The sequence below is a fragment of the Podarcis cretensis genome (genome assembly GCF_951804945.1).
Source record: "Podarcis cretensis genome assembly, chromosome: 13".
Lineage (NCBI taxonomy): Eukaryota > Metazoa > Chordata > Lepidosauria > Squamata > Lacertidae > Podarcis > Podarcis cretensis.
This window is the reverse complement of record NC_137182.1, coordinates 47,125,606-47,196,884: the sequence shown is the minus strand read 5'-3', so window position 1 is coordinate 47,196,884 and position 71,279 is coordinate 47,125,606. Positions and strand designations below refer to the sequence as shown.

Sequence of the window (71,279 nt, the reverse complement as noted above, 5' to 3'; positions counted from 1 at the left end):
TTGAGCACCATTGTTCAGGGTTCTCCTCCCTCCTGCGTGGGGTGAGTGGGGACCCTGTTGCATCAGTTCTTTGAATAAAGATCAGGCTTACTAGCCGCTTTGCTTCTCAATATACTCTGGTTGGCCTCTGCTATTTTCTCCTACCGATAGGGAACCCACTTAAGGTCTCTATATGGGCTCCGTATAGAGAAAGGGAGCAGGTTTTTTTTTATAACAATTATATGACAGTTAGGCCACCCAATATTTGTTGGTCTGCAAATTTCTGCCTCTGGCCATGCCTCCCACTTGCATGTGTCCCAAACAAGGTTGCACTAAAGGGGCTGTGGCCCTGTTATTGGAACCAAATTCAGAACACTGTCCCTCCCAAGCCAATAAAGAAACAGCAGGCAGAAAGGTAAAAAGAGTTTACTCCAGGCTGTAGCAGTGAGTCTTGGCAGGATATCTCCAAAAGACTGAGTGTAGAGCACACAAAGCCCAAAGCATTTATACAATTCTAGCAAGCACACAATTGCATGATTTCCTGCGTCACTTGTGGCTAGGAATGCATGTTTAAGTCAGGTAGTTGTTTATGTCAAAGCGATAAACAACTACCTGACATTCAGAAGACATCTTAAGGCAGCCCTGTTCAGGGAAGTTTTTAACGTGTGATTTTACTGTATTTTTTGTTTCTATGGAAGCCGCCCAGAGTGGCTGGGGAGGCCCAGCCAGATGGGCGGGGTATAAATAATAAATTATTATTATTAATTATTATTATTATTATTATTATTATTATTATTATTATTATTATTACATGGCTACAGAAAAGTTACTTCCTGACCCTCCCTCATCTCGAGCTCAGGTGTAACTGTCCTTGTAGCTCTAAATGTGGGGACATCTTGCAGTTCTGACAGTGGGAACATGTTTCTGCAGACTCAACACTGTTGTGCTCCTAAACCTGTGCAGAGCTTATTCGCCCTGTGGAATCTGATCTCCCAAGCTATCGTTCCTGAGAAGCGGCATGCCTGTCGAACAATTTCCTCAATGCCCTTTCCACTTCCTTATTCCTCAGTGTGTATATGAATGGGTTCAACATGGGAGTGATCATGGTTTGGAACACAGCCAGTGCCCCATAGGTGGAGGCACTTGAAGATGGACGTAAATATATAAAGACTGGAGGTGCATACTGGAGCAACACCACAGTAAGGTGAGCACTGCAAGTGGAGAAGGCCCGCCGCCTTCCCTCTGTTGTTCGGATTTTCAAAATGGCGGATGCTATGTAGGCGTAGGAGATACATATGAGCACAAAGCAGCCGGCAGCCACAGCACCAATGTTGGCCAGTGTGATGACATGATTCACGGCAGTGTCGGCACAGGCTAGCTTGAGCACTGGTGGTATGTCACAAAAGAAGTAGTCCACTTGGTTGGGACCACAGTAGGGCAGACGGAACGTCAGGCTGGTATGGATAGCAGCATGAAAGGAACCAGTGAGCCAGGTCCCAGCTGTGAGACCAGAGCAGACCCTCCTGTTCATGAGTGTGCTGTAGTTCAGCGGGCGGCAGATGGCAAGGTAGCGGTCATAAGCCATGACAGTGAAAAGGAAGCACTCGGCGCTCGCCAAAAAGTGGTATGAATAGAGCTGAATGATGCAGCCTCCAAAGGAGATGGTTCTGTAGCTGGAAAGTAGGAAGCCTGCCAAGACTTTGGGCACTGTGACAGAGGAGAGACAGGTTTCTATGACAGAGAGGTGGCAGAGGAAGAAGTACATGGGGAGACTATGGAGCTGAGGTTCAAACAAGATGGTGATCAGGATGAGGAGGTTCCCCAGGACAGTCAACGTGTAGATGGCCAAGAAGATGAGGAAGAAGAGAAGGGGGAGTTCGGCTGTGTTTGGCAGCACCCCCAGGACAAAGACCCTCACAGTTTGGTTGGCAGTGTCCATCTGATAGCACAGGAGGCAAGGAACAAAGCGAGCAATCAGAACCGAAGGACAAGACAGGATCACAGGATAACCAAAGGATGCAACAACATGCCCAGACCTTGAACAAATCTTAACTGACACAGACTGCCTTCTCCTTCTTCACCCAGCCTGGGTGGGCAAGCTCAGTCCAAGGTTTGAGGATATTAAATTATCTAGGCAGCAGTTGCAACATGCAATTCAGTGGCTCACTACATGGGACAGCAACACATATACACTAAGGTTTGCAGTCTGAGCCCTGCAGTTCCTAACAAGAAGAAAAGTAAATCAGTCATTCAAAGGAAGGAAGAAAATAATAATAATTGTCAGGCTCATTGCATTTTGTCTGTCTTTGTCTCGGCCTCTGCTCTACACACATTCCCTCTACGTTTGGAAATGCCTACATTTAAATGATAGTCTCACTACCTAAAACTTGGAGAGTATGCTATGGGGAGGCCAGAAGCAACAGTACTCTTCTCTCTTGCAGCTCCCAGCAACTGGAATTCAGGAAGAGATATTGTTAGGAGAACCTGACCTCCAGCGTTGTTTAGGTATTGAACCATCATCTAGAAAGCTTCCCAGAAGGAGAACACATGCATATCTTAATAGAAGCATAGCTTTTGCATTCAGGTACACTCACCTCCAGTAAAGCTGCAGTGCTATGATGAATGTAGGCATTGTTTTCAATGTGCACAGTTCCTGTGTGTCCACTAGTCTATATACTTGTACAGTCCAAACCACAGGGGGAAGGATACGCTCCATAGGGGGCTGAGAGACCTTTGGCTGATGCCCAGGGGATATCAGGAATGCTCCCTCCTTCGCTGGGAAGCCCCAATAACAGTAAGACAGGGAGGAAAATATCATTTCAGTGGGAGCAGTTGATGCCGAAGGTTTCACTGATTCATCATAATAATTTTTTAACCATAGGAAACTAATGGGCAAGGAGAAAGTCTAGCCAGCAACTTTCTCCCTGACTCAGTCCATGTGCATGGAGCTCTTCGGGGGGCTGAGTAGTGGCAGACCTTGGCACCTCAAATTTCAGCAGCACTCTGTGTGATGCCAAAATTCTGTGTGCCCCTCCCCCACCTCTTCCCTTCCATTCTACATCATAGTTGTGGCGCTCGCAAGGTTCTGTGTCCAGTTCGAAAAACCGGTCATGTTTCCTTAAACCCATCTCTGGGCTAAGGAGCATTCAGCATCTGTTCCCCCTCCTCTCAGTTTGAAATGATACAACTTTGAAATGAGAGGACGCGGTTTGGTTATATCCAGAACTGTGCTTAGCAAAACTGCTTGCCCTGCTCTCTCCCGCCCCCAACCAAGAACAATGGAACTTGCTGTTGGTTTTCTGAAGACTGGTTTTGAAATCTCAAAATTCCTTATGTGAGGCTCTTAATTTATAAAGCCCTGTGCAAGTTGGGTCCAGGATAGCTTAAGAACTCCCTGAGCTCTTATATCCCTGCCTCAATCATTGAGATTACCCAGAGGGCATGGTTGTCATTCCTTACGCTACAGTGGCCCAGCTGGCTTCAATCAGAAGTCGGATATGTAGGCCTCATTTGCACTATACATTTAAAGCGATATCAAAGCACTTTAAACAGCCATGGCTTCGCCCAAAGAATCATGGGAATTCTGCTTTATTGAAGGTGCTGAGCATTGTTAGAAGACCCCTATTGCCCTTAGAGAGCTACCATTCCCAGAGTGCTTTAGTAGTTTGCATTTGATATCCCGCTTTATCACTTCCAGAAGGAGTCTCAAAGCGGCTAACATTCTCCTTTCCCTTCCTCCCCCGACAACAAACACTCTGTGAGGTGAGTGGGGCTGAGAGACTTCAGAAAAGTGTGGCTAGCCCAAGGTCACCCAGCAGCTGCATGTGGAGGAGTGGGGACGTGAACCCGGTTCCCCAGATTACGAGACTACCACTCTTAACCACTACACCACACTAGCTCTTTAACACTCAGTTCCTCAATCCCTCTTCTCATGGACTGCTGAGGATTGTAACTGGGAGAGGAAAGGGGGTTTCCTTGAGGAACTGGAGTTCCCAGGATTCTTTGGAGGAAGGCAAGGCAGTTTAAAGTGGTATCATACTGCTTGAAATGTATAGTGCAGATTGAACTGGCGGCTATTGGATGAAGGAATCAAACTCAGACTATGTATCTCTCTATATATCTCAAATCGGAACAGAGTGGAAAGTAGGAAAGTGTTATAAATTAGGTGTCATGCAGGACTAAACAAGCTAGGATGCATATCCAAACAAGTGACACACACTCTGTTAAGTATAATTGTTTAATTCACACTGAAATAGAAATTGCTTGTATGTATATTACTAAAGGTTTAACATTAGAAAATTCCATTGGAGTATACTAAGCTAGAAGGGTGGTCTCTAAGCTTCTAACTGAGTTGATTATTAACTGTTGATGTTCTCTGCTAGCTCTCACATGAATGTTTAACCTTAGAACACATGTGATTAATGTATTTAATTGCAAATCTCCGTTTTGAAACAGTTGCCTCTTGGGTTTTTGTTCCTGGGCAGTCAGAAAGCCTCTTCAGGAACTGCTTAGCTTTAGACTGGATGCAGGCTAATGCAAGCTATGGAAGACACAGAGCTTTGGTTTATTGCCCTGATCATAATTATGTTATATATTTAGGAAAAGAAGCCTATGCTTGGATAAGAATGTGCTTTATGAAATTATTTGGATGTATCATTGATTGTTTTTGTATCTATTTTGAAGACGTTCTGGTTAGTAAAGCTTTGAATCATAATGATGGGTCTGGACAATTTTTATTCCCAAAGGAATGAGCTTTTATATATCCAATTGCTTCATGCATGCACAATATTAATATGCGCTATACCGCCTGAAATGACTGTCTCCCAGCCTGGTATGGAGATGCCTGGGATTCAGCCTAGGAACTTCCACTAAGCTATGAAGCCACATTCTGTAGGATGCTGTCCGAGGCTCCCAGCCGTTTGCTCCAGGAAAGTATAAAGACAGGGGAAGGTTCTTACCATTTTTTTATTCAATACAGAGAGAGGCTAGAGAACCCAGCCTCTTGGTGTTGTCCCGAGTGAATCTCCACCCTCCGTCTCTCCCACTTCTTCATTCGTCACTTCCATGGGTGCTGCTACATACCCTCTGTCTTTGAGCTCTTTGCTCGCCTACTTTTAAGGCTCACCGGGTTCTGGGAGAGGGGGTCTGGAAGGCTTTCCAATGACACCGTGCCCGTCAGCTGTTACCTCGCATCCTCCTCCTCCTCTCCCATTATCTCCCAACTTTTCCCCTCATCTCCCAACTTATCTCCCAACTTTTTCCCTCATCTGCCTCTGAGCTGTGACCTCTGGGTTGCAAATCTCCGGGTTGTCTTCCTCTTCCTCCTCCCTGGAAGGGTCAGGCTGAGGAGGCGGTCTCTGCCATTCCCCCTCTGCCCACTCCCTGACACATTCACACCATGCATTTAAAGCACCATGATACCACTTACACCAGTCATGCCTTCCCCCCAAAAATTCTGGGAGCTGTAGTTTGTTAAGGGTGCTAACCCCTGTTCTTCTCACAAAAGCTACAGTTCCCAGGATTCCCTAGGAAGGCTATTGAAACAACTGTAGTTTGGTGAGGGGAATAGGAATAAACTGCTGTGTGATTGCAGCCTTAACCTTGAGCACTTAGGTAAAGGGGTAAAGGGACCCCTGACCATTAGGTCCAGTCGTGACCGAGTCTGGGCTTGCGGCGCTCATCTCGGTTTATTGGCCGAGGGAGCCGGTGTACAGTTTCCGGGTCATGTGGCCAGCATGACTAAGCTGCGTCTGGCGAACCAGAGCAGCACACGGAAACGCCGTTTACCTTCCCGCCAGAGCAGTACCTATTTACCTACTTGCACTTTGACATGCTTTTGAACTGCTAGGTTGGCAAGAGCAGGGACCGAGCAACGGGAGCTCATCCCATCGCGGGGATTCAAAATGACTTCAAATTAGGTAATTGTGGACACACACATCTCAGGAATCTCACTGTGATGTTTCGGATATGGCTTTTGCTTCAGATCCTAGCAACACCTATAAAGAGAAGGCATACCACAGCTAAGAGTAAGAACATTCAAATCACTCACTACTATATTGTATGAAAGTTGCTCCAGTTCTGTTGCTCTACGTGTTTTTGCTTCTGGTTATGCCACCACTGGTATGTGTCCCTAAGAGGTTTTCACAGATGGGACTGTGGCCCTCATGTTGAAAATGGTTCCCCAACCCCTTTTCTATCCCAGTCAAATAAATCTGCTCCTAAATTTGTACAGAGCTTATCCGCCCTGTGGAATCTGACTGCCAAACTATCGTTCCTGAGAAGCGATATGTCTCTTGAATAATTTCCTCAACGCTCTTTTCACCTCCTTGTTCCGCAATGTGTATATGAACGGGTTCAACATAGGAGTGATGATGGTGTAAAAAACAGCCAGTGCCCCATAGGTGGAGGCACTTGAAGATGGACGCAAGTATATAAAGACTGGAGGTCCATAGTAGAGCAGCACCACTGTAAGGTGAGCACTGCAAGTGGAGAAGGCCCGGCGCCTTCCCTCCGTTGTTTGGATTTTCAAAATGGCAGATGTGATGTAGGCATAGGAGATACATATGAGCACAAAGCAGCCGGCAGCCACAGCACCAATGTTGGCCAGTATGACGGCATGGTTCACAGCTGTGTCGGCACAGGCTAATTTGAGCACTGGTGGTATGTCACAAAAGAAGTAGTCCACTTGGTTGGGACCACAGTAGGGCAGACGGAACGTCAGGCTGGTATGGATAGCAGCATGAAAGGAACCAGTGAGCCAGGTCCCAGCTGTGAGACCAGAGCAGACCCTCCTGTTCATGAGTGTGCTGTAGTTCAGTGGGCGGCAGATGGCAAGGTAGCGGTCATAAGCCATGACGGTGTAAAGGAAGCACTCGGTGCTTGCCAAAAAGTGGAAGGTATAGAGCTGGACAATGCAACCTCTAAAGGAGATGGTTCTGTAGCTGGACCTTATGAAGCCCATCAAGACTTTGGGCACTGTGACAGAGGACAGACAGGTGTCTAGGAAGGAGAGGTGGCAGAGGAAGAAGTACATGGGGAGACTATGGAGCTGGGGTTCGAACAAGATGGTGATCAGGATGAGGAGGTTCCCCATCACAGTCAACATGTAGATGACCAAAAAGATGATGAAGAAGAGAAGGGGGAGTTCGGCTGTGTTTGGCAACCCCTGCAGGATGAAGACCTTCACAGTTTGGTTGGCAGGGTCCATCTGATAGTACAGGAGGCAAGGAACAAAGTGAGTAATCTGAACCGAAGGGCAAGACAAGATCACAGGATAACCAAAGGATGTGAGAACATGCACGATGCAACATGCAGTTCAGTGGCTCACCACAAGGGGAAGTTACATATACAGTGGTACCTCGGGTTAAGTACTTAATTCGTTCCGGAGGTCCGTACTTAACCTGAAACTGTTCTTAATCTGAAGCACTACTTTAGCTAATGGGGCCTCCTGGTGCCGTCACGCCGCCAGAGCCCAGTTTCTGTTCCTATCCTGAAGCAACGTTCTAAACCAACCTGAAGCACTATATCTGGCTTAGTGGAGTGTGTAACCTGAAACGTATGTAACCCAAGGTACCACTGTATACACAAAGGTTGGCAGTATGAGCCCTGCAGCTCCTAACAGGAAGAAAGGTAATTTAAGCATTCAAATGATGAAAGAAAATAATAATTGTCAGGCTCGTTTCATTTTCTCTGTCTCTGTCTCTTTCTTTATCCATTCCTTCTCCTTCTCCCTCCCCCTCTCCCTCCTTTTTCTCTTTTAACTGCCATGGGTATTTATTGCTAACCCTGATAACTATGTTCCACCTTCACTGTTGAAGGAAGGATGCTTCCGAATTCCACTTGCTAGGAATCACAAGCAGGCAGAAGCTTCTCTTAGGCATCTACTAACTTGGCCACCATCATATCAGGACGCAAGACTAGAATTTGACATTTGGCTATTTTTACAAAAACAACCAAACCTCAAACTCAAAATTTAAAATAAGATGACATGTTTTCTTGATGGATATTAAAGCGTTGAGGTTTAAAAGTGAACTTCCTGAATTTCTAGGAATTTCCCTAGATTTCATCAGTGTTTATAACGTTGTAAAAGAAAAGTCAATTTTAGAAGAATTAAATTCTCTGAAGTTTTGGAGGGGGACACTTTCCTCGCTTTGTCACAGCTGCTTTTTACAGATCTCGGTCTGCAAGCTTCCAGCATATTTTCCGGACAAGCATACAATGGGAACAAGCATTGCTTTTTACTGAACTAGCTTGCTGCTAGTCTGGATTCATTTTAATTTTGAAAAATCATTTTAAAACATAAGACCATCCAAAGGCCTATCTGGTCCAGCATTCTGTTCTTACAGACAACTGGAGGCCTATGAGACCTGAGTGCAGCAGCACTCTTCTCTCCTGTAGCTTCCAACGACTGGAATTCAGAAAGAGATGTTCTAGCAGAACCTGCTCCCCAATGCTGTTTAAGGAATGAGCCACCAGCTAGAGAGCTTCCCAGAAGGATATGTGCATATCTTAATAGAAGCATAACTTTTGCATTCAGATATTCTCACCTCCTGTAAACCTGCAGTGTGATGATGAATATAGACATTGTTTTCAGTGTGGCACAGTTCTTGAGTGTCTACCAGTCTATATACTTGCACAGTCCAAACCACAGCCTTCTAGGGGAAGGATACACTCCATGGGGGCCTGAGAGGGCCTTGGCTGATGCCCAGGGAATATCAGGGATGGTCCCACCATTACAGAGGCAATCTCGTCACTCTCTTCCTTTCGCCCAACGCAACTGACACAGCAACATTGTGCCGCTGAAATCGGCAAGGGCATAACCAGCTAGGACAAATATAACAGTTTCCTCTGGGTATTCTAGCAGGATCACTTCATTAATTCCCCCTGTTGAGAGATAGAAGCTTCCTTTTCCTAGCAAACACAGGGGAGGGAGAACTTTTACATAGCAAAAGCTACATTCCCTCTGGGTTTACAGGAGCCATACTCCAGTATGGCAAAGGTAGACACAGCCATGGATGTGAGTTTTACCTTTGTAAAGGTAAAGGTAAAGGGACCCCTGACCATTAGGTCCAGTTGTAGCTGACTCTGGGCTTGCGGCGCTCATCTCGGTTTATTGGCTGAGGGAGCCGGCATACAGCTTCTGAGTCATGTGGGCAGCATGACTAAGCTGCTTCTGGCGAACCAGAGCAGTGCACAGAAACGCCGTTTACCTTCCCGCCATAAATTACCTATTTATCTACTTGCATTTTGACGTGCTTTCAAACTGCTAGGTTGGCAGGAGCTGGGACCGAGCAATGGGAGCTCACTCCATCGTGGGGATTCGAACCACTAACCTTCTGATCAGCAAGTCCTAGGCTCTGTGGTTTAACCCACAGTGTTACCCGCGTCCCACAGCGCCACCCACGTTTACCTTTGTACAATAAGTTAATTTCTGCACATGTTTGTGTGCCTCACTATATCCTATTAGGCTGTCTGACGTTATGATTTTTTATTATGCTTTAATCATTGATGCTCTGTAATGTGTTTTTAATGTACACTGCCCTGGGATCTTCTGATAAAGGCTGAAATATAAATTGTAATCATCAACATCATCAATATCATCATCAGTGCCATGAAACTCAATCCCATGAGACACAACGATAAACTCCAACTTTGATGACTTTAGATTAGAGAGATTCATGGAGGATAGGTTATCAGTGGTCACAAACCCTGATGGCTATGTTTCATCTCCACTGTATGAGTCTTAATTCCAGCTGCCGGAAAGTACAGGAGGGAAAAATGATGTTGCACTCAGTCTCTCCTTGAAAACTTCCCATGGGTGGCCACTGTGAGAACAGGATACTGGGCTAGATGAAACTCTGCCTGAACCAGCAGGGCTCTCATTGTATTCTCCATTCAGGCAAGCAAGGAGCATTATCAGAGCTCCCTGTCACATTCCAACCAGGCAAGAGGAGAGTATGGAGTAGGGCTGATCAGGGGTGTGGCTTGGGAAAGGGGGGTGGCCTAGACACATGGGCAGAGGAGGGAGGGAGGACACCCACCTGTCCTGTTCCAGAACTGAACTACCTGCAACACGATTGGTCAGTTCACAGAAGCCACACCTATCACTTAGTCAGGTTGCCAGTTGCATTGCTAGAATGCGCTACAACGTCACCCAAGTGAGCATCTCAGTTTCAAATATTCTGATTATTTCTACTTTTAGTAGAAATTTTATTTACTTGAAATTTTATTTTATTTACTTGATTTAAGGGGGCATAGGATTGCATTTGGTCCTGGGTCCCGAGGTTCTCACCCCTACTATAACATTTACCAGGGAGTAAGTCCTGTACTCCTCTACCACCACCTCCACACACCCCTTCATTTGTCCTGCTTTGCACATTTAGTTTTTTGCCTAGCGGGAATGTGTCATCAGACTCTTATAGTGCCATCTTGCTTCTCTGGACAGATAAAGAAGTGTGTGTGTGTACACAAAGCTTACTGTATAAGACTAAAATTTACGTACGTTGCTCCGCTGACTCTGGCCAGTCACCCAAAGGAGTTGCAGCCGGGTTGGGGGAAGGGGTGATGAAGAAGCCAAAGCAAATTGGTTCAGCCTGCTTGAGGATTTTATATCTTCCTCCTACCCCAAGTTAAGAGCATTGGTAGCCTTTGTGTTGCTGCAGTTGTACAGCTTGAGCAGGTGAGAACTTGGTGAGAAACGTTTGTTGAGTTCTACCATGGGTGGTGCTTATTCCCATCAGAAGCGTGAATCTTGGAAGGCCGTCTCCCTGCCATGCAGCCCCTTTCCACAGGGCCCTGACAGACTTCAGCTACAGAACCTGAGGCTGCTAAATGGACTCTTGGGCTGGGGTATTGTTTACTGTTATTGTTATACCAAAAAAAAAAAAAAATCTTTACTTTAGATCTTATTATGTGGAAATTGTTTAATTTGGTTGTGTATTTTGTGACTAGTTTTGTTATGTCAGAACTGTGTGGGGTTTTTCCTAGTTGTAAGCTACCTTGAGCATGGTTTCAACTATGGAAAGGTGGCATACAAACAAAATTACATATATACATACATGACTTTACATGCATGCCCCCTTTGCACAGTTAAAACATTGCTCAAGGCAACTTACATTTTTTAAAAAAAAACACATAGCTACAACATAACAAAGTAGTCATAAACATTTAAAAAATACCCAGCCAAATAGAACAATTTCCATATAAATCACAACAAGATCTAGAATAAAGATACAGAAAAACCAACAGCACCCCCACAACAAACCCCAGCCCCATATGTATGGGGAAGTTGATTCATCCCACATTCCCTTTGCCGTATGCCCACCTTTAAGAAAACTGATTAGCTAGAAACATTCTTTAGATCACCCAAGATTCTTGTTCACCACAGACACCATTGGAAAATGAACACATTTCTATTATGCACCAACATAGTATAAGATAGCATTCCCCATATTGTCTGAGTGAACACAGCTAATGGCCAGTGAAATCCTATTAGCTGCCCAGGTAATCATTCAATTGGTGAGGACATCTTCCTGCTCCACAGCTTTCTTAATGCACACTTCATCTCCTTGTTCCTCAATGTATAAATGACGGGATTCAGGAGTGGGGTTACAGTGGTGTAGAACACAGCCACCACTCCGTCCAGTGGGTCTTCAGACCCTGGTCTCAGATAGATGAACACTAGGGGAACATAGTAAGTTATGACAACTGTGATGTGAGCAGCGCAAGTGGAGAATGCTCGGCGGCGTCCCTCAGCACTACGGATCCTCAGGATTGCAGAGATGATGTACACGTAGGATGTGAGGATGAGGAAGAAGCAGGTCATGGCCAAGAAGCCAATGTCTATAAAGGTCACCATCTCGTTGAGTGCCGTGTCAGCACAGGCCAGCTTAAGCACAGCTGGGATGTCACAGAAGATATAGCCCACTTGGTCCCCGTGGCCATAGGGCAAGTGGAAGGTGAGAGTGGTCTGTATCATAGAGTGCAAGGAGCCCCCAAACCAGGTCCCAAAGGAGAGGCAGAGGCAAGCTTTATGGTTCATAATAGTGCCATAACGGAGCGGCTTGCAGATGGCCAGGAAGCGGTCATAGGCCATGACAGTATAGAGGAAACATTCAGTGCAGCCCAGGAAGTGGAAGAAGAAGAGTTGAGTCACACAACCACCAAAGGAGATGACCCCACCACCTTCAAGAAACCCAGCGACCACCTTGGGTACCACCACTGAGGAGACAGTCATATCCAAGAAGGACAAGTGGCAAAGGAACCAATACATGGGTTTGTGCAGCCGGGGCTCAAATGCCACTGCCAAGAGGATCATGAGGTTTCCTATGAAGGTGAGCAGGTAGATGAGCAAGAAGAAGAGGAACAATGGGACTCGTAGTTCACGGGGATAAGGAAACCCGACAATGATGAAATGGTACTGTCCCGTTTGGTTTTCACACTCCATGTAACTTAATGTTCACCTTAGCGTTGTTAATTATTAGACTGCAAAATCCAAACAAGGGAGAGAAGGGGTTGGCATGCCACATCAACTGCTCAATTCTGGATAAAATTACTTGTAACCACTTAGGTTACTTCTAGGAGATAAAATGAAAGTACAGATAAAATTAATATTGCGGGTGGGTGGCAGATTCCAAACCGTACCCTCAATTTTCACATGGAATATCAAACATCTAGACCATTAGTTATATGAATTTCAAACTAGGTGTTCAAGTTTTTAGTTGGACTGCTATGCTCAGAGATTAATTTTGCTGAAAATCATAGTAAAGGTAAAGGTAAAGGGACCTCTGACCATTAGGTCCAGTCGCGGACGACTCTGGGGGTACACCGCTCATCTCACTTTGCTGGCCGAGGGAGCCGGCATACAGCTTCCAGGTCATGTGGCCAGCATGACTAAGCCACTTCTGGTGAACCAGAGCAGCACATGGAAATGCTGTTTACCTTCCCACCAGAGCAGTTTCTATTTATCTACTTGCACTTTGACTTGCACTTTGCACTTGAGCAAAAAAAATGAGAGGCACAAATACAAGATGGGTGACACCTGGCTTGAGAGCAGTACATGTGAAAAGGATCTAGGAGTCTTGGTTGACCACAAACTTGACATGAGCCAACAGTGTGACACGGCAGCTAAAAAAGCCAATGCAATTCTGGGCTGCATCAATAGGAGTATAGCATCTAGATCAAGGGAAGTAATAGTGCCACTGTATTCTGCTCTGGTCAGACCTCACCTGGAGTACTGTGTCCAGTTCTGGGCACCACAGTTCAAGAAGGACACTGACAAACTGGAACGTGTCCAGAGGAGGGCAACCAAAATGGTCAAAGGCCTGGAAACGATGCCTTATGAGGAACGGCTAAGGGAGCTGGGCATGTTTAGCCTGGAGAAGAGAAGGTTAAGGGGTGATATGATAGCCATGTTCAAATATATAAAAGGATGTCACATAGAGGAAGGAGAAAGGTTGTTTTCTGCTGCTCCAGAGAAGTGGACACGGAGCAATGGTTCCAAGCTACAAGAAAGAAGATTCCACCTAAACATTAGGAAGAACTTCCTGACAGTAAGAGCTGTTTGACAGTGGAATTTGCTGCCAAGGAGTGTGGTGGAGTCTCCTTCTTTGGAGGTCTTTAAGCAGAGGCTTGACAACCATATGTCAGGAGTGCTCTGATGGTGTTTCCTGCTTGGCAGGGGGTTGGACTCGATGGCCCTTGTGGTCTCTTCCAACTCTATGATTCTATGATTTCTATGATTTCTATGCTTTCAAACTGCTAGGTTGGCAGGAGCAGGGACCGAGCAACGGGAGCTCACCCCTCATTGCAAGGATTCGAACTGCTTACCTCCTGATTGGCAAGCCCTAGGCTCTGTGGTTTAGACCACAGCGCCACCCGCATCCCCCACAGCGCCACCTGCATTCATAGTACTGATTGCCAAATAGATCATAGTACTGATTGCCAAATAAAGTTGTTTGAGCTGTAAGAGTAGGTTGTTTTGCTTTTTTTTTTTTGTAAGGATTTCATTTTTCACTAGCAGGTTTTTGTATTATAGCTTTGTACAGTAGCCAAAACACAAGTTAATTTTTTTGTAACTCAGATTTCAGAAGACCTTGGCTACAACTAAAAGCAGAAGTTGTCTCTGAAACTTAATACAGTGGTACCTTGGGTTAAGTACTTAATTTGTTCCGGAGGTTCGTTCTTAACCTGAAACTGTTCTTAACCTGAAGCACCACTTTAGCTAATGGAGCCTCCTGCTGCCGCCGCAGCGCTGGAGCACGATTTCTGTTCTCATCCTGAAGCAAAGTTCTTAACCCAAGGTACTATTTCTGGGTTAGCAGAGTCTGTAACCTGAAGCGTATGTAACCTGAAGCGTATGTAACCCGAGGTACCACTGTATCATCTCTGTTTACTCACTCCAGCTATTCTCCAGGAATTACATAAAACAGGTCTCATTTTCAATCCCAGGTATCTCTGGGTAGGTCTGGGAGAGACCTCCTGCCTAAAACCCCGGAGAGCCACCCAGGTCTGACACAGAATATAACAGCTCTGTATGATCCTAAGAAACAAAAATGACACTGGCTTGTGGTACAAATTGGCTTGGCACACCAATCTTACAAGCAATGTTGAAATTTAGTCTGGGAGGCAATTCTCAAACAAGTATTCTCAGATCCAGAATTTGCAAAACAATTTGAATTTGGAATGTGTCCATTTTGGTTCCATCTCTTTCTTAAAGATGGAAGGTGAATTAATATTCACTCAGAAACAGAATATATCCCTTGGTTCAGACCCTGAAATCTTCACCTGCAGAAATAATCTCAGGAAACAGAGATGGGGGAAATCAATACTGGCCTAAGACTCTGGGGAGCTGACGCTAGTCTTCATCATAGACAGTACTAGGCAAGAAACGATGATAGTCTGTCTCAGCAGAATGGCGTTTCCTAGGTTCTGAAGCTCAATAGTTCTAGATATTAACAGTTTTCAGAGACAACACCAAATTGTGGTATGGTGTTTCAAGAATGTACACACATCTTCCCTTTCTCTCCTCTGGTATAGGCATAAGGAGAAGATAAGATGCTTCAGGTTCTTTCAGGTTCTGATTTAGAGTAACCAATGTTTAGTGTGCCTTACATTCCTGTGCCATCCAAACTCATTAACTGTGGTTAATGATAGTTAGGAAAAACCTAGTTGGTTATTAATTGATGCTTTTGTTGTTATTTAAATTTAATTAATAAATTATTATTTATTAAATCTGCATCAGCTGTGGTTTGTCATTGGCTTGTTTCTATTGATAGATAAGAGTAATTACAGTTTGCTCAGGTTTTGATGGCACAGCAAACTGCGGTTAATCAAAACTTCTCCTCACAGTGGCAAAGGAGAGAAGAGCATGCAAAACTGGATAAAACTAGCAGGACTGGCCAAAGACATTTGGAATAAACAGCAAATGGCACCCTATAATACCCAGGACCAGTCAAATTATTTTGGCACCTGGAAATCCCTCAAGGACCTCTCCTTTTGTCTGGCAGTAAAAGTGACAAATTAAACAACGCACCGTTTGCTGTCTTTTCATGACACCCTCAAGCAGCTGCTTGAGATGACTGTCCACACCACCTGATAGCAGGGCTGGTCTTGGTGCTAGATTATGTCTCATAATGCTTAACTATGTCAAACTCATCCCATCACGAAATCTTACCTTTCTGCTTGATGTAATGTCAGATGTTCTATAGCCTGCAGAAATTGAAGCTCTCTTTATTTTATGCCGCAGTCCTTTTCAGTATTTCCTTAGTCTTCTTTCTCTACATTTCAAGATAGTCACCACTCTTAAACATAAAGTCAATGCCTAGGTGAGAAAAGAACTCCAATCCTTTCTCAACTTAGGCTTGTTCACATGTTACACTGAACAGAGGTAGACGTACAAGTTTCTATGTGAAAGAGTATACACTTGTTGATCTGTACAATTCTGCTGTTGTGTACACATGTACACACTGTACACTCATTGAACATTATATGTGAATAGCTATATGAGCATATAACTCAACTATTTGGGTATGCAGGTACACAGATTGTACTCTTTTTGACTGCGACATATGAGCAACCTGTGTATCTCTTTAACCTGAAATCATAGAAGACAAAAATATTCTCCTGTTACAGTAAAATAATCTCTAATCCAAAGTCACTCCAGAATGCATGCTGTGAGCATAACAATAACCCTCCCTTTGTCTTGGGTATTTCACCAATGGTTCTGGGATTCACCTAGTCCTAGATGGTAGCATCATGGCAATTTATGTCATCAGGCTTCATCACCACCAGTTCCCATAACATCAATCTGTTTCCCTCAGGATCACCCACAGCCAACTAGTGAGTGGGGATTTCATTTGTTTTCAAAATACAGTGGTACCTCTGGTTAAGAACTTAATTCGATCTGGAGGTCCATTCTGAACCTGAAACTGTTCTTAACCTGAGATACCACTTTAGCTAATGGGGCCTCCCGCTGCCACCACCACACAATTTCTGTTCTCATCCTGAAGCAAAGTTCTTAACCCAACATACAATTTCTGGGTTAGCGGAGTCTGTAACCTGAAGCGTATGTAACCTGAAGCGTATGTAACCCATATTACCAATGTATTGGATTTGTGACCATTATGCTCATTTGCCTTCAGTAGCCATAAAGCTCTGCTGAATGAAATATTAATTGCCTCTGGTCTATTTTTGTAAATCTATAATGATATCTCATGTTGACAAACTATAATGAGAGGTATTGAAAAGGGGGAGGTGGTGGTATATTATTACTGTTACATTATATATTGCATTTATGAATCACCTTTTCTCCAACCGAATCCAGGGATTGCATCAATGATTAAAGCAAATACAAAAAATGAGGTTCATAAATAACATAAGACTCATTTAAAACACACGGTCAGTTACATTATTCCGTAGATGTCAGGGATTGGACTCCAGAGGACAAAATGGAGGAGGAATGGTGGAGATCACACACACCCATTCTCCTGATGCTGCAGGAGAAGAGGAATGCAGTCTTGATTTACAGCAGGGGTTTGAGGAAGGTCACAGCTCAGAGATAGACGAACAGAAGAGGGGAGAGACTCCACCAGGCAAGGCCTTCTTTCACCTGCCTTGCCTCACCCTCCAGTCTCTGTTTCTCAATTTGTATTGTATTATTTTATGGCTTGCCGTTGTTTTATTAATTGCAGTTTTGAAATTGTTTATTGTAATTGTTAAGAGTGGGTTTCTGTTTAATTTTTATATGCTGATATTATACTATTCTAATTATTGTTGAATGTTACTTTATTTGATGTAGATTGCTAATTTTAAAGCTATGTTTTATTATCACTTTTTTGTATTGCATTAGATTGTTATAAGGTGTACATTCTTTATAACAAATTAAAAGTGAGGATGAGGATGAGGATGATGAGAATGATGAGTTGGGAAGTTTTAGGATAGGCCACCGTAAAGGGAAATGCTGTTGCTAGGAAGGAGGGAGGAAGGGATGAGTTGGAGCAATGCCATCGTTAGGGTTTGCTGCACTCTTTTGTCTCTCGCTATTATGAATGAAATAATAATAATAATAATAATAATAATAATAATAATAATAATTTATTTGTACCCTACCCATCTGGCTGGGTTTCCCCAGCTACTCTGGGTGGCTTCCAACAAAGATTAAAAATACATTAAAAGGTCACACATTAAAAACGTCCCTAAACAGGGCTGCCTTCAGATGTCTTCTAAATGTCAGGTAGTTGTTTATCTCTTTGACATCTGATGGGAGGGCATTCTACAGGGCAGGTGGCACTACCAAGAAGGCCCTCTGCCTGGTTCTGTGGAGCTTTGCTTCTCACAGTGAGGGAACTGCCAAAAGGCCATCGGCGCTGGACCTCAGTGTCCGGACAGAACAATGGGGGTGGAGACGCTCCTTCAGGTATACTGGGCTAAGGCCGTTTAGGGCTTTAAAGGTCAACACCAACATATAACACTGGTCCTGCAAGACCTACATTGGCTCCCAGTACGTTTCTGAGCACAATTCAATGTAGGTCTTTCAGGACCGGTGTTATATGGTCTTGGTGGCCACTCCCAATCACCAGTCTAGCTGCCGCATTCTGGATTAGTAGACTCTGTTGGGATTCAGAACTTACAGGGTTAAGTTGTTCTGAGTAGTGCCTCCCATTCTGACGTTTGGAAGGAGGGAGGAGTTTTTACTTTCTGTTGTTCTCTCTTTGTCTCTGAAAGAGACGGACGCCATGAATGCTAGCAGTCCAGGAGAATCAGAGAAATGCTGAGCTGTAAATATTTTGCTGCAATAAAGAACTGTTAATTTGGACTCACAGAGCTTGGTGTATTTGGATCTAAGCAAGCAGCAACGGTTTTTGTTCCGCTGTGTTTTTACTCTGCAAGGCGAAACCGGAGAGAAGAAGGTCTGCGCAGCTTGGCTAAGAAGCGTGCCGGACCGCAATAAACTGGGGCTAATTGGGGCCATAAAGTAATTAGCCAATTAAGATTTTATCACAGGTTATGGAGGACCTAATTACCGCTTATAAAACTGTTGCTGAAAGTCTGCCGGTGGGCTTTGAAGTCAGCTTGAACAGCTGGGAAGACGCTACCGAAGCGGAGGTCTGCGTTCTGTGTTTTGCCTGCTGCTAAGAGGCAAGAGATGCTGAGAGCTGAGAGCTGAGAGCAGCTGAAAAATCGGGTGCCGGAGAGCTGACTGGTGATACGTGAGTAGCAGCTGGGGCCCCGGGAAAGAGGAGAGAATGGCAGACAGCCAGGTCCTTGAGGACGTTCCGCTTGAAAAGCTCACTTTAAGAAGTTGGGCAACCTGGTCCAGAAGAGTAAGGGATTGGTTTCTGGTTACTGGGCTTTGGGATGTAAGCCAGAAAGAGCCATTACCCCTAAATCCAGGTCCTGAAGGGCTTTGCAGGCTTTGAGGCTGCGTTGCCTGAAGATAGCCAGCAGAGAATGCAAAGAGAGCTTGCTATGCTAAAAGCATGCGTACACGCATCGCTCTTGCCTAGTTTGGAAGGCGTAAAGTCAGCAAGGGCTGCCTGGGAGGTGCTGAGAAGTTTGTGTGAAACTTCAGCAGGAGGCCAGGGCCCTGGAGAAGTCATGAAGAGCCTAGAAATGGCTGTAGCCCCAGTCCCTGAGGTGCAAGTCGGGGGGGCTGAGAATTCCAAAGGCAAGTTTCAAAAGTTTTCCACTGTGAGAGCTGAAGTGAAACGCAGTTTCAGTGAGGGCAGGGCTGGCACAGAGTGCTCTTCCAGAAGAAGGGGGGCCAGGCCAGCTGAAAGGAGCCCTGGGCAGTATTTTTCCACTGGTGTTCGTCGTCAGCCAAAGTCTGGAAAGCTGCGGAGAGCTAGACGCTTCAAGGTCGGCCACCTGGACAAAGTGAAGATAAGGCCTAAAGAGTTACGTGGGAACGCAGAGGCCAGTCCGGTCTCCAAGGCAACGGAGGAGGCTACTTCTACGGAAGCTGCCAAGGTCCCAAGCAAGGGGGAGTTGGTTGCCGAGACAACCAGAGAGAACAGCTGCAGAAGCCCAAAGAGAGGGGGCAGCGAGACGTTTGTTGCTATGGCGTTGTTTGAGAACAGCTCTGAGAGAGACACTGACTTACGCTTTGTAATCGACTCAGGAGCTAACTGCAACCTGATTCCAGAGACCCCTGCAGTCGAGATGTGGAATTGCACGGCAATTCCGGCTGGGAAAACTGTTCAGTTTGCAAATGGGGAAAAGAAAAATGTGACTAACGTTGCAAATGCCTTTTTTCCTGTTTTGCAGGAGCAGATGGAAGTTTGCATTGTGCCGGGACTGCAACACTGTATTTTATCTGTGCCTTATTTGTTGAAAAAGGGGTTTAAGGTTTGCTTTGAACATGATTTTTGTACAATCTCCAAAGGAGGGAAGCAACTGGTCAGAGTTGCAAAGGGGCAGAATGATCTCTTCATTCTTAAAACGTCTCTGGAGGGTGAGGGGAAGGTTGAGAAAGCACAAGCCCTGCGTGCTATAGTTCCCACTCATGTTTCATGTGCTTGTGCGTGGCATAAGAAGACAGCTCATTCTTCTGTTGAAGAACTACAGGTGCTACCTGAGGTTAGCAAAGGCTGTAGAATTGAGGAATGTGCAAGAGTCCTAGATTGTCAGGCTTGCAGACAGGCGAAGGTAAAAGGGTGCAGTTACCCAAAGGTGGAGAGGGTAACCACAAAACCTTTTGACCTTGTGCACATAGATCTGTTGGGTCCCATGAAGGAACCAAGTCTGGGAGGGGCCAGGTTTCTGCTGACGCTGCAGGATGATTTTTCGCAGAACACCTGGACACATGGTCTCAAATCCAAGGAAGATGCAGCACAGCTGATTAGACGTTGGATTGAGGAGGTGGAACTAAGGTTCTCCACGAAAGTGCAGGCAGTTGCTAGTGACAGAGGTACACAGTTTACTGGGTCTGCTTTGCAGAAGTTCTTTCACACGAAAGGGATAAGTCACACAGTTACTTCTCCTCAACAGAGGGGGGTGGCAGAGCTAAGAAGTGAGGCTCTGGTTAAAGCTGCACAGGTGATGCTGTCAGATTCTGGGTTATCTTCAAGGTTTTGGATGGAGTCAATTAAATATGTGAGCTTCACCTGGAATCGGTCCTACAATTCAGTGGTAGGAGACACCCCGTTTTTCATGCTTCACGGGAGGAAACCTCAGGTTCACTTCCTCCGTGCGTTTGGGTCAACGGCCTCGGTGCCGGTGCCTGAAGCTTTGCGAGGGCCAGGTGAACCCAAGTTCCAGAAAATGATCTTCTGTGGGTATGAGCCAACGGCTCGTGCATGGAGGTTTGCATACCCGTCAGGTGATCAGAGTAAGCTGCTGATCAGTAAACACGCTGAGTTCTATAAGCAGGATGAAAAGTCAAAGGCTCCTGCCAGGCGTGATATTCTTTCAGAATGTCTTTCTGATTCAGAGCAGGAAGGTTCTGATGAGGAGGAAGGAGAGCCAGGGGCTGAGTCTGCTGATGACGATCAGCTCACTGACCAAAGTCAGGAGCAGGATGGGGCATCTCCACAAGTTGTAAAAAGAGAGCCCAAGAGTGAGCCTAGTTCTCCTGTGAGGGTAATGCAAAGGGTTCGAAGACGCGTTAAGTCAGAGGGGGAATCCCGGGATGCAGAGGACACACCTGCTGACCACGGTGAGTCAGAGGAAGTGCCTGAGTTTGTGCCCAGGCGGTCCAGTCGCACAACGAAGGGTATTCCACCTGAGAGGTATCAGGCCACAGGTGCGTGGGTAAGTTTCGCACAGTGCGAATCTGAGAGTTGTGAGGATGTTCCACAGATGCCTGACAGGAACGCCAGGAGAGGGCGCAAGGCATTAGGGAAGGGATTGATCTCACAGAGGTCTGCAAAGGTACATCCACAGGTCTTGTCAGAATGCTCGGTGAGAGGGCGTGTTGGGATTCAGAACTTACAGGGTTAAGTTGTTCTGAGTAGTGCCTCCCATTCTGACGTTTGGAAGGAGGGAGGAGTTTTTACTTTCTGTTGTTCTCTCTTTGTCTCTGAAAGAGACGGACGCCATGAATGCTAGCAGTCCAGGAGAATCGGAGAAATGCTGAGCTGTAAATATTTTGCTGCAATAAAGAACTGTTAATTTGGACTCACAGAGCTTGGTGTATTTGGATCTAAGCAAGCAGCAACGGTTTTTGTTCCGCTGTGTTTTTACTCTGCAAGGCGAAACCGGAGAGAAGAAGGTCTGCGCAGCTTGGCTAAGAAGTGTGCCGGACCGCAATAAACTGGGGCTAATTGGGTCCATAAAGTAATTAGCCAATTAAGATTTTATCACAGACTCTACCTTGTTATCTCTACCTCTTGCTGTCACAAGGGGAGGAATAGACTTCCCAAGCCCTGACAGTAGAGAACTGGCACATTCACTCCACAAACTAATGATGTAATGGATTTGAAGTAGGGAAATCCTCAAATAGCTATCAGTTTTACATTCCCACCAGCATATGAGATGAAGTCCAATTCAACAGATTCCTCCTGCATTGGCGCAAGAGGCCTCCAGGGCAAAAAAAGGTTCTCTCCATGACTAGACATGTCTCACCCACACAGATGGTTTTTCTCCCTCTGTCATAACACTAGAACTCATGGGCATCTAATGAAACTGAATGTTGGAAGATACAGGACAATGAAAATGCAGTCATTGTTGAGACTTTGGTTTTCCAGCAGCTTTTGGAGTGAACAATTAGTGGGCTGGCAAAAAGCCAAGTTAAACGGAGTATTGGAGAAAGTCTGCTTGGAGATAAGAAAGCCTAGCAACAGGTGGTAGGCAGCCTGGGAGTCATTTTGGACTCACAGCTGTCCATGGAGGTGCAGGTTAATTCTGTGTCCAGGGAGGCTGTCTACCAGCTCCATCTGGTACGCAGGCTGAGACCCTACCTGCCCACCGACTGTCTCACCAGAGTGGTGCATGCTCTAGTTATCTCCCGCTTGGACTACTGCAATGTGCTCTACGTGGGGCTACCTTTGAAGGTGACCCGGAAGCTGCAATTAATCCAGAATGCGGCAGCTAGACTGGTGACTCAGTCCTGTATACCTGAAGGAGAGTCTCCACCCCCATCGTTCAGCCCGGACACTGAGATCCAGCGCCAAGGGCCTTCTGATGGTTCCCTCATTGCGAGAAGTTAAGGTTACAGGGAACCAGACAGAGGGCCTTTTTGGTAGTGGCGCCCACTCTGTGGAACACCCTCCCTTCAGATGTGAAGGAAATAAATAGCTATCCTATCTTTAAAAGACATCTGAAGGCAGCCCTGTTTAGGGAAGTTTTTAATATTTAACACTGTATTGTTTTTAATACTTGATTGGGAGCCGCCCAAAGTGGCTGGGGAAACTCAGCCTGATGGGCGGGGTATAAATAAATTATTATTATTATTATTATTATTACTAAGTTCTTCTTTATAAGGAGAATGACAAAGCAGTTTTCTTGCTGGAGTATTGGAGTGTTGAAGTTTGGAAAGAAGTTTGAATCTTCTGTGTATAGTCTCAATAGTTCAATAGTATGTGTATACAGCAACTTGCGCAAAGCTGTGCTTTACTCTGCTGTATATAATAAAACTAACTAAAAATCAACTTACTAGTCAAGCAAGTTCTGTTCCTGTTCATCATCCTGGAATTGTATGATTTGGCAGCTGGTAGCAAGAGTTTTGGTTGAGATCCATCAACCTTAGTACCTTAGTTCTCAAATGCCTTGGTACTCATACGTCTTGGCTCCTGAACGCCGCAAACCCAGAAATAAGTGTTCCAGTTTGCGAATGTTTTTTGGAAGCTGAACATCTGACGTGGCTTCCTCGGTTTCCAATTGAGTACAGAAAGCTCCTGCAGCCAATCGGAAGCCGTGCCTTGGTTTTCGTACATTTTCAGAAGTCGATCAGACTTCCGGAACGGATTACGTTCAAGAACCAAGGTACGACTGTAAAGTGATTCTTCACACACCGTGCAATTAAAGTGCTGCCACGATCAGAACACGGGAAGTCACCCAATTTGTTTAATTTGGAATGTATAATTGGCTTTATAAATTGTATTATGATTTGGCATGATTTGCTATTGTAATAATGTGGCCCAAATTGGAGTGTTATCAATGAAAAAGTCATAAAAATTGTATTTTTTAAAAAATACTGCCACCAGAGGCAGTGATGGCCAACAACTTGGAAGGCTTTGAGAGGATTAGACAAATTTACAGCATATAAGACTCTCTATGATCTACTAGCCATCATAGCTATGCTCTTCCTCCATAGTCAGAGGCAGTCATGCTTTTGAATACCAGTTGCCAGACACTGCAGCAGGGGACAGAGTGCTTGTGTGCTTGTGTGCTTGGGTCCCATTTGCTGATTTTCTCCGAACTTCTGCTTAGTCGCTATGATAACAGGATGCTGGACTAGATGGGCCATGAACCTGATCCATCAGGCTTTTATGTTCTTACCCACCAAACTACATGTAGACCTACAGCACTTTTGCCCCTTTATTCAGTTGAAAAGGTCTAGTGGCTTACATAAAATCAATAATAAACAATATAATTATGGCCCACAGGCTTAAAATCCATAAACAGGGGTGAGCAGAAGGCAAAGGGAGATCTTCTGGTAGATTGGCAAGAGTTCCTGACTCCTAATAGTTTTCCGATAGCAACAACCACAAGGAGTTGTTGTTAGCTATCTATCTATCTATCTATCTATCTATATCTATCTATCATCTATCATCTATCTATCTGTATATATATAAAAAAACAGCAGTTTACAACATTACCATTGTTATTATTATTTCAGTTTATTAGTTGCTACCCACATAAGGCGGCTCCAAGCAACTTGCAGAATTCGAGAGCATAAAGCATGACACAAAATAAAAAAGAATGGTACATTACAATAAAAGTCATACAATACAGTGGTACCTCAGGTTACATACGCTTCAGGTTACATACGCTTCAGGTTACAGACTCTGCTAACCCAGAAATAGTACCTCGGGTTAAGAACTTTGCTTCGGGATGAGAACAGAAATCGTGCAGTGGTGGCACAGTGGCAGCAGGAGACCCCATTAGCTAAAGTGGTACTTCAAGTTAAGAACAGTTTCAGGTTAAGAACAGACCTCCAGAACGAATTAAGTTCTTAACCCGAGGTAACACTGTAATCTATAAACAGACCCATAAACAGCAGCAAGATGATAGGTGGTGAGCAGAGCAGAGCAGGATTTTTAGCACATATGATACTGTGCCAGGGCCAGCCAAGATACAATTAGATGTCTTAATACAGAATTGGATTAATCAGGTTATTTATTTATTATTTATACCACTTAACTGCAATTGTCTCTAAGCAGTGTACAATAAGCCGAACAAATACAATAGAGACAAACTCCGTTACAAGCCAGCTATAAAATCAGAAATGTCCTTAAATTCTTACTGAAATAAAAAGTTGTGGTTCGAGGACCCGACCCCCGCGAAGTGAAATGAAGACACAGGGACACGTGATAAAAGGTTAATGGGCTAGAAAAGGCCACAACTTTATTGATTACAGCAACGAAAAGGTATTGGCTTAGGCATTGGATCACGAAACAAGTGGGTTTATTCACCAGGGGTTCATCACCTGTTGATGCTAATCCAACTATAGGCTCACCCCTGATGTCACCGAGGGTCGTGCCATGACCTCCCACCAAGCAGGCTTCGGACGGAATACACGACCGCCAGATTCCTTTAACGGAATACCCCTAGAAATTGAAGGCATAGGCGATGGCCACACCTAGCACTTCGACACACCACAACACATTATTCCAATGCCTAACCTACCCACCAATACCACAAAAGTTGTGACGATTGCTACGAGGTAGGCGAAAAAACCAAAAAGCCTAATGCCAAATGGGAAAACTCCTACCAGGCCCCCTGGGCAACCAGGGCGACCAACCTAAGGTCCATAGCAAGGCCAATGACCTAAGCCCTAACTCAAAGGGAGTGGAGGGTGGGTGACTCGCGACGCGACGATGGTGAAGAATGAGGCCGGGGAGAGGCTGGCACTGCAGCAAAAGGCTGCTGAACACGCCCCCTCTGTGGCACCTGGTTGGATGCCTACCGGGGGGCGTGGGCGCCAGCCACATGAGGTGGAGGCAGGGGGCTAATGCCCCCTGCTAGGGGCGGTGCTCGGGCTCCCGCCCACAACCACTCCCCTCTCTTTCAGGGAGGAGAGTCTTTACCGACTAGTCTCCAGAAGTTCCATCAGGGAGTGGCCCTGTCTCATCTCAGTTCCACAAAATTGAACCCACCATATTGAATGCATGATGCTTCATGAATATGAGCTGTGCCGCCAAATTATGGGAGACAAATGACCGTAACTCCCCTGAAGACCTCAGTGTTCAAGCAGGGATGTGTAGAAAGAGGCAGGTGGAAGATTCAGTTTCAAAAAAACAAAAAACGGTGGATGGGTGGGTGGAGGGGATGAAACATCCCACCACTGTTATTCTCACAGCAACCCATGAAGTAGGTCAGGTCAAGAGATTATGACTGAACCAGACAGAAACAGTTTGCTCCCCCTTTCATAGTACTAGAACCAGGGCCATGGAACAAAGCTGAAAGCAAAGAGATTCAAGATGGAAAAAGGATATTCATCATCCCATACACTCCATTAGACTGCGAAATTTGCTACCACAGGACATGGTGGGAGCCACCAACAAAGATGGTTTTAGAATAGGATGGGAGAAGTTGATGGAGGATACAGCAATTGGTGTAATTGGGCAATTGGGCAATGACAGGCCTAGACAGCATCTTGAGAAGTAGAGAAATCACCTTGCCAACAAAGGTCCGTATAGTTAAAGCTATGGTTTTCCCAGTAGTGTTGTATGGAAGTGAGAGCTGGACCATAAAGAAGGCTGATCGCCGAAGAATTGATGCTTTTGAATTATGGTGCTGGAGGAGACTCTTGAGAGTCCCATGGACTGCAAGAAGATCAAACCTATCCATTCTGAAGGAAATCAGCCCTGAGTGCTCACTGGAAGGACAGATTGTGAAGCTGAGGCTCCAGTACTTTGGCCACCTCATGAGAAGAGAAGACTCCCTGGAGAAGACCCTGATGTTGGGAAAGATGGAGGGCACAAGGAGAAGGGGGCGACAGAGGACGAGATGGTTGGATAGTGTTTTCGAGGTTACCAGCATGAGTCTGACCAAGCTGTGGGCGGCAGTGGAGGACAGGAGTGCCTGGCGTTCTCTGGTCCATGGGGTCATGAAGAGTCGGACACGACTAAACGACTAAACAACAACAACAGCAATTGGTGGCTACATTGTGACCAGTTTACTTGAACTCACCACTTGCCAAGCTCGCTCTCTCCTTCATTCCTTCCCTTTCATTCAGGAAGATACCTTCCTAAATACAAGTTTCTTCATTGCCCTTTTGATTTCTTCACTTCTCAAGGAATAGATGATGGGGTTTAGTGCAGGGGTGATAGCTGTGTAGAAAATGGACATCACCTTCTGAACCGAGTTGGTTGTGGCTGGCTGCAAGTATATGAGGACACAAGGGACGTAGAGAGTCAAGACCACGATGAGGTGGGCTGTGCAGGTGGAGAAAGCTTTTCTCTTTCCTTCCTCTGAGCGCATCTTCAGTATGGTGGCAACAATATGTGCATAGGAGCCCGCGATCAAGATGAAGCAACAGAGGGCAACCACGCCAACATTGATCATGATGACAACTTTGTTTATCGATGTGTCAGCACAGGCCACTTTGAGCAAAGGTGGGACATCACAGAAGTAGTGCTCAAGCTCATAAGGGCCACAGTAAGGGAGACGGAAAGTGAGGACGGTCTGAATAGTGGAATGGATGGTTCCGACGAGGCACGTTCCAGCCATGAACTGGGCACAAACCATCTTGCTCATAATGGAAGAGTAGCGAAGGGGGTTGCATATGGCCACATAACGATCAAAGGCCATGACAGTGAGGAGAAAGCCCTCTGTGCCCCCACAGAAGTGGAAGAAGTAAAGCTGAGCCACACAGCTCTGGTAAGAGATGCTTTGAGAGCCATTGATGAAGCCAGCCATCATCTTCGGAACAGTGGTAGTGGAGTAACACACATCTAGGAGGGACAATTCAGACAGGAAGTAGTACATAGGGGAGTGGAGCTGAGGACTGAGACGGATTGTGAAGAGTATGATGGCATTCCCGAGCAACGTCAAGAGGTAAATGGCAAGAAAGAGAGTGAAAAAGATCTGAAGACCCTGGACTTCAGAGAAACCCAGGAGAGTGAATTTAATCACAAGAGTGAAGTTGTCTTTCTCCATCTACCTTCAATTGATTGTTGTGGTTGTTAATGGCACACACCTGAATGTGGGAAGAAAATGAGAATTTTGAGGAGGGGGAGAGGAGGAGGAGGAGAAACTAATCAGTCCATTTTGATTTATCTCCATTTCGTTTTTTCCAATCAGTTTGCCACATTTCCACATCAATTTACATTTTTTAAAAATCCTCATGGAAATTCACCAGCTCTTCTCCCAATATAATCAGAATTCTACATGCAATTTTGGCTAATAGACACATTTTGGCAAATCATCTTGCCCAACATAATGCATTCTGTATATTGATTTCACTAATATGTGCATTTCTATGCACTTCCCCCTAATATGTGCCTTTTTGTACACAGCATTTGGTTAGAGAGCAGCATTGTGAAATACAGAGAATTGCCAATTTTGATGGGTAGCTGTGTTTTCCTTCACTTTTTTATTTCAAGAAGTTGAAACTAGGCAGGTTTGCTTCTCTGTTCTTCCAACACCCACTTCCCACAGCCACTTCCCAGAGCATCGTCTCCCTAATCAAATTAGGAGCAATATGCAGATCAGGTGTGTTCTCACCCTGAAATATCTGGGTTAAGGAGATAGCCCTCTTGAAGTCATACTGAGCTATGAGAACATCGATTCTTAACTATGGACCTTTTCAATCGGCAGTATTTGAACTTACCTGAACCACAAATAAGCCAGCAAAAATCAGTTGCAGTGGCCTTCAAATGCAGAACATAGTTGTATCTCTCTAGCAGAAGATCTCCCTGTCTTTATAAGAGCTCTAGGATGTCTCCAGACAATGACTCTTGCATCAAAGTCAATACGTGATCTACATGAACATGAGTCCCTCAACTATGGAAATTTCCAGTTGGAAGGATTTGAACTGTTGGTAAAACTGAATGTCAGATTAGTTGTATTCACGTGCACAAAATTCTTGCATCTTGCAAATACTCTGACAAATAGAACTCCCTGTATTTTTAGAGAGGGGTGATCCAAGTCAATGACCCATGCAGCTTCCTTAGCTGCCTTGAGAAGGAGCCAGTGTTTGCATCTTCTTCAGAAGTTGCAAGACACTTGAACGAGAAGCTCTAGAATGTACTAGGACAAAACAAATGTCTTCCTCAGCCACATTTCAAGGTTGGTTTGAGTACACAAGCTGGGGGAATTATGAACCCTCTTCTCACCATATCTCTGGTTCTTATTCATCATGGGAGACGAGAATTCTCCCCAAGCATATTTTGACATCAGTTTGGTGACTCCAAGGAAAAGTACCTTAAAGGATCTACACACCAAGTTTAATGAGCAATTACTGGTGTTTGCATCATTTGTGCAGAATAATAGCTACTAGTGAGAAATGAGAGTTTTCAATGTAAGGAATGTTGTATTTGTTTCCATGCAGTATTTTATCTCTCCAAAGGACTTCTAATTTCATCAGACACCTGGTCTTACTACATTCGGTCATAAAATACAACAAATAACATTTTAGAATGAGATCAGGTTTAATAACAGAAAAATAAAGTGGTGGGTTTTTTTGCATTTTCTATTTTTTGGATAATTTTATTGTTTGTTTAACATAATTGTTACAAAATATAAGCAAAATGTTACAAATACATACATACATACATACATATATATTTCAAATAAGCACATATATATATATATGAAAAAAGGAACAATAGAGAAGAAACAAAGAACAGAAAAAAGAAGAAAAAATAAAGAGGGGGGAGAGAAGAAGAAATGTTGGTTCCTGGTGTTTGGGTTATTCCTTCAGAGAAGCTGAGTACGGCTGGCTTAAAATGGTTCTGTTATCTCTTTCTGTCAACGTCATGCTGACTATAATAATAAGGCCAGAAGGAGCCTGGGTTTCACCTTTCTATCTCTCTTTCCTTCTGGTATGGTGTTCTGTATATAGTATGCTTAGTGTTAAGGTTTCAGTCTTATTATAAGTTACTGTAAGTTTAAGTTAAGTCTGCTACAACTGGATTTCTTACTGATAATGCCAATCCTGAATGTACAGTGGTACCTCAAGTTAAGAACTTAATTCGTTCTGGAGGTCTGTTCTTAACCTGAAACTGTTCTTAACCTGAAGTACCACTTTAGGTAATGGGGCCTCCTGCTGCCGCTGTGCCGCTGCTGCACAATTTCTGTTCTCATCCCGAAGCAAAGTTTTTAACCCAAGGTAATATTTCTGGGTTAGCGGAGTCTGTAACCTGAAGCGTATGTAACCTGAAGCGTATGTAACCCATATTACCAATGTATTGGATTTGTGACCATTATGCTCATTTGCCTTCAGTAGCCATAAAGCTCTGCTGAATGAAATATTAATTGCCTCTGGTCTATTTTTGGGGAATCCTGCAACTAAGGTTTTACTCTGCTAACTATACGTTGGAGTTCTGCTCTGGATCAATATGAGTAGAATTCATGGCACAACTATCCCCCACAAATTGACATAGGATTGTATCTAACAAAGTTACGCTCAGAATAGACCCATCGAAAATATTGGAGCAAATATAATCATGTCCATTAAGAACATAACATCAGAAGACCACTACTGGATCATGCCCAAGGCCCAGCTAACCCAACATCCTGTTCTCACAATGGCAAACCAATAACCCACAGGAAGGTCTGTGCTCAACAGCAACTCTCCCCACTTGTGATTCCCAGCAACTGGCATGGAGAGGTTCTACTCTGAGCAAGACTAGCAGTGGCTACAACTCATAGAGGTACAATTCATCCCAACTCATGGTGCTTCTATCTACAGAAGCTGCATTGCTGTCCTTCAAGAAAACACCTTCTTGAATGCCAGTTTCTTCACCATCTTCTTGATTTCTTCATTTCTCAAGGTGTAGATGATGGGGTTCAGGGCAGGTGTCACAGATGTGTAAAAGAGGGCCACAATGTTCAGGGCAGAGTGGTTGGTGGATGGCTGCATGTAAATGAATATGCAAGGGCCATAAAGGAGGAGGACTACAGTGAGGTGAGATGCGCAGGTGGAGAAGGCCTTCCTCTTCCCTTCCTCGGAGCGCATCTTGAGAATTGTGGTGGCAATGCGGATATAAGAACCAAGGATCAAAGCAAAGCTGCTCAGTGCCACAACACCAATGTTTACTGTGACCACGGTCTCATTCAGAGAGGTTTCTGCACAGGCTACCTTCAGTAAGGGTGGGACATCACAGAAATAGTGGTCAAGTTTGTAAGGCCCACAGTAAGGGAGGCGAAACGTGAGCACAGTCTGAAGAGTCGAATGAAGTGCCCCCACCAGGCAGGTTGCAGTCACCAGTCTGATGCAAGACACGTTGCTCATGATCCCAGAGTAGCGGAGAGGGTCACAGATGGCCACATAGCGGTCATATGCCATGACAGTGAGCAGGAAACACTCGGTGCCTCCAAAGAAGTGGAAGGCATAGAGCTGAGCCACACAGCCCTCAAAGGAAATGGCTTGGGAACCAGTCAAGAAGCTGGTCAGCATCTTGGGCACGGTGGTGCTGGAATAAAGCACATCAAGAATGGAAAGCTCGCCTAGAAAATAGTACATGGGGGAATGGAGCACAGGGCTGAACCAGATGGTGAGGAATATGAGGATGTTTCCGAGAAGAGTCAACATGTAGATGAAAAGGAAGAGCAGGAAAAAGAGGAGCTGGAGCTCCAGAACATCAGAAAACCCAGAGAGAGTGAATTGAATCCCCACAGTCAGGTTGGGTTTCTTCATCTAATTGTGGTTGTGTTCCAGATCATGGGAGCCTAAGTAAGAAGGTATAGCACCTAAGCAAGAAGATCAAACAAAAGCAGAAATTCTTCTCTTCCCCCACAGCTGCCATTAGAAAAAACGGAGAAATAAATGTTAAATACACATCACTATGTAATCCCTTTACTGGGCACTGGACAGAACACAATTAGCAGGATTTAATAAGCAGAAATATTGGATATACATTCGATGGATGAGATGGGGTGGAGGCAAGCATGAGGATGGAAGTGGATTGGGTGTTTGGTGATAGTAGAGGTGCTGGCAAATTGAGCACAGGCTACTTCTAGGAATGGAGGAAAATTTGGTTCAGTTCACATCTGAAGGCAAACCTACCTAATTTACATTTCCCAGCACAACTCACAAACCAAAATGCAGCCATTCATTCAAAAGTCTCACTTCTCTGAATTTTGCAATGCGGTTAGATTCTCCATACATCAGAAAAATTCCTGACATGTCCTAGTTTTCGGGTGTAAAAATGGTGCAAGGGTTTTTTTTTGCAGAATTGGGGAAATGTCTGGGAAAGCGTGATGGAAAAAGCAGCGGGAACAGCTCCAAAAGATAAAAATCACTGGGGGGGGGGGGTCCCCAGCAATTTTGGTTTGTTCCCCCCAAAACATATCTGGCTTGCAGATATGTTTATACTGAGGGAAACTGCGATGGGTTTTTGCTAAAGGTGCAGAGAGTTGTTAGGAGACCCTTGTTCCCCTCACAGAGCTACAATTCCCAGAGTTCCCTGGGATTGAGTGTTAAACCCCTCTGTGCAGATGGGGCCTCAGAGTAGATCATTCTGGGCTAGATGGATCAATGTGCTTCTGACTCAGTAGAAGGCAGCATCATGTGTTCACATGAATCCAAGCCATTTTTTTGCAAGTAAATCCAGATTTGAGTGAAGGCTCCGGCAATAGAATTCCCCAGCATTGTCACAGAAGCAATAGGTGCATAGGTACGACTCCAGTGGGAAGGTAAACGGCATTTCCGTGTGCTGCTCTGGTTTGCCAGAAGTGGCTTAGTCATGCTGGCCACATGACCCGGAAGCTGTACGCTGGCTCCCTCGGCCAATAAAGCGAGATGAGCGCGGCAACCCCAGAGTCGGCCACGACTGGACCTAATGGTTAGGGGTCCCTTTACCCTTACCTTATCCTTAAAACCCCTTTCAAACTATCTCTGAACCACACTTGATGAACAAACATTAGTTTTGCACCCCTATGCTAACACAAAAACCACCTTGAATCTGATTTACATTACTCAGTTTGTCAGAGTAAAACAAAACAAAGCAAAACAAATATGTTGAAGAGTCATCCAAGCTACCTTTCCTCCAAAGGGCTACAGAAATTCAACCATGGGTACATCTGATATCAAGGCCTTTGAAAGTCCATTCTACATTTTAATCCATTGCAGCTGATTGCTTTATCATCATGAAGGAATTTATGGAGACTCTCCTGTTCTGCATCTTGAATATGGGCAGGATGGAAAGAGAAAAACATTTTATAAACATTCTGTAACCCCAGGGAGACAACCAAATAATTCCCCTAAGAGTGAAAGTGCTGAGACACAGGCAAACATGTGTTCATAAAATATATTGATTTATTTCCCTTGCTATTTCCTAAGCAAGGGACAGGATTAATGTTGCAATAAGTGGGGGTTCATAGGGAGTGGACTGTAGGTTCATTCCTTATCTAAGATTCTATAATGCAACAAATATGATTACATTGGCAGTTCCCCTTCTGCCAGTGCTTTTCTTCTAGAAAAACAGTGCCAGTACTCATCATGAAGTTGTTACACTAAGTGCCACATTTTTAACCAGTGCTTTTCACCCGGGAAAACAGGTGCTGGTACTACATAACCTTGAGTACCATCAGAAAAAGAAAAAGAAAAAACACTGCCTACTGCTTATACGTCATAGACTCCAAAAGCACTGCACAATTGATATCCTCCCCTGTAATTATTAAAATTACAATAATCAATTCACCTGGCCAAGGCTCCAGAAGTCAGAGTGGAAAAAGGATCAACAGGCAAGTCTGAAATGATTATAAGCTCCCCAGTGCTTCATAGGCAGCTATGGTAAGGGAGGAGAGAGAGGCTGGGCTTTGTTACCTATCAGTTATGAGTTTCCCCCTTTCATATCAAATCACTGTATCTTGTTTGGCTTCCGAGGATTTCTGTTGTGACAGTCTTTCAATTGACACTAAGGTGAATACGTGCCCCTTACAGTGCCAAATTGACAGTCAGCTGCCACCCTATTTGTCTTGTTCAGATCAGGTGGAGGAGAGGAATAATACTGTCGGGAGAAGCAGGGGAGTCCATGCAGACAAGGGTATTTGCCATCAGGATGTTGCTCCTGCTGCTTCTGCTGCTCCCCAATATGGTGTCCCAAGTACAAAGTGTTAAATGCACAACAAACCATCCTGTTCATGTTCCACATGAGTGGTATGAGCCAGGTGACCTGGTCATTGGTGCAATGGCATGTCTTATCTGTTATATAGTCCCCAATTTATCCTTTGATATACACCCTTCCCAAGCCTTCATTTATAAGCCAATGTGAGTAACCAGTATTTTTTGTATTTTTTTTTTTGTATTCCTTATATGTTGTATCTGACTTAAAATAACTTGGATTGATTTGGAAGGAAACTTTAGAACTTTGTTTTTTAGAAATCCCCAGGCACACAGGCACTTTAGTATATTCTTCTGACACAGCGGTATAATACTGCCATGGTACCTCTGGTTGCGAACAGGATCCGTTCTGGAGGCCCGTTTGCAACATGAAAAGCCTGCAACCTGAAGCGCCGTATCTGCACAGGTGCACGGCACAATTTGGCACTTGTGTGTATGTGCGAGCGGTGAAACCCAGAAGTAACCCTTTCCGGTACTTCCAGGTCGCCACGAGACACAACCTGAAAAAACGTATCATTAAGCAAATGGAACATGAGGTATGACTGTGTTGTCTAAAAATGTATAAACCTTTCTGGTTGTGTCCTCTCTTTACAGAAAGGCAAGTGAATCTCTCATATCTAGATTATGCGCACTCTGTAATTTCCCCACTAAACAGTAACTCAATTCATTTGCAGAGCGATGACAAAGTTTTACCAGCAAATCCTGGCCTTGGTGTTTGCTGTTGATGAGATCAACGAGAATCCCAGGATGTTGCCTAATGTCTCTCTCGGCTTCCACATCTATGATAGCTATTATGATTCAAAGATGACCTACCGAAACACTCTGGACCTGATCTTTAAATCACGTTACTTTATTCCCAACTACAGGTGTGGTGTCCAGAAAAACGTCATAGGAGTCATTGGGGGACTTAGCTCTGATACCTCCTGGTGCATGGCAAACGTCTTAGGTCTTTTCAAGATTCCACAGGTAGAATATGGGTTTTGAACAGAAAAGAAAAAACTATTCATGCCATATTCACTGAAATAAAAACCCCACGCATATACTAAGTAAAAGAACATAAGGTTGACCACCCCACACTCTCTCCCCTCTCCCTGCCTATTTTCTTCCCAGTCCTATACTGCATATAACACCAATGTCTCACAACAAATGTAACTGATCTATAGAAAACACAACATGAAGAAAGAGACAATGCATGCACTTTTGTAAATGAGGAATATCTTTAATAAAAAAATATTTTAAAAAAGACAAATGCATAAATAATTCACAAGACATTAACTAATAAATTTCCTCCCATTAAAAATCAAGATATTCCATTCCTAGGGAACTAGGATGTTATTCAGCATTATTAATTTTCAGAAGCTAACTGAAAACACTGTTTATTGTTATTGTTCCAGCATTTGGCCTTCTGCAGAGTTATATAGTGGTGCCAGTTTTGGGCTGTTCTCCTGCATTGCTGGATTTCATTCTTTGTTGTTTTAACCTTGGCTGAAAGTGTTTGGTATGGCATTTCTGTATTTTACTGATATTTTATATGATGTGGTTGATTCTGCTCAGAGAAGAATAACATATACAATTGAGTGGAGATCTTCAAGATTCCCCAAGATATCTTCCTGAGAGAGTAATAAGTAGATAGAGAATCAACCTCTCTCTACAATCACTATAAAGGTTAGAGAGCAAAAGAGCATGATCAACAATTTCTATTGCTCCACCTCCACCTTGGAGTTTGTTGATTCATCCACCTAGCAGTATATTAACATGAGCCATGATAAATGCTCCCCTGTTCTTGGAGATAATCAATGTGTACAAGTATGAAGATCTGACAATACAATAATAATAATAATAATAATAATAATAATAATAATAATAATATATGCAGAAAACATTGAGCAAGATTGTCTTTGTTATCTATGCAAATTGAGGTTGGTGCTGTCCCCAAACTTTGTACAGTAGGGATTCAGAGGTTTTCTATTGATATTCAAAGAAATTTGATTAACATGAGTATTTTTTTGCACTTGGGTATGGTTGCCTTTTCCCTTCTCTAGATTTCATATGGTTCATTTGAACAAGGCATAAATGATCAAACCAAGATCCCTTCTTTCTACCGCATGGTCCCCAATGAAGACCTTCAGTATCAGGGAATAATCCAGTTACTTCTGCATTTTGGATGGAAATGGGTTGGGCTCATGACTACAGCTGATGAAGCTGGCGAACATTTCTTACAGAAAATTGAACCCATGTTTTTCAAGAATGGAATCTGTTCAGCATTCACAGAAAGAGTTGAACTCAATCTGCATTATAATGGTAACTTACTAAAAATGCTGTATGACTCAAGGATTTTGTTACCAACTTTCAAAACCAGCAAAGCCAGTGCAGTTCTTGTATATGGAGAAAGTAGATATAATATATGGTTGTCAAGTGCTTTAAACATAATGGAGTTCACTCCACTACTATTTCCTCAAAAGAAGTCACGTGAAGGAAAAGTATGGATTACAACAGCCCAACTTGATTTCATATTATATAGCCTTCAAAAAAAATTAAATGTTAATATACAAGTGCTCCATGGTGCTATATCCTTTGCAATTCACTCCAAGGAGATTCACAACTTCCAAGACTTTCTTCGGAGTGTATATCCTCATTGGACAGAGACAGATGGTTTTATCCAAGATTTCTGGGAAGATGCATTCAGTTGTTCATTTCCAAATTCCACTCTCTCAATATTCAATGATCACATGTGTACTGGAGAAGAAATGCTGGAGAGCCTCCCTGCACCATTTTTTGAAATGAGCATGACTGGCCACAGCTATAGTATCTATAATGCTGTCTATGCTTTGGCACATGCCTTAAATAGCAAGCGATCGGCTGGAGCGATCCACAAGAGTAGAGATGCTAAGGAGAAACTCTCTCCTCAATATGTAGAACCTTGGCAGGTAACATTCTCTCTTACAAAGCATTCACTTCATTGATCCATTATGTGAGTAAGCATTTAATTATCAGTAAAGAAATAACAGAAAAGGACTTGAGAAATTAGAAAGAGTATTAGAATATTTCCTATAATGATAGTAAACAGATTTTAGATGGCACAGACTTTCATAAGCAACAAACTTACTCACATTTTACAGGGGGCAGTTCCACATACAAGCAAAATCATTTAAAGCCAGAATAACCTCTAGAAAACCAATTTAAAAAAAAAACATCTTAAGAATTGCTGTACTTACTGGTTTGGGACAAATGTGGCTCTTCATCTCCCTTCTCCCCCTCCTCTCCCTCACTGAATGATGCTTCAGATGCTACAAGGACCAAAGAGTTTGAGAGATAGCCAGAAGAGCACTTTGCCTGTTGCACAGGGCACAATTGTGGAGCTTTGCATTCAGTGAGACCACAGTCACACCCTTCTCCTTCTCATACATCTTGACAGCAGAAACTAATGAAAGGTCCAGTCAGAGGTTCTCATGTTCCATTCCTATGCTCAGGGAACATCATGTTTGAGAACATGAACATGAGAGCATGAGCTCTTACTTGATTTCTCAAATTCCTTCCCTTTCTTGAATCTTGACAATGGCAGGTCCTAAGCAAGCTAGTCTATAAACTTAACTCTTTCACATTTATTTATGGAATTCTGTCAACTGTTGAATTTACACTGATTCGTGTTTTCCTAGTCTTCCCATATGGGGAATTGAAACAAGGGTGCTGTCCATTGTAAACTAAAGTGTTTAACTCTTAGAGGAAAGGGATTTAATACCATCTAGGAAAGCTCTTCAACAATCATAATCAGACTATTAGAATGCTGTATTGACCTTTTGATTCTCTTTCCACCTAGCTACACTCATTCCTGCAGAGAATCTCGTTCAACAACAGTGCTGGAGATGAAATTCAATTCAATGAATATGGAGAGTTGGCAGCTGGCTTGGATATTACAAACTTGGTCACATTCCCAAATAGATCGTACATCAGAGTCAAAGTGGGAAGGTGGGACCCTCAGGCCCCTCCCGGCAAAGAGTTCACCATTAATGAGGACAGAATCAAATGGCACAGAGACTTCGCTGAGGTACAGAAATAACTGCACAGGCCATGAAATTCCATAATTAAGACTCCAGTGATGAGATAGAATCAAGGAGTATACCAGACTTAAGAAGCTCTTGCTGCAGAGGTCAAATATAGGAACCACCCATCAAAAGCATTTCTCTGCTATAAGGATTTGGCCCCCATCCCATCCATCACTGTCTTCAGACACCTGTCCAGTCCCTTCACCACCTCCTCTCATTCCAATGGAATGGAAAGGTAGAACTTCACATCATCAGCATCCAGATGTTACCATGAGCCAGATTCTAGGATATTATTCCTAACAGTTTCGTTGATATAATAAATAGCACAGGAAACAGAATGTACCATATTGGGACACTACAACCCCACAGCCGTGGGGTGGTTTCCTAGTACTAGTTTCTCAAATGACCATACAAGAAGTAACAGAAATAATTCACCCAAACCTTGTTTTCATATTAAATTCTTCCTATATCTTTGAATAGGTGCCACCTCTTTCTATATGTAATGACAACTGCCATCCTGGATACGGAAAGAAAAAGAAGGAAGGAAGGAAGTTTTGCTGTTATGATTGTGATCCATGTCCAGAAGGAATGATCTCAAATGAGAAAGGTGGGAGATGTCATTTTAGGATATACCAATTTATTTTAATAAGCTCTGAACACTTTGGCAACTTTGTTGTCATTAAACTGATGGAGGAGGGAAGGCGTAACTTAAATAGATGTGTTGTTCTCATTGTTTATAGTTAGTATCAATTTTCTCCTGTTAGACTTAGGTTGTTTGACAAAAGGTTGAAAGTCCCATTAATCTTGCCTTTCTGGGCTCCAAAGATTTCTGCAGTAATGTATTTTTCATTTTGCTATGCACTACAAGTCGTTACAACAAAAAAGGAAGGGGACTAGTAAAAAAGATGTCACCCATGTACAAAATACCAGATTTCATACAGAAGTTCTTAAACATTTTGAGATAGAAAGCACTGTCCTAAAATTTCAATGAGGAAATCCTTAAGAATAGTATTGGATGTTGAAATTGTTGTGCATTCTTTGTTTGTTTTCAGACATGGAAACATGTGTCAGTTGCCCAGCAGATCAATTTCCAAAGAGCGGCCAGGATCTATGCATTCCTAAGATTCCAAACTTCCTAGCTTTTGATGAAACCTTGGCCATTGTTTCAACATCCTCTGCACTTTTATTCTCTCTCATCACAATTCTGGTGCTTGGCATCTTCATTAAGCATCGCAATACAGCCATAGTCAAAGCCAACAACAGAAGCCTCACCTATGGTCTCCTTATCTCCCTCCTCTTGTGTTTCCTCTCTTCTTTGCTGTTTATTGGAAAACCTAATATGGTGACTTGCTTTCTCCAGCAAAAAGCTTTTGGCATTGTCTTCTCTGTGGCCCTCTCCAGCATCTTAGCCAAAACCATATTGGTGGTTTTGGCTTTCATGGCTACCAAACCAGGATCCAATATGAGGAAATGGGTAGGCAAAGAACTGGCTTATTCCATTGTCTTTTCCTGCTCCATTGTTCAAGTAGGGATCTGTGTTCTCTGGCTGGCAACCTCTCCCCCATTCCCAGATGTGGACATGCACTCAATGCCTGAAGAAATCATATTTCTTTGCAATGAAGGGTCAGTCTCCATGTTCTATTGTGTTTTGGGCTACATGGGCTTCCTGGCCACTGTCAGCCTCACAGTCGCCTTCCTAGCCAGGAAGTTGCCTGACACTTTCAACGAAGCCAAGTTCATCACCTTCAGCATGCTGGTCTTCTGCAGTGTTTGGCTCTCCTTCATTCCAACTTACCTGAGCACCAGAGGAAAATACATGGTGGCTGTGGAGATCTTCTCCATCTCTGCTTCTGGTGCTGGGTTGCTGGTTTGCATTTTTTCCCCTAAATGCTACATTATTGTGGTGAGGCCTGACCTGAACAACAAAGAGCAGCTAACACAAAGAAAGGTTTAAATGACAGATGAATTTGTGGCTCTGTTGGTTCTTAGGCTAAATCGTCTTTCTGGCAGGAATCACTTTCCCTGTCGTTTCCCCACCAAGACTTTACCAGAAAATTTACTTTGCCTTTCTACTCTTTTCCTTCATCCCCATGGGTGCCCACATTTCTGCTCAAGAGGCTCTGTGCCTTTCCTGAACAAATTTGGGGAGACCATTGGAAGCTGCAAAGTGTGTATTCCCAGGATGATGTAGGAGATTGAGTGCCTGTTTCTCCTTCCTACCTGATACCCCACTCCACAGATTCCTTGCCTTCACTCAACAGTTGCCTCGGGGCAGATATCCTCAACTACGTGTAGTTTCTCCACAAATAATTTTTTTGCAAAAGAGAACCCTGTGGAATTGAACCCCTTCCCCAATCCTGAGTTTGGAGAAGATTCAACTTCATATCCTCCCACTCCGCTTCCAGCCATATGTTTAATTAGAGTTTTTGACACTAATTAGACATTAGGCCAGCTCTTAAATTGTTTCGGAGTGGATCTGAGATCATGCCAGAGGTCCCCGGCTTCATCAAGTGTGGCCTGGACTGTTTGGGGGGCCCTTGATTGCTTTTCACCCCTGTTTCCTCCTTCACTCCATATCCATGCCACCTCCCTGACCTTTTGTGAATCCCATCTTGCACAATAGCTACCTGTATATGGTTTCACATGTAATGAGAACCAAATACCCCAAAGACTGACATAGAATAGTGATCTAGTAAGTGACTGCCAACTGTGTGAACTGGGTTCATTCAATAAAAAGAATATGTTACTAAACTATGGTCCTTCCCTTGTGTGCTCATGGAAATCTGCTGTATTCACATGTGGATACAATAGCATGGCAATTGATTTTGCTTTTGGAATAATGACCACATTTCCCTTGAAACTCTTTTTAGCAGCTGCACAGGGAGATTCACAGAAAGGACAAAATTTCAAAAAAGAAACTTCAGATTTTGGGTAATGGGAATCTAAACAGAGTTCTACTGTGCTAAGAAGATTGGCTAAGAAGTGGAAGGATGTCACATAGAGGAGGGAGAAAGGTTGTTTTCTGCTGCTCCAGAGAAGCGGACACGGAGCAATGGTTCCAAACTACAAGAAAGAAGATTCCACCTAAACATTAGGAAGAACTTCCTGACAGTAAGAGCTGTTCGACAGTGGAATTTGCTGCCAAGGAGTGTGGTGGAGTCTCCTTCTTTGGAGGTCTTTAAGCAGAGGCTTGACAACCATATGTCAGGAGTGCTCTGATGGTGTTTCCTGCTTGGCAGGGGGTTGGACTCGATGGCTCTTGTGGTCTCTTCCAACTCTATGATTCTATGATTCTATAATGTATGCAAGTAAAGCTGGTTTTTCAGAGACTATGTGTTTGTCTTGGAAGGCTTTGTTGTTGTTGTTTAGTCGTTTAGTTGTGTCCGACTCTTCGTGACCCCATGGACCAGAGCACGCCAGGCACTCCTGTCTTCCACTGCCTCCCACAGTTTGGTCAGACTCATGTTTGTAGCTTCGAGAATACTGTCCAACCATCTCATCCTCTGTCGTCCCCTTCTTCTTGTGCCCTCAATCTTTCCCAACATCAGGTTCTTTTCCAGGGAGTCTTCTCTTCTCATGAGGTGGCCAAGGTATTGGAGCCTCAGCTTCACGATCTGTCCTTCCAGTGAGCACTCAGGGCTGATTTCCTTCAGAATGGAGAGGTTTGATCTTCTTGCAGTCCATGGGACTCTCAAAAGTCTCCTCCAGCACCATAATTCAAAAGCATCAATTCTTCGGCGATCAGCCTTCTTTATGGTCCAGCTCTCACTTCCATACATCACTACTGGGGAAACCATGGCTTTAACTATACGGACTTTTGTCGACAAGGTGATGTCTCTGCTTTTTAAGATGCTGTCCAGGTTTGCCATCGCCTTTCTCCCAAGGAGCAGGCGTCTTTTAATTTCATGACTGCTGTCACCATCTGTAGTGATCCTTGGAAGGCTAATGAAGAACAACATGAAGTAAAAATAGGAGACTCCAAGAACAGATGAAGATGAAGTTTGTGAGGGCTGGAAGTTCTTGCTGACCTTGGTCTATTTGGATTTGAAATTGCTTCATTTTAAAGCTTTGTCCTCAGTAGTGAACACATCTAGATGCTATTTAGCTGGAGGTGTTTTACTATTTTCATTCGGTTTTAGGTTTACTTGTTCAAACTGTTCCTATTTACCATATGCCTTAGTGCACTACCACTCAAACAAGTGCATACACTTGGCTTTGCCAATCTGAAGTTCTTATATGTATAATTTTTATAACGAGTTTGCCCCTGCGGCACATTAGTGGTGAAAACCATCTCTTATGCCCTGCTACGGTGCTGTTTTTACAGGGATATACGCTCAGTTTTTATCACCCCTGTTATACAGAAAATTCCAAGTGGGCCCCAACCTCAATGTTTAAAATCTCTGATAGAGGACAAGGATCCAGAGATCACGTTAAAGGTGGCCAAATTTTGCACGGTTGCCATAAAACCTAGGGAACAAGCTGTGTATTATAAAGACTAAGGCCTTAGAAGCAAATTATAGATAATACTGTAGAGATTAAGACTTAAACTATATTTTAACTGCTGTCATAACTGTATTGTTTATTGTTATATTGATTGTTAATTTAAACTTAATTCTATTGTGTTTCTGATTTGTTTAATACGGTATGTGACTCTGGTCTGGGACGATAATAAATTCAATTCTATCCTATTGAAAAATTTCAACCTGGAATGCAATAAAAATCAACCTAGTCTACAGAACAAGGTGAATAAAAAGAAAAAACCCAAAAATAAGGAGAGAAAGAGAGAGATGGGCCCTTTATCATATTTATATCATATATATCTACTCATTTATTCACACAGAGAGAAGTAGACCTTCCCACCTCCCCCCTGAGACCCTACTTCTTCTCCCAGTCTCTCCCCCTGGGAGACACTTTCTGCCATGCCTTTCATCCAGGGACCCTCTTGCTTCCTTCCCCACCTCCCAAGCATTTTTTTAAAAAAGAAAGATATATTTTTATTAACTTTTCTTGGTTTAATAAACTATATGCAATGGCTCTTTTTTCAAGTTACATTTTCTACAGATCAGTTTCATTTGTTGAGATGTTAGGACTACATTAGGAAGAAAAGGAGGGATGGTGAGTGGGGTGGGGTCGGGTGAAAGAGGTTGGGGGTGGCTAAGGGTGTGGCTGGTTGTCTTTGACTGGATATAGTGAAATTTATTTTCATGTGTGAGTGGTGTGTGTGTGTGTGTGTGTGTTTGGATCAGGTTTGCCAGACTGATTCATATGCTGTTGGCAGGTTCTTGTTGTTGCCTTGTTGGGCTACATGATCAAGGTTAACCATACAGGAGTGAAGGCATCATCTTCTGTTTGTCCCCTTGTCAGTTTCAGTTTATTGGTTGGTTTTCCCGTAAGGCTGTTCCCCATACTATTTGATACCATTGATCTACGCTTACTCCTAAGAAGTCTTTCCAGTGTCTGGCTATGATGCTTCTGGCTACTGAGAGTAGGTGGGTTATAAGCTCTTTGTGTTGTGAGTGGGCATTATTGTCTTGGAAAATGTTTAGTAGGGCCAGTTCTGGAGTGACTTCTAATATTGCTTAGTTATTTTGCATATTTCTTGTATGATCGAGGTCCAGAAGAGTTGGATTTTAGGACATTCCCATCACATGTGGAGGTATGTGCCTGTGGAGGTGTATCCTCTCCAGCATTTTGGTGAGGTTCCTGGGCGTAGTTTCCATGGTGTTAGGTACCACCTGTAAGTAAGTTTCAGAGTGAGTTGTTTTCTTACTTCCAAAGCTTCTTATAAATGTTTCCAAATCTGAATGATAATGCAAAAATAAAACAAGGAGAGAGAAAGAAAGAAACAGAAAGAACAAACAAAACCATGCAAAAAGATAAAAAGGAGGAAAAACAAAGAAAGTAAAAACAAATGGGTACTTCCACATCGCTATCTGCCAATTGTATTACAATTATTCAAAATTATTGGCATATACGCTCAAGGATTACTTCTCGCTGTAGTTGGTTATCAGCTTTTCTCCCAAACTGCTAATGGTATCTTCCCTAGTTTCCTTCAATGTACTTCTGACACTCAGAAACTCTAAAAAAAACCTTGATAGAGAAATTTTATGAAGAGTGTTGTTTCCTGCTTGTCAGTGGATTTTAAAAAATAACGAATACTTGTGGGTATTCTGCATTGATAGGGTAGGAACTGGATGACCTTCTAGGTACAATCCTAACCTATTATTCTGAAACATCACAAATATAATTAATTTGGCAGTTCCCCGACTGCTGATGCGCCATAGACTCCAAAAGCACTACAAAAGGGATTCTCTCCCCTGTAATTATTAGAATTACTATAATCAATTCCACAAGCTAAAGCTCGAGATGTCAGAGTGGAAAACATGCAACATGCAAGTCTGAAATGAATATTAGTGTCCCAGTTTTTCATAGACAGCTATGATAATGACCGCTCCCCACTTAAAACGGGGGGGCGCCTTTTGCGTGGACGCGTGCAGCCCTGGATCTGGAGTGGCCCCATCAGCATAGGCTTTGCCTTCCCTCAGGTGGGATACCTGGAGGTCCCCGCCTACCCCAGTGAGTTGTCCAATCCCACCTGGGGGAAGTGTTGCCAGGGAAACCAGGCCAGGTAAGGGGAGGGATTACCTGCCCACACAATAGAGGGTGGATCTTAATTGTTAATCCTCACTTGGCTCCAGAGCTTCTCCCACCCTACCCACCCTCAGTTAATGTCTTCTTTTGCAGGTTAACTTTTCTTCATAGGTTTTGCAGGTTAACCTGTCTCCACAGGTATGCGGGCGCTGCTACGATAAGGTCGCTGTTAAAGGGCCGGAAAGGAATTTCCCTGCATTGGCAGGTTTTGCCTTTCCCGTAGCAAAACGTCACAACTTTGGCGGTATCAGGCCTTGGGCAGAATCCTTTAGTCCATCTTCCTCTTTGCGGCGGCGATACCAGGGTTCCCCATTAAAGGGGTTTTTGAAGGGAGGCTTTGGCCGTACGCCGAAAGGCCGTCATTGCTCTCCCCTGCGGCGGCGTAACAGGGGCGGCTATCTCTGCTTGAACATATGTTCTCCAGAGCCAGCCCATCCCCCCCCCCACACACACTGGATAACCCTGATGCTCCCTAGGTCCCCGGCTGGGGACTAGGGAGGGAGAACGCCCAATGCCTGAGCCAAGGTCTACCCACATTTGAAATTTAATAAAGTTGTGGCCAATTTAATCCCATAGCACGTTGTCTTGAGTCGTTATTCCACATGACGGGGGGGACCACTCGGGATCTGGGGACTCCGCCTGTCCACGCAAAAGAGGAGAGAGAGGCTGGACTTTGTTACCTCTCAGTTTTCGGTTTCCCTCTTTCATATCAAATCACTGTATCCAAGGCATTCTGTTGTGACAGTGTTTAAGTTAACAATAGGTGGATACATGTCCCTTACACTGCCAAATTGACAGAGTGAACAACCACCCAATCTCTCTTGTTCAAATCAGGTGGAGGACAAAAATAATATTGTAGTGAGAAACAGGAGTGTCTATGCAGAGAAGGACATTTGCCATCAAGATGTTGGTTCTACTTCTACTTCTCACCAACATGGGGTCCCAAGTACAAAGTGTTAAATGCACAACAAACCATCCTGTTCATGTTCCAAATGAGTGGTATGAACCTGGTGACCTTGTCATTGGTGCAACGGTATCTTATATGTATTACATATTACCCAGAGTTTCTTTCAATGAACACCCTTCCCAGGTCTTCATTAATACCCCACTGTAAGTAAGTAGTACTTAATATTATTTTATTTATTCTTTATATGTCATGCCTGACTGGAAAAAAACTTTTGATTGGTTTGGAGAAAAAAGCTTTAGAATTTTTTTAAGAAAAAGAATGTAAGGATTTTCTACACACACACACACACACACAATTTTATTAGAAATATCCATGCACATAGGCTATGCACAAAAGCTTAATGGCAACGAACATTAAGCTTTTTTGTCTAAGTCTATAAAGGCAGAGAGAAAAGAGAGTAAGAGCAAGAGAAAAGGGATGGCATAAAAACATATGAAGAACAAATGGGCAAGCAGTGAGGTACTTATCTTTGCTGATGATACCAAAATGTCCAGGGTGGAGAAAACAAACATGGGTTGCAAACAGCAACAAAATGATAAACTGAATGCATGGGCAGGAAAATGGGAAATGCAATTGACTGTAAGCAAGTGCAAAGTGATGAGCAAAAAAATTAATTTCACAGTCATGGGGTCTCAACTGGTTGTAAGAAATCATCAATAAGATGTTGTGGTCCTAGTACATGGTTTGATGAAGATGTCGATGAAGTTTGCAGCAGCTGTAGAAAACACTTTAATATATTTTTATTGACACAGTATTATATAAAGGTTGTCTAAATAAACAAATAAATTTTGCTGGCTGTGCCCTTTTTTATAGGCAGGTGGGTGAATTTCTCCTATATCTAGATAATATGCACTGTTTAATTTTCCCATTAAACATTAACTCATTTCATTTGCAGGGTGATGACAAAGTTCTACCAGCACATTCTTGCTTTGGTTTTTGCTGTTGATGAGATCAACAAGAATCCCAGGATGTTGCCCAATGTCTCTCTGGGATTCCATATCTATGATAGCTATTATGATTCAAAGATGGCCTACTGAACAATTCTGGACCTGATCTTTAATGCAAATCACTTTGTTCCCAACTACAGGTGTGGCATCCAGAAAAATGTCATAGGAGCCATTGGGGGACTTGACTCTGATACCTCCTGGTGCATGGCAAACGTCTTAGGTCTTTTCAAGATTCCATAGGTAGAATATGGATTTTGAAAAATGGGTATTTCATTCCATAATTCACTCTTCTCGTTTCCATGCAGCAGGAACCTATTGTTTCATAAATATGGTAAAATGGAAATAGTAAAAGGGGACTGCAAAATGTGGATATAATTGGCGTCGGGGCTTAATATGCATATCCAACAATGTGGGCAATTTGTGTCTAATAGATGTAATAGAAGATTGCTGTCAGGTGCTAGGTTCGTAAATGAGGCATCTAAATGGTTCGTACTGAATCAGTCCAGAAAGACACTGCATGTCTCTGAGCTACCAGTATCAATTTATGCTGTTGACACTACCTTAAAAGGTAAAGGTACCCCTGCCCATACGGGCCAGTCTTGACAGACTCTGGGGTTGTGCGCCCATCTCACTTAAGAGGCCAGGGGCCAGCGCTGTCCGGAGACACTTCCGGGTCACGTGGCCAGCGTGACATCGCTGCTCTGGCGAGCCAGAGTCGCACACGGAAACGCCGTTTACCTTCCCGCTGGTAAGCGGTCCCTATTTATCTACTTGCACCCAGAGGTGCTTTCGAACTGCTAGGTTGGCAGGCGCTGGGACCGAGCAGCGGGAGCGCACCCCGCCGCAGGGATTCGAACCGCTGACCTTTCGATCGGCAAGTCCTAGGCGCTGAGGCTTTAACCCACAGCGCCACCTGCGTCCCTACCTTACAAATGCATAAATAACTCAGGACACAGTAACTAAGAATTTCCCTTCCCTTCAGACTTATGAAATTCCTTTCCTGGGGAAGTATGGTTTTATTTAGCATTGCTCACTTTCAGAAGTCAAATAAAAACACGGTTTTCTTGTTATTGTTCAGACATTTTTCATTCTGGAAAGTTATATGGTAGTGGCAATATTATGTTGTTCTGCTGTATAGTTACTTTTCATTTTAGTTGTTTTAATCTTTCCAACCAGTCTATGATTCTGTGATTCTTTATTTTACTGATATTTTAAATAATGTGGTTTCTTGCGGTCAGAGAATAATAACATGTATAATCTTATGGAGATCTTCCCAGGAGAGTTCTTAGCAGATGGAGAATCAACCAATCTTGAAATGAGCCAACAGTGTGACGCGGCAGCTAAAAAAGCCAATGCAATTCTGGGCTGCATCAATAGGAGTATTGCATCTAGATCAAGGGAAGTGATAGTGCCACTGTATTCTGCTCTGGTCAGACCTCACCTGGAGTACTGTGTCCAGTTCTGGGCACCACAGTTCAAGAAGGACACTGACAAACTGGAACGTGTCCAGAGGAAGGCAACCAAAATGGTCAAAGGCCTGGAAACGATGCCTTATGAGGAACGGCTAAGGGGGCTGGGCATGTTTAGCCTGGAGAAGAGGAGGTTAAGGGGTGATGATAGCCATGTTCAAATATATAAAAGGGTGTCACATAGAGGAGAGAGAAAGGTTGTTTTCTGCTGCTCCAGAGAAGCGGACACAGAGCAATGGTTCCAAACTACAAGAAAGAAGATTCCACCTAAACATTAGGAAGAACTTCCTGACAGTAAGAGCTGTTCGACAGTGGAATTTGCTGCCAAGGAAGGGGTGGAGTCTCCTTCTTTGGAGGTCTTTAAGCAGAGGCTTGGCAACCATGTCAGGAGTGCTCTGATGGTGTTTCCTGCTTGGCAGGGGGTTGGACCCGATGCCCCTTGTGGTCTCTTCCAACTCTATGATTCTATGATTCTATGATTCAATCTCTACAACCACTGTAAAGGTTACAGAGCAAAGGAACAGTTTCTATTGCTCTATCTCCACCTCAGTCATTCATTTATTGGTATATTAAAATAAGCAATGATAATTTCTTCCCTCTACTTGAAAAGAATCAATGTGCACAAGTATGAAACTGTGATATAAAAATAATAGTAATAATAATATCCACAGAAAGCATAGAGCAAGATTGTCTATGTTTTTCTATGTAAATTGAGGTTGGTGCTGTCCCTAAGCTTCATATATTTGGGATATATAGGATTTATATTCATATTCAAGGTAGTTGGAATACCATTAGTTTTTTATTACACTTGGAAATGTTTGGCTTTTTCCTTTTCCAGATTTCATTTGGCTCATTTGAACCAGCCATAAATGTTGGAACCAAGTTCCCTTCCTTTTACCGCATGGTCCCCAATGAAGATCATCAGTACAAGGGAATAATCCAGTTACTTCTGCATTTTGGATGGAAATGGGTCGGGCTGATCACTCCAGCTAATGAAGCTGGAGAACGTTTCTTACAGATAATAGAACCAATGCTGTTCAATAATGGACTCTGTTCAGCATTCACAGAAAAAGTTAAACCCAATGTGCATTATAACGGTAACATAGTAGGAACGCTGAATGCATGGTTTTCATTTACACCTTTCACAACCAGCAAAGCCAATGCAGTTCTTGTATATGGAGAAGGTAGATTTATTATATGGTTAGCAAGTGCTATAAAGACAATGGAGATAACTCAGTTACTACTTCCTTATAAGAAGTCACATGAAGGAAAAGTATGGATTACAACAGCCCAACTTGATTTCATATTATATAGCCTTCAAAAATTTACTATTAATATACGAATGTTCCATGGTGCTATCTCCTTTGCGATTCACTCCAAGGAGATTCACAAATTTCAAGACTTTCTTCAGAATGTACATCCTTATTGTACAGACGCAGACGGTTTTATCCAAGATTTCTGGGAAGATGCATTCAGTTGTTCACTTTCAAATGCCACTCTCACCAACCACTTGTACCGGAGAGGAGGTGCTGGAGAGTCTCCCTGCACCATTTTTTGAAATGAGCATGACTGGCCACAGCTACAGTATCTATAATGCTGTCTACGCTTTGGCACATGCCTTAAATAGAATGTACTTGGCTGCAGTCATCCGCAAAAGGAGAGATGCTAAGGGAAAACTCTCTCCTCAGTATGTAGAACCTTGGCAGGTAATGTTCTCTCTTACAAAGCATTCGCTGCATTGATCCATTATGTGAGTTGGCATTTAATTATCAGTAATGAAATAAAAGAATAGAAGTTAAGAAATTAAAGATAAACCTTAAGTAATTTTATTGTATCAAAGATGGGAATTAGAATATTTCCCATAGTGATACTGAACTGACTTTACATGACTCAAGCTTTCATATCTAACCAGGCAACAACTATAACAGTTAACTCACATTCCTGGCCATCACACATATAAGCAGACTCATGTAAAGCCAGAATAACTCCTAGAAAACCAATTTAAAGCTATTTTTAAAAAACTGCTTCACTTACCGGTGAGAGACAAATGTGGCTTTTCCTCTTCCTCTTCCTCTTCCTCTTCCTCTTCCTCTTCCTCTTCCTCTTCCTCTTCCTCTTCCTCTTCGTCTTCCTCTTCCTCTTCCTCTTCCTCCTCTTCCTCTTCTTCTCCCTCACTGAATGATTCTTCATATGATAAAAGCACCAGAGGGTCTGACTGACAGTCAGATGTTGTGTTTGGCTTGTTGTGCAGGGTTCATTTTGGAAGCCTCTTTTTCTGCATATACAGCCTCCCCTGTCATTCAGACATTCTTCAGGTTTAAGCAAATTTTAAAGCTGTTAAGCAAACCTGGGCTGGCTTTAAATTCCATTGGCAAGCTGGTCCTCATCTGTGAATGATTGGGAGTGGTCTTAGAGGATCAGAGGATTTTGGTTTACGATGCTGCTATCCACAGAAACCAATGTCCAGTTCATATCTTCCACCCATAAGTTCAGTGCCATCTCTGCTTCACCAAAGCCTTGTCCCCCTGGCTGGTCAAATTTGCAGTCAGTGCTGCCACAGTCCCATGTTTCTCCCTCTCATGAACATTGATGACTTGGATGCTGGATTCGTTGTGGCCAAATTTGCATGCCTCAGCACTCACAGACATCCTATCCTTCAAGAAGTCCAGCACCTCCAATTTCTTTTCCAGTGTGGAAACTGCCTTACACTTTTTGGTTTCTCAGCAGCTGATGATGGCAATGATAATGCCTTGTGTTTCAGAGCTATTCTGCAGTCTGAGACTCTGCCAACCACCTCTTCCTCCACACTCTGAAAATCTCTGTTACCTCTCCAAATCCCTCCGCAAATCTCTCTGTCTCTATGATCTTCTCCAATTACCCAGTGGTGTAGAATGGGGGAGGAGGGCAGAAGAGCAGCCCATTGGGAGAGGTCACCACCCAGGGACATCCTGGCAGTCCAGGATCCCCTAGTACACAGTCCTTCCTTGCATGCATGCCTGACACCAGTTTTCTATGGGGTCTGGAGCCTGGCCTGGCAACCATCTGTTCTCTGCCCCTTTGCCCCCTTCTCTCCAGCCTCCTCTTCTGCCTTGGAGACTGGATTGCTGTCTGTCACAACCTCTTCCTGCTCACATAACCCTGTTGTCTCTTCTGTTTCCAAAAACCCCTTCTCCCAGTCTGCTCCCTCTTCTGTCACTGACCACTCCTTGTCATCCTACCATCAATCCCTGGTTCTGAGCCTCCTTTCCTTGGGGTGTCCCTTGGGGGTTCCCCAGCTGCTGCTTCCTGCCACTCCTCTGCATCCAGCAAGCCCATGACACTATGCTCAGCTCTGCTCTATAAAGTAAGGAAAGGTTCAGTCAGATGTTCTCATCTTGCATTCCTATCTTTGAGAACATGAGTTCCCATTGCTTCTCTTACATGACTTCTCAAATTCTGTCCCTGTCACGGATCATGACAAAGTCAGGTCCCAAGCAAGCAGGTCTAGGGGCTCAACTCTCCTTCACAATATCTTTATGGAAGTCTGTCAAATGCTGAATTGACACAGATTCATGATTTCCACCTCCTCCTGAATGTGCAACTGAAATATGGATGCTCTACATTGTGAACTGAAGTGTTTACCTCCTAGAGGAAAAGGAATTAATTCCATCTTGGAAAGCTATTCAACAATCTTAATTAGACTATTGGAATGCTTTATAGACCTTTTGATTCTCTTCCTCTTAGCTCCACTCATTCCTGCAGAGAATCTCATTCAACAACAGTGCTGGGGATGAAATCACATTAAATGAATATGGAGAGTTAGCGGCTGGCTTTGATATTACCAACTTGGTCACTTTCCCAAATGGATCATACATCAGAGTCAAAGTGGGAAGGTTGGATCCTCAGGCCCCTCTGGGCAAAGAGCTCACCATTAATGAGGACAGAATGAAATGGCACAGAGACTTCACTCAGGTATGGGAATAATGGCGCAATCTGTGAAATGCCAAAAATTGTGGTTATCCACAAAATGCATTGTAACAAAAGCAATTCATACGTTATTGATTTTGAAATTCACTATTAAATATGGCTTAAAATAAGTGCTTCATAGTGCTTTAATTGAGAGATACTCTATTTGAAAGAGTGACTTTTCTGTATGTTTCCACCTTCAGCCTCTGAGGCCGTTCATGTTGGCCTTCAGTTTTGCTAATGGCACTTTTATTTGTACATAATATTTCATTACATGGGATACTGACATTCCCTTTTTATTTATTCCATGCTAATAAGCCAGGGAGGCAGGGGGCACTGTGGGTTAAATCACAGAGCCTAGGACGTGCCGATCAGAAGGTTGGCGGTTCGAATTCCCGCAACGGAGTAAGCTCCCATTGCTAGGTCCCAGCTCCTGCCAACCTAGAAGTTCGAAAGCACATCAAAGTGCAAGTAGATAAATAGGTACCGCTCCGGCGGGAAGGTAAACAGCATTTCTGTGCACTGCTCTGGTTCACCAGAAGTGGCTTAGTCATGCTGGCCACATGACCTGGAAGCTGTACACCGGCTCCCTCGGCCAATAAAGAGAGATGAGTGCCGCAACCCCGGAGTCGGCCACGACTGGACCTAATGGTCAGGGGTCCCTTTATCTTTACCTAATAAGCCATCCAGGAGAAATTTTGTCCTTTAAGAAATGCTGTAAGGTCTATCAGTACATAAACGAATGAGCCACAATACCAAATTGAGGAACCTGTGCAGAAGACATCTCCCACTAAGAAGGAACAATGGCTATCAGAGAGTCCAGCATCATCCACCATTCCTGTTTATGAAATCCATGAAGCTATTCTCCAGTTAGTGGCACTAGATTGAAGACTACGCTAGCTGTATTACTACTTGGGTTGAGAATGAACATCATGAAATTTTAGTTTGTATGAAGCTAAGTTCAGAGTGCATGCATCTAGGACCAGTTGCAGCAGGTGAGTAGGTCTAAGGTGGGAGTGCTCCCAGACTTCTTGCTTGAAAGGGAATGCAACCCCTCCCAGAACAGGTGTGGCATAGGCACCACCCACCCAAAGCATTTCTCTCTCCCCATCCCTTCCATCACTGCCTCCAGACACCAAACCAGCACCTTCACCACCTCCTCTCATTCAAATGGAATGGAAAGGTAGAACTTCACATCATCAGCATACAGATGACACCATGTGCTAGATCCTAGGATGTTATTCCAAAGGATTTCCTATAGATGATAAATACTATAGGAGACAGAATGGGGTCTAACAGGGCACCACAATCCAAAGGTCATTCAATGATTTCCTAGTACTAGTTTCTTGTTGTGACCCTGCAGATAGGAGCAGAACCACTATAATGGGTTACCTTTAATTCCTTGGGCCACCACAAAAGAACACCATGTGAACGCCTTGAAGCAAATGCCGTTAGGTGGTAACTCCATCAAAAGGCAAAGACAGGGTGAAATCACACCAAATTTTAACACAGCTGTAAGGTTGGATGGTCCAGGTATGAATACTGAAATCTTCTTAAGTTTGTATGATACTTAGAACAGCAACTGTTAAAGCACCTGATACTGGATAATTCCCCAAAACAATATTAAACTCTTCCTGTCTCTTTGGATAGGTGCCACCCCTCTCTATATGTAATGCCCACTGTCTTCCTGGTTATGGGAAGAAAAAGAAGGAGGGAAAGAGGTTTTGCTGCTATGATTGTGATCCATGTCCAGACGGAATGATCTCAGATAAGAAAGGTAGGAGATGACATCTTCAGATATTACGAAAGCTCTGGGCTCTTGGCAATTTTGTTGAGGATAGGAGGCTTAAATTAATGGAGGTCCTGTTCTGTTTATAGATAACATAAATATATATTTATCATTAAAACATCTTGAATATTTTTATTATTATATATTATGCCTCCAACCTCTACAAACTTAGGGTGGAATACAAGTGGTGTTTTCCCCTCTAAGAATTAGGTTGTTTGACAAGAGGGTGAAAGTCTCATTAAACTTGCCTTTCTAGGCTCCTAAGATTTCAGCTATAATTTCTTAATTTGCTGTACAGTTTATGTGGTTCTAAGACAAAGGAGGGGGGCTGTAAGAGAAGATATCCTCCAAGTAGAAAATTCCAGATAGGATTCATGAGGTTTACGTTTGATGCCACTAGGTTAAAAGAATTTGGGTTTGAAGTTCTTAAACCTTTTTAGGTAGAAATCACTATGCTAGATGGATTACTGATTAGGAAATTCTTAAGAATACTTTTGGTTACTTCAAATTGTCATGCACCGTTTGTTTTCAGACATAGAAACATGTGTCAGTTGCCCAGCAGATCAATATCCAAACAGCGGCCAGGATCTATGCATTCCTAAGATTCTAAACTTCCTAGCCTTTGATGAAACCTTGGCCATTTTTTCATCTTCCTCTGCACTTTTATTCACTCTAATCACAATTTTGGTGCTCAGCATCTTCATTAAGCATCGCAATACAGCCATAGTCAAAGCCAACAACCGAAGCCTCACCTATGGTCTCCTTATTGCCCTCCTCTTGTGTTTCCTCTCTTCTTTGTTGTTTATCGGAAAACCTAATATGGTGACTTGCCTTCTCCGACAAACTGCTTTTGGCATTGTCTTCTCTGTGGCCCTCTCCAGCATCTTAGCCAAAACCATACTGGTGGTTTTGGCATTCATGGCTACCAAACCAGGATCCAATATGAGGAAATGGGTAGGCAAAGAACTGGCTTATTCCATTGTCTTTTCCTGCTCCATTGTTCAAGTAGGAATCTGTGTCCTCTGGCTGGCAACCTCTCCCCCATTCCCAGATGTGGACATGCACTCAATGACGGAAGAAATCATATTTCTATGTAATGAAGGGTCAGTCTCCATGTTCTATTGTGTTTTGGGCTACATGGGATTACTGGCCACTATCAGCTTCACGGTGGCCTTCTTAGCCAGGAAGTTGCCTGACACTTTCAATGAAGCCAAGTTCATCACCTTCAGCATGCTGGTCTTCTGCAGTGTTTGGCTCTCCTTCATTCCAACCTACCTGAGCACCAGAGGAAAATACATGGTGGCTGTGGAGATCTTCTCCATCTTTGCTTCTGGTGCTGGGTTACTGGCTTGCATTTTTTCCCCTAAATGCTACATTATTGTGGTGAGGCCTGACCTGAACAACAAAGAGCAGCTAACACAAAGAAAGGTATAAATGACAGTGGAATTTGTGGTTCTGTTGAGTCTTATGAACTTGGTGGCAGGTATCACTTTCCGAGTTCCTGCTCTGGATCTTTGTAGAGTTTGCTTCTTAACTGTTTTGTCTGCCAAAGATGTCCCAAAGGCAATAGGTACAGATTTTTCCTCAGGTTCTACTCCCAAAGCCTTTTTCACAAATGAGTAATGCTGTAAAGCAGTGGAGGTTTAGGTTCAAAATTTCTTTCTCCTAGGTGGTCTCCCTTCCTAGGTTTACGAGACCCATCTGCCCCTCATTTCCCTCTACAGCACCTGCAGTAGCCACCTTTTTAAGCATTGGGCCCACTTTTGTTCTTATCTGCTATGTCCTGTCTTTGCATGCAGAGAAATTCCCTAACAGACTGAGGATTTGAGGCCCATTGGCTGCCGTCACATGGTTTAGGGAGCCAGTTGTATCTGATTCATGGGATGTGGCTGCTGTTGCAAGCTGACAATTTCTAGGAGCCACAGGTGAGAACTGAGTGAAGGGGTGGGGATCAGAGGTAGACAAACTACCTCAGAAGGAGCACAACTTGGTCCCCGCTAGAGTTACTACCCCTCCCTAACACTCCATACACCCCTGTCGTGTATTAAACGTAAAGGGACCCCTGACCATTAGGTCCAGTCATGACCGACTCTGGGGTTGCGGCGTTCATCTTGCTTTACTGGCCGAGGGAGCCAGCGTACAGCTTCCGGGTCATGTGGCCAGCATGACTAAGCTGCTTCTGGCAAGCCAGAACAGTGCACGGAAACGCCGTTTACCTTTCCGCCGGAGCGGTACCTATTTATCTACTTGCACTTTGACGTGCTTTCGAACTGCTAGGGTGGCAGGAGCTGGGACCGAGCAATGGGAGCTCACCCTGTCGTGGGGATTCAAACCGCCGACCTTCCGATCAGCAAGCCCTAGACTCTGCGGTTTAACCCACAGCGCCACCCACGTCCCTTAAACATTGCTGCCTGTCCGCATCGGGGAATCGAACCCCGGTCTCCCGCGTGACAGGCGGGGATACTTTCCACTATACTAACCTGTCATGTTAGTATAGTATAAATGGAATCTTAATAGCAAAACTCTCAGCCTTTTCATTTAGAAATGGTTAAGTTCAGTTGATCAACGTTCTGCATGTACTGTATAAATGATTGTTAATAAAAAGTCTATTTTCAATTACTTCATGGTATCTACAAATTCATCTTGAAGATAAAAAAGCGTACCAGAAACAAAAAACATTGTGAAATAGTTAAGGGCTCTACATTCTTTATCTCTAACATACAAGGCAGCTGAGGAATAGAAGAAGGAGAAGTTTAAGACAGCCATTTCCCTTGTTTTTTTAAATAGTTTTAAGAAAGAAAAGGAGCAGAGATATGCAACAATATCTGGAGGAAAACACATTGGATATTACTAACACTAATAGGACAAACCTTTTATTTCTGAATTATACTTCTAACCAGTTTGAAAGAGAGGTCTCAGAGAATATCTCAAGTAAGCCCATTTTTAAGAATACAGATGTGTTGTTTCTAAAGTTGATTCTAAAGTCTATTTCTGTTATAATAATTTTTATTAATTTTCAATTACCATCCAATAATAGCATCATTAAAACAATATCAAATTGTAATACTAATACTAAGCACTCAAATACTGAATCATATAATTTAGGTGCCCCTCCCCACATGCTAGATGATTTCCTTTATTTCTGCATTCCAAAATCTTATTAATTTCTATTATATTCCAGTCAAAATAATAATCCGTTATACAACAACTGCAATATTAATATTTTCTATTTGTATTGACACATTGATTCATAGAACTGCAAATGAGGCACTCAAACTACATCCTTGTTCTTCCAATGTGTAGCAGATATGCTGTCCATAGTGTTTCTTCCAGTCCTTCTAAAATGTTGTGTCTATTGTGACAGAAATGTTAGTTCCACAAGTATTTCTTTTTACTTTTTTCTCCTGCCAGCAAATGGATAAATAACAGCTGCCTCTGACTGGCTGTGGTTCCAGGAGGGAGAGTTTAAAAGGAGCTGATTTCAAGGGAGATGGGGTTAGACTGTGGTTAAGAGTGGGGTTGAGTTGAGATGGTTGAGGAGGGAGGTTGGGAGTTAGGTAGGGAGATAGGATAGGAGTGTGGAGGAGGGCCTGTTGTCTTTGTCCATGGAGTTTTCTTGGCAGGGATACTGGAGTGGCTTGCCGGTTCCTCCTCCAGGTGGATCATGTTTGGTCAAAACTCTCCATTATGACCTGTTCATCTTGGGTGCCCTGCTCGGCATAGTTCATAGCTTCTCTGAGTTCTTCAAGCCCCTTTGCCACGGCAAGGCAGTGATCCATGAAGGGGAGACATCACCTTGCCAACAAAGGTCCGTATAGTTAAAGCTATGATTTTCCCAGTAGTGATGTATGGAAGTGAGAGCTGGACCATAAAGAAGGCTGATCGCCGAAGAATTGATGCTTTTGAATTATGGTGCTGGAGGAGACTCTTGAGAGTCCCATGGACTGCAAGAAGATCAAACCTCTCCATTCTGAAGGAAATCAGCCCTGAGTGCTCACTGGAAGGACAGATTGTGAAGCTGAGGCTCCAGTACTTTGGCCACCTCATGAGAAGAGAAGACTCCCTGGAGAAGACCCTGATGTTGGGAAAGATGGAGGGCACAAGGAGAAGGGGGCGACAGAGGATGAGATGGCTGGATAGTGTTTTCGAGGTTACCAGCATGAGTCTGACCAAGCTGCAGGGGGCAGTGGAGGACAGGAGTGCCTGGCGTTCTCTGGTCCATGGGGTCACGAAGAGTCGGACACGACTAAACGACTAAACAACAACAACAACAAGTGGAGGAGGGAGAGTTGGTTCTGGAATAAAACATCCACTCCGAGTGTACCGTGAAGGACTGAGTGTATTGTCCTGCAGGAGTAAAAGGACCAAATCTTTCTGGGAGACTGAGGGTGAAGCAGGAGAAGGAGACTTCCAAATCCCAGTGAAGGAAGGGGGGTGAGCCCTTAAGACTATTGCTGAAATTACCTCAGGAGCTGCATTTGTTAAAGGGGTGGGTAAATGAAGGAAAGTACCACCTTAGAAAGGAACCAAACTATAAAGCCCAAACCTCAGAAACTGAATTGAAGTGAACTAGCTGAAGTAACCTAAGTTTCTCGACGTATATTATACTACCTTGCTTTAAAAAATAAATCGTTATTGTTTATTCAAAGAACAGCTGCTTGAGACTCCAACTTTTTGGTTATCCCCTCACAAAGATCCCCCCCCAAGGATATTCTGGGATAGATAGGGGGTTTTTTTTTTAGCCTTCGGGTAAAAAGTTGTTCGGTGTAGTGGGAGCAATATATTAAAGTGAGAGCAGGCACATGGACGTGAGCGGTAACTGAGGCACCAAGCTTGACGCAGCCATCTTTTCCAAGTTTTTGCTGTTCTCCATCATGCCTTGTGTGCATCTGATATCCCATTGATGCTGTAATCCAGTGCCCCCACTTCTTGATAAGGCAAGGATGCTATCCAGAATTGCTGCCACGATTCAGTTATTGTGATGGCAAACCATGTCTGATCACATAGGTGGGAGAGTGAAGGATGCCCCAGTGCTAACAAATTTGGAAGCGGGGAAAGGATGGGACCAGCTCAACTCTAGATATCCTGCTGACCTTGTAGGTTCATTCCTTGCCTATGATTTTGTGATGTTACAAATGTAATTACATTGGCAGATCCGGCTTCCTGTCCACCAGCTGCAATAATAGATGCTTTTGGATTCAGTATCTGCAGTCTGGATTCAGACCGTTCCTCCTAGGCTGGAAAAACCCCGGTGAACACAGCTTTTTTACTGGAAGCCGAATCACAGGCCAAAGTGATGCAGTGACTTTTGGAAACTGTGGGATAACTGTTTCTCCCAGGGCATGATGGGAAATATCAACAGTTGCAGGAATGAAGGATCCAGCACCATATATGAACGGGAAAACATCATGGGGGGAAATTGTCACATGCAGGAAAGAATAAGGATTACACTTAGAGTTCCTCAACTGAAACTTTATAAATTACCTAATATACCAACACAAATAGAAATCACAAGACTGTAGCTGTTATCTAACAGAATGCTATATGTACATGGAATGCAATGGAATTTATTAACATAGTGGAACACAGAAATAATGAAGAAGAATGAAGCCATCAAATTTAGCATGCAAGGGGAAACATTTAATTAAATCATATAATTGACATTTGAATAATTGGCATTCATAATTGCATTAATTAGATGAAATTGGTATTGTTATATTGAGGTCGCTATTAGAACAATGTTGGTAAATCAATAAAAATATATATTTAAAAATAATAATAGTAATATTTTGGCAGTTCCCCTACTGCTGATGCGCCATAGAATCCAAAAACCCTGCACAACTGGTTCTCTCCCCTATCATTACTCAAATTACAATAATCAATCCACCTGACTAAAACTCCAGATGTCACAGTGGAAAAAAGGGATCAACAAGCAAGCCTGAAATGATTATAAGCTCCTCTGTGCTCCATAGACAACTAGGAAGGGCTCTGTTACTTATCAGTTATCAGTTTCCCTCTTTCATATCAAACCACTGCATCTTATTTGGTATTCAAGGCATTCTGTTGTGACAATGTTCAAGCTAACAATAAGGTGGATACATGTCCTTTAAAGTGCCAAATTGACAGAGTCGGCTGCCACCCAATTTGTCTTGTTCATATCAGGTGGAGGAGAGGAATAATACTGTCGAGAGAAGCAGGGGAGTCCATGCACACAAGGGAATTTGCTATCAGGATGTTGCTAATGTTGCTTCTGCTGCTCCCCAATATAGTGTCCCAAGGACAAAGTGCTAAATGCACAACTAATAATCCTGTTCATGTTCCACATGAGTGGCATGAGCCAGGTGACCTGGTCATTGGTGCAATGGCATCTCATATCTATTACATAAATCCCAAATTATCCTTCAAGAAACACCCTTCCCAGGACTTCATTGATGCCCCAATGTAAGTAACTGTTAATTAATATTATTTTAATTATTCCTTATATGCTATATCTGACAGAAAATAACTTTGATTGATTGCTATAGAACTTTATTTTTTAAATGTGTGGAGAGATTTTATTAGAAATCTGTACATAAAGGCTATGTGCATATTGTCGATGAATAATAAGCTTTCTTGAGTCTAATTGTGTAAAGAGAGATAGAAAAGAGAGTAGGAGAAAGAGAAAAGAGATGGCATAAAAAAATAGGAAAAGTATATAGCAAAGTAGTATGGTACTGAAGTTTTTGATGATACCTAAATTTTCAAGGTGGCAAAAACAAACACGGGTTGCCCAAGAGATGAGGAAATATGCAACAGCTTTTAAAATTACACAGTATTCTTAGATTGCCCAAATAAGTAAATAAACTTTGCTGGCTTCATCCTCTCCTTATACGGAGGCAGGTGAATCTCTCCTATCTAGATTCTGTGCACTGTTTAATTCTCCCATTAAACAAAATCTCACTTCATTTGCAGGGTGTTGACAAAGTTCTACCAGCAAATCCTGGCCTTGGTCTTTGCTGTTGATGAGATCAACCAGAATCCCAGGATGTTGCCCAATGTCTCTCTCGGCTTCCACATCTATGATAGCTATTATGATTCAAAGATGACCTACCGAAACACTCTGGACCTGCTCTTTAAATCACGTCACTTTGTTCCCAACTACAGGTGTGGCATCCAGAAAAATGTCATAGGAGTCATTGGGGGACTCAGCTCTGATACCTCCTGGTGCATGGCAAACGTCTTAGGTCCTTTCAAGATTCCACAGGTAGAATATGGATTTTGAAAACAGAGATTTCATGCTTTCCTTGCATTAGTTATCTACTGATTCATACATATGGAGTGGGGAAATAGACAAAGTAAAAGGGCCATAATACGCATAACCAACAATGTGTGTAAGAAGGGCAATTTGTGTTTAATAGATATAATAGGTGATTTCTGTAAAGCTGCGAGGTTTGTAAAGGAGGCAGCTAGACTGGTTCATATACATCAATCCTGAATGCACTGCACTGGCTTCCTGTGAGCTACTGAATATATGATATTGACATTGGCTTCATAGGCAAAAATAGCTGAGAACACATTAACTAAAAATGTTCCTCCCCTTAAAAATCAAGATAGTCCTTTCCCAAAGTATGGTGTTAATCAACATTGTTCATTTTCAGAGGCGAATTGAAAAAGTGTTTTCTTGCTTTGTTCTGGCATTTGTCATCTGTCACTTCAGAGCCTTATATAGTGGTGTCAGCATTGTGCTATTCTCCTGCATTGTTGTATTTCATTTTAGTTGTTTTAAATAGTGCTGGTATAGTATTTTATTGATATTTTATATGATTTGGTTTATTGTGCTCAGAGGTGAATAGTATTCACAATCTAATGGAGATCTTCAGGATTTCCGTGGAAATCTTCCTGAGAGAGTTCTTAGTAGATAGAGAATCTACCGCTCCCTACAATTATTACAAAGGTTACAGATCAAAAGAACACGATCAACAATTTCTATCACTCCACTTCCACCTTGGAGTTTTGCTTAATCATCCACTTAGTATATTAACATGAGCCATGATAAATGCTCCCCTATTCTTTTTTTTTTTTTAAAAAAAAATTATTAAATTTTCCACTTTAACAATTCTATCCAATGATATTAAATATTCCAAATTATACATATTATTCAACAATCAAACAGTCCAAATATTAGGCCAAATTATATAAAAAAATTGGCGGTATCTTCCCATGTTCTGAGGTCGGGGTGGTTCTGATCATCTCATACTTCTGCTGCTTTCATAATTTTCATGATAGTTCCCATAAATTATTCTGATGTTAATCCTCATTACATTTCACAGCCTCTGAAGAAGCCAGATAAAACAAAACAATATATTCTTTGTGGAATTTACATCCCGAGTTCCCTCTGTATGTTCACGATGTCTCTTCACAAAATGATGTTTCCGCCAAGCCAGTCCAAAAAGCTTCTCACCTCGGGCAGCAGCCAAGTCAGTCCAGATAAAATCAAAGCAAGGCATCTGCCCCAATGCTTTTAAGACCAGCTGTCCTTCAAATGGTTAACCTGTCCAGGGAAGGTTTTGCCATATAAAACTGGGAATGCAAATATTAAGTAACATATTAAAAGGCACCTATTCCCCTAAGGCACCACATTTAATTTGTCAAGCTGATCTACCTCCGGTCATGGCCGCTCGTTTAATTGGAGCTGCATCATTCCGATTCCAATTCTATGCAAATTTCCTAAGTTTTTTTGGTGTCTCTCCAGTCATTCTCCAAATCAAAGTTGGGAAAGTCTTTATCCTCTTCCAAATATATCTGCAGCCGAATACTTTGAACTTGGTTTTCCACTTTTGAATAATTGTTATTTCCACACAATTAATGACTATTAAGGTAAAGGTAAAGGGACCACTGACCATTAGGTCCAGCTGCGACCGACTCTGGGGTTGCGGTGCTCATCTCGCTTTATTGTCTGAGGGAGCCGGCGTACAGCTTCTGGGTCATATGGCAAGCATGACTAAGCTGCTTCTGGCGAACCAGAGCAGAGCACAGAAACACCGTTTACCTTCCCACCAGAGCGGTACCTATTTATCTACTTGCACTTTTGACATGCTTTCAAACTGCTAGGTTGGCAGGAACTGGGACCGAGCAACGGGAGCTCACCCCGTCGTGGGGATTCGAACCGCCGACCTTCTGATCGGCAAGTCCTAGGCTCTGTGGTTTAACCCACAGTGCCACCCAGGTCCCCTAATGACTATTAGACTCATATTATATCACCAAATACACCACCTCTCCAGTCTCGCTTGCTATAAATAATCAGGCAGTTGATTCTTTCAGAGGAGGATTTTGCCATATAGCATAGCAAAACAAAATATTATAACAAAGGAGGCTCACCCCACACACACACACACTTTCAGTTCCAACATACCAAGTCTACATAGATGTTTATCGTTTTTCCGTTCAAATCCTTTTTAGCACCTCAGTGGATGCATTAATTAGAAGAGTAGTTTCTTCCCCTTCGCTCAGATCATGTCCAAAACTTAAATCCAGTTTTTCATATTAAGAACTGGAAGCTAGCTGCTAATTGGAGGCGACTTTGGAGAGTTGCCAAGAAAGGTTCCAGGCTTTCCACCCAGCTGCCCCCAGCCCCTCCTTCTGAATTTGGGGCCAGGTGTTGGGCGATCTGCGGATGAGCTGCCACTCCCCAGCCTGGGGAATGTAGGGAGGCTGATTACTCCCATCTCAGCCTCTGATTCCAGAACGTAAAGCGGTGATGGAATTCAGCAATCCTCCATCGCAGCTCACTGGAAGCTCCTCCCCCAAATGCTCCCCTATTTTTCGATACAATCAATATGTACAAGAATGAAGCTGTGATGATGCCATAATAATAATAAATATCAACAGAAAACATTGAGCAAGGTTATCTGTGTTGTCCTATGTAAGCTGGGGTTGGTGCTGTCCCTAAACTTGGTAAACTTGGGATATAGATTCAATATATATTCAATATTTTAGTGTGTGCGTGCACGTGTTTATATTTGAATAAATGGGAATATCATGAGTTTTTGTTTCCACTTGGAAACGTTTGGGTTTTGCTTTTTCCAGATTTCATACGGTTCATTTGAACCAGCCATAAATTATGGAACCAAGTTCCCTTCCTTTTACCGCATGGTCCCCAATGAAGACCTTCAGTATCAGGGAATTATCCAGTTACTTCTGCATTTCAGATGGAAATGGGTTGGGCTCATCACTCCAGCTAATGAAGCTGGAGAACGTTTCTTACAGACAATTGAGCCAATGCTTTTCAAGAATGGAATCTGTTCAGCATTCACAGAAAGAGTTAAACCCAATATACATTATAACAGTAACTTACTAGAAATGGTGGACAGAAAGAGTTTGTCACCAAGTTTCGCAACAAGCAAAGCTAATGCAATTCTTATACATGGAGGAAGTAGATTTAGTATATGGTTGTCAAGTGCTTTAATCATAATGGAGTTAACTCAGCTACTATTTCCTCAAAAGAAGTCACATGAAGGAAAAGTATGGATTACAACTGCCCAAATTGATTTCATATTATATAGCCTTCAAAAAAAAATTAATGTTAATATACGAATGCTCCATGGTGCTATATCCTATGCAATTCACTCCAAGGAGATTCACAACTTCCAAGACTTTCTTCGGAGTGTATATCCTCATTGGACAGAGACAGATGGTTTTATCCAAGATTTCTGGGAAGATGCATTCAGTTGTTCACTTCCAAATGCCACTCTCTCAACATCCAACGATCACATGTGTACTGGAGAGGAGATGCTGGAAAGTCTTCCTGCGCCATTTTTTGAAATGAGCATGACTGGCCACAGCTACAGTATCTATAATGCTGTCTATGCTTTGGCACATGCCTTAAATAGAATGCACTTGGCTGCAGTCATCCGCGAAAGGAGAGATGCTGGGGGAAGACTCTCTCCTCAATATGTAGAACCTTGGCAGGTAATGTTCTCTGTTACAAAGCATTCACTTCATTGATACATTATGTGAGATAGCATTTAATCATCAGTAAAGAAATAAAAGAATAAAACTTAAGAAATTAAAAATAAACCTTAAGTAAATTTATTGTATGAAAGATGGGAATTAGAATATTTCCTATAATGATAATAAACAGACTTTAGATGACACAGACTTTCAGAAGCAACAGACTAACAAAAACTACCTCCTTCACGCTGCAAACCCCTCCGTTTTCTCCCCATATCCCTCCCCAGTTTTCTCTGTCTCTCTTACCTCTCCAGTTACCCAGTGGTGTAAGGTTGGGGGCCTGGGACCCATGGCCCTGGAAGCATTATTCTGAGGGAGCACAACCAGGACCCCAACCCCAGGCACTGGCTTTTGCAGGGATCCTCATATCAAAGAGAAAAGAGAAGAGCAGCCCATCAGGGAGCTGCCACTACCTGGGCACCTCCTGGAAGGCCCCATCCCCAACTCCTCATCTTTCCCTGTCTGCCAATCACCAGGGGTATCTGGGGCCTGAAGCCTCACTGGTAGGTCCCCAGAAGAGGCTAGCAACTGTGTGATCACTGTCTCTATACCCTGCTTTTCTCCCTTCTCCTCTTCTGGATTTCAGTCTGGCGCATCCTCTTCCTGCTCCCTTAACCCTGTTGGCCCTTCTGCATCTGACACCTCTTCCTCCCAGTTGGCTCCCTCTTCTCCCACTGACAACTCCTTGTCATCCCACCACCAATCCCCTGGCTCTGAGCCTCCTTTCCTTGGGGTGTCCCTTGGGGGTTCTCCAGCTGCCGCTCCCTATCACTTCTCTGCATCCAACATCCAACCATGGTCAAATCCACTCTATAAACTATGGAAAGGTCCAGTCCAATGTTCTCATGTTGCATTCCTATCCTTTGAGACTTCTTAAATTCCTTCCCTTTCTGGGATATAGACAACGGCTTGTCTCAAGCCAGCAGGTGTATGATCTCATCTCTCCATAATATCTTTATGCAAGTCTGTTGAATGTTGAATTGGCACTGATTCATGATTCCCTACTCCTTCTGCATGTGCAACTAAAATATGGTTGCTCTTTGTTGTGAACTGAAGTGTTCAACTTTGATTCTCTTTCCACTTAGCTCCACTCATTCCTGCAGAGAATCTCATTCAACAACAGTGCTGGAGATGAAATTACATTAAATGAATATGGAGAGTTAGCAGCTGGCTTTGATATTACCAACTTGGTCACGTTCCCAAATAATTCCTATGTCAGGGTCAAAGTGGGCAGCTTGGATCCACAGGCCCCTCCGGGCAAAGAGCTCACCATTAATGAAGACAGAATCAAATGGAACAGACGCTTCACTAAGGTATGGGAATACTGACATCTTCTTAAGTTTGTATGATGCTTAGAACAGCAGCTTTTTACCACAATGTATGTGCCACTTGTGTACCTACGGATCATTTCATGCTATTTGTCCTCCTATTTACCATTAAATCACCTGATATTGGAAATTTAATAAATTCCTCAAAACAGTATCATAATATTAAACTCTTCCTATTTCTTTGAATAGGTGCCACCGCTTTCTCTATGTAATGCCAACTGCCATCCTGGTTACGGGAAGAAAAAGAAGGAGGGGGAGAGGTTTTGCTGCTATGATTGTGATCCATGTCCAGAAGGAATGATTTCAAATGAGAAAGGTTAGAGATGACATCTTAAGATAATGCAGAACCTCCGGGCTCCTGGCAACTTTGTTGACATTAAACTGCTGCAGGAGAAAAGGCTTAAATTAACAGATGTGTTCATCTTGTTGTTTATAGATAACACCAATATATTTAAATCTTTAAAACATCTTGAAGATTTCTTTTTTAAGTGGAAGCTAATATGTTTTTCCTCTAACTTATACAAAATTAGGGTTGAATAGAAGTGGTGTTTTCTCCTCTAAGAATTAGGTTGTTTGCCAAGGGGGTGAAAGACTCATTAAACTCGATTTTCTAAGATCCAAAAATTTCAGCTGAAATGCATTTCTCATTTTGTTGTACTGTTTATGTGGCGCTAAGAAAAAGCAGGGGGACAGTAAAAAAAGATGTCACACATGTGGAAAATTCCAGAATTGATACACAGGTTTTATTTTTGATACACCTTGTACAAAAGCATTTGGGCTTGAAGCTCTTATACATTCTGACGTAGAAAACACTATGCTAAATGGACTAGTGATGTGAAATTCTTAAGAATACTTTTGTTTACTTTAAATTGTCACACATTACTTCTGTATTTTCAGACATGGAAACATGTGTCAGTTGCCCAGCAGATCAGTATCCAAACAGCGGCCAGGATCTATGCATTCCTAAGATTCCAAACTTCCTAGCCTTTGATGAAGCCCTGACCATTGTTTCAACTTCCTCGGCACTTTTATTCTCTCTGATCACAATTTTAGTGCTAGGCATCTTCATTAAGCATCGCAATACAGCCATAGTCAAAGCCAACAACCGAAGCCTCACCTATGGTCTCCTTATCTCCCTCCTCTTGTGTTTCCTTTCCTCTTTGCTGTTTATCGGAAAACCTAATATGGTGACTTGCCTTCTCCGACAAACTGCTTTTGGCATTGTCTTCTCTGTGGCCCTCTCCAGCATATTAGCCAAAACCATATTGGTGGTTTTGGCATTCATGGCTACCAAACCAGGATCCAATATGAGGAAATGGGTAGGCAAAGAACTGGCTTATTCCATTGTCTTTTCCTGCTCCATTGTTCAAGTAGGAATCTGTGTCCTCTGGCTGGCAACCTCTCCCCCATTCCCAGATGTGGACATGCACTCAATGCCTGAAGAAATCATATTTCTATGTAATGAAGGGTCAGTCACCATGTTCTATTGTGTTTTGGGCTACATGGGCTTCCTGGCCACTATCAGCTTCACGGTGGCCTTTCTAGCCAGGAAGTTGCCTGACACTTTCAACGAAGCCAAGTTCATCACCTTCAGCATGCTGGTCTTCTGCAGTGTTTGGCTCTCCTTTATTCCAACTTACCTGAGCACCAGAGGAAAATACATGGTGGCTGTGGAGATCTTCTCCATCTTTGCTTCTGGTGCTGGGTTACTGGTTTGCATTTTTTCCCCTAAATGCTACATTATTGTGGTGAGGCCTGACCTGAACAACAAAGAGCAGCTAACACAAAGAAAGGTATAAATGACAGTGGAATTTGTGGCTCTGTTGGGTCTTAGAATACATGGACTTGCTGGCTGCTATCACTTTCTGAGTCCCTGCTCTGGATATGGGTAGAGTTTGCTTCTTAACTTTTTCGTCTGCAAAAGATGTCCCAAAGGCAATACGTATAGATTTTTCCTCAGGTTCTACTCCCAAAGCCTTTTTCACAAATGAGTAATGCTGCAAAGCAGTGGAGTTTTAGGTTCAAAGTTTCCTTCTCATAGGTGGGCTTCCTTCCTAGGTTTACAAGACCCATCTGCCCCTCATTTCCCTCTACAGCACCTGCAGTAGCCACCTTTCTGAGCACTGGGCCCACTTTTGCTCTCATCTGCTATATCCTGTCTTTGCATGCAGAGAATTTCCCTAACTCACTGAGGATTTGAGGCCCATTGGCTGCCGTCACATGGTTTAGGGAGCCAGTTGTATTTTCTGGGGTGGGGTGTTGTTGCTGTTGCAAGCTGACAACTTCTAGGAGCCACAGGTGAGAACTGAGTGCAGGGTGGGGATCTGAGTTAGACAAACTACTCTAGAAGGAGCACGACTTGTTCCCTGCTAGAGTTACTACCCCTCCCTAACACTCCATACACCCCTGTCATGTATTACTGTATATTTAAAGGAAATGGAATCTTAATAGCAAAACTCTCAGCCTTTTCATTTAGAAATGGTTAAGTTCAGTTAATCAACGTTGTACATGTACTGTATGAATGATTGTTAATAAAAAAGTCTCTTATCAATTACTTTATGGAATCTGCAAATTCATCTTGAAGACAAAAAAGGGTACCAGAAACAAAAAACATTTGTGAATTAGTTAAGGGCTCTACATTCTTTATCTTTAACCCACAAGGCAGCTGATGAATAGAAGAAGTTTAAAACAGTCATTTCCCTTTTTTTAAAAAAATAGTTTTAAGAAAGAAAAGTAGCAGAGATATGCAACAATACCTGGAGGAAAATGCATTGGATATTACTAACACTAGTAGGACAAACCTTTTTTTCCTGAATTATACTTCTAACCAGTTTGAAAGAGTAGTGGCAGAGAGTGTCTCAAATAAGCCAAATGGCTTCAGAGAATACAGATGTGTTGTTTGTAAAGTTGATTCTAAAGTCTATTTCTGTTATCATTTTCAATTACTATCCAAGAATAGCATCATTAAAACAACATCAATTTGTAATACTAATACTAAGCACTCAAATACTGAATCATATAATTTAGGTGCCCCCCCCCACATGCTAGATGATTTCCTTTATTTATGCATTCCAAAATCTTATTAATTTCTATTATATTTCAGTCAAAATAATAATCCCTTATACAACAACTGCAATATTAATAACTTCTATTCATGTTAACACATTAAATGATTCATAGAACTACAAATGTGGCACTCAAACTACATCCTTGTTCTTCCTGTCTGTGGCAATTATTCTGTCCATGGTGTTTCTTCCAATCCTTGTAAAATGTTGTGTCTGTTGTGACGGAAAAGTTGGTTCCCCAAGTATTTCTTTTTACTTTTTTTCTCCTGCCATCAAATGATTAAAGAGCGGCAGCCTCTGATTGGCCTTGTTTCCAGGAGGGAGAGTTTCAAAGGAGCGGATTACAAGGGAGATAGAGTTAGACTGTGGTTAAGAGGGGAGCTGAGTTGAGGTAGTTGAGGTGGGAGGTTGGGAGTTAGGTAGGGAGATAGGATAGGAGTCAGGTTGAAATATAAAGATTGTGGAGGAGGGAGAGTTGGTTCTGGAATAAAACATCCACTCTGAGTGTACAGTGAAGGACTGAGGGTATTGTCCTACATGAGTAATAGGACTAATTCTTCCTAGGAGAGTGAGGGTGAGACAGGAGAAGTAGGATCTGAAAGAGATGAGTCTACTTAGGTCTCAAACTAATCTGGAGAGGAGAGACTCTTCTGAGGAAAGAAGAGACTTCCAAATCCCAGTGAAGGAAGTGGGGAGGTGGGGAGCCCTTAAGACTTTTACTGAAAGCACCTCAGGAGCTGCATTTGTGAAAGGGGCGCGTAACTGAAGGAAAGTACCACCTTAGAAAGGAAACAATCTATAAAGCCGAAACCTCTGAAAGTGAATTGAAGTGAACTTGCGTATTCTTATTGAAGTAACCTATGTTTCTCCACTTTTATTATACTACCTTGTTTTTAAAAATAAATCTTTATTGTTTATTTAAAGAACAGCTGCTTGAGACTCCAACTTCTTGGTTATTCCCTCACAAAGATCCTCCAGGATAAGCTGGGATAGTTAGGTTTTGTTGTTAAGCCTTCCGGTCAAAGGTTGTTCAGTGTGTTGGGGGCAATATATTAAAGTGTAGCAGGCACATTGTCAGGGAACTGGGGGCTGAGAAAGGGGAAATGCTGGGGAAATATAGAGAGCAGCCTCCGATAATGAGCAGCTGCACCTCGTCAGAGAGGGAAGATGAGGAGGGGCTATCAGGAAGCAATGAATCAGGAAGGGAGAAACAACTTTAGGGGCTTCGCTCTTTACGTAAGGGAGGAAGGAAAAGGGGAGGCTTCAGGAAGTTGTTATACTGGAGAGGACGAAGGGAGAGGGCAGTTTCGGCAACTGACACCAACTGAGAAGGGCATGCTTTTAAGAGCTCTGGATTGTAAATAGTATAATGGACTTAATAAATCTTGTAAAGCTGGCTGGAGTCCCGGGCTCTTATCTCTTCTAGCACCCACCAATCATCTTGACAGCTTGCCGAAACTCATATGCCAGGTGCTAGCAAGAAAGGACAGATAACAGCGATGAAAGAGGCAGCAAGTCAGTCCAGATAAAATCAAAGCAAGGCATCTGCCCAATGCTTTTAAGACCAGCTGTCCTTCAAATGGTTAACCTGTCCAGGGAAGGTTTTGCCATATAAAACTGAGAATGAAAATATTAAGTAACATATTAAAAGGCTCTGCATTTAGTTTGACAAGCTGATCTACTTTCGGTCATGGCTGCTCATTTAGTTGGAGCTGCGTCATTCCGATTCTAATTCCAGGCAAACTTCCCAAGGTTTTTTTCTGCATCTCTCCAGTCATTCTCCTAATCAAAGTTGGGAAACTCTTTATCCTCTTCCAAATATATCTGCAGCCGAATACTTTGAACTTGGTTTTCCACCTTTGAATAATTGTTATTTCCACACAGTTAATGACTATTAGAATCATATTATATCACCAAATAAACCACCTCTCCAGTCTCGCTTGCTATAAATAATCAGGCAGTTGGTTCTTTCAGAGGAGGATTTTGCCACATAACATAGCAAAATGAAATATAATAACAAAGGAGGCTCAAACCCCCCCCCCCCTTTCAGTTCCAACATACCAAGTCAACATAGATGTTTATCGTTTTTCCGTTCAAATCCTTTTTAGCACCTCAGTGGATGCATTAATTAGAAGAGTAGTTTCTTCCCCTTCGCTCAGATCATGTCCAAAACTTAAATCCAGTTTTTCATATTAAGAACTGGAAGCTAGCTGCT

General features: G+C 43.1%; 8 protein-coding genes across 8 annotated transcripts; 3 read left to right on the top strand and 5 right to left on the bottom strand.

Moving 5' to 3' along the window:
* Positions 1-976: 976 nt before the first annotated feature.
* On the bottom strand, positions 977-1,918 carry LOC307202026 (olfactory receptor 10S1-like; the record flags this gene model as incomplete). Its single annotated transcript, XM_079951646.1, has 1 exon — positions 977-1,918. The coding sequence occupies one exon, from the start codon at positions 1,916-1,918 to the stop codon at positions 977-979; it is 942 nt and encodes a 313-aa protein (XP_079807772.1).
* A 4,326-nt stretch (positions 1,919-6,244) lies between these two features.
* On the bottom strand, positions 6,245-7,186 carry LOC307202025 (olfactory receptor 10S1-like; the record flags this gene model as incomplete). The annotated part of the gene is made up of 1 exon (XM_079951645.1): positions 6,245-7,186. The coding sequence occupies one exon, from the start codon at positions 7,184-7,186 to the stop codon at positions 6,245-6,247; it is 942 nt and encodes a 313-aa protein (XP_079807771.1).
* Positions 7,187-11,485: 4,299 nt separating this feature from the next.
* Positions 11,486-12,424, bottom strand: LOC307201655 (olfactory receptor 10G6-like; the record flags this gene model as incomplete). The annotated part of the gene is made up of 1 exon (XM_079950951.1): positions 11,486-12,424. One exon carries the CDS (start codon positions 12,422-12,424, stop codon positions 11,486-11,488), a length of 939 nt encoding a protein of 312 aa, XP_079807077.1.
* Positions 12,425-26,775: 14,351 nt separating this feature from the next.
* Positions 26,776-37,160, bottom strand: LOC307202036 (olfactory receptor 10G4-like). Its single transcript, XM_079951656.1, has 2 exons — positions 37,087-37,160; positions 26,776-27,781 (listed from the first exon to the last, which is right to left on the bottom strand). Exon 2 carries the CDS (start codon positions 27,739-27,741, stop codon positions 26,815-26,817), a length of 927 nt encoding a protein of 308 aa, XP_079807782.1. The 5' UTR covers positions 27,742-27,781; positions 37,087-37,160; the 3' UTR covers positions 26,776-26,814.
* LOC307202035 (olfactory receptor 10G7-like) lies at positions 30,515-31,444 on the bottom strand (the record flags this gene model as incomplete). The annotated part of the gene is made up of 1 exon (XM_079951655.1): positions 30,515-31,444. The coding sequence occupies one exon, from the start codon at positions 31,442-31,444 to the stop codon at positions 30,515-30,517; it is 930 nt and encodes a 309-aa protein (XP_079807781.1).
* LOC307201654 (vomeronasal type-2 receptor 26-like) lies at positions 34,550-39,868 on the top strand (the record flags this gene model as incomplete). The annotated part of the gene is made up of 4 exons (XM_079950950.1): positions 34,550-34,837; positions 37,689-37,916; positions 38,395-38,521; positions 38,967-39,868. 4 exons carry the CDS (start codon positions 34,550-34,552, stop codon positions 39,866-39,868), a joined length of 1,545 nt encoding a protein of 514 aa, XP_079807076.1.
* An 8,981-nt stretch (positions 39,869-48,849) lies between these two features.
* LOC307200512 (vomeronasal type-2 receptor 116-like) lies at positions 48,850-55,131 on the top strand (the record flags this gene model as incomplete). The annotated part of the gene is made up of 4 exons (XM_079949051.1): positions 48,850-49,221; positions 51,672-51,899; positions 53,261-53,426; positions 54,215-55,131. The coding sequence occupies 4 exons, from the start codon at positions 48,850-48,852 to the stop codon at positions 55,114-55,116; spliced, it is 1,668 nt and encodes a 555-aa protein (XP_079805177.1). The 3' UTR covers positions 55,117-55,131.
* An 8,679-nt stretch (positions 55,132-63,810) lies between these two features.
* On the top strand, positions 63,811-67,875 carry LOC307200511 (vomeronasal type-2 receptor 26-like; the record flags this gene model as incomplete). The annotated part of the gene is made up of 4 exons (XM_079949050.1): positions 63,811-64,629; positions 65,757-65,984; positions 66,189-66,315; positions 66,897-67,875. The coding sequence occupies 4 exons, from the start codon at positions 63,811-63,813 to the stop codon at positions 67,796-67,798; spliced, it is 2,076 nt and encodes a 691-aa protein (XP_079805176.1). The 3' UTR covers positions 67,799-67,875.
* Positions 67,876-71,279: the final 3,404 nt, after the last annotated feature.

What these genes read in the sequence shown, in the direction of transcription:
- LOC307202036 (XM_079951656.1), bottom strand. Translation starts at nt 27,741, where the DNA reads ATGGAGAAAGACAACTTCACTCTTGTGATTAAATTCACTCTCCTGGGT.